The sequence below is a fragment of the Xenopus tropicalis genome, chromosome 5 (assembly GCF_000004195.4).
Source record: "Xenopus tropicalis strain Nigerian chromosome 5, UCB_Xtro_10.0, whole genome shotgun sequence".
NCBI lineage: Eukaryota > Metazoa > Chordata > Amphibia > Anura > Pipidae > Xenopus > Xenopus tropicalis.
In genome coordinates, this window is record NC_030681.2 from 82392849 (window position 1) to 82464937 (window position 72089).

Here is a 72089-nt window from a genome sequence, read left to right on the forward strand (position 1 = left end):
AATTCATAATTTGCATTCACAATTGCAAGCAATACAATACTAAAAAAGCCTTTGTAATTGAAAAAATATGAACTTTGGTGGTGGGTTTATACGGATGTGCTTCCCATCTATTGCACACCACTGTTTGGGAAATTCCAATAATCATTAAACTGTTGCGCAATTGTTTGCCACTCTTCAAAAGTCTCAGGAAACTGTAAAAAAACTTTAAAAAAAGTGTCTATATGTTAATATATCAACACATATATATATCATCAACTTCCAAATATGCATCAACTTCCAAATATATTGTGGTATATTAAAAAAGCAAGTATATTAAGGGTAAAACCAAAAGTGCATGCAGATAATATAAACTGTTAAAAAGGCACTCCTTGCAATGGCAATTACATACCACTAGCTTTAAAAACACTGCATGTAAGGTATGGTTGCATTCACTGTGTAGATAGATAGATAGATAGATAGATAGATAGATAGATAGATATACAGTATAGGTATGCACTGTGTATTACAATGTCTTAGTTTCTACGTATATGTTCACTTTAATAGATACGTAGTGCTTAATCAAAATCTTCAAATGACCTCCCAGTTGCCAGAAACCTCAAAGTTGCAATTAGCCTTTGTTCTGCTGAGATAGATTTTCTCATTACCGTATCTTGTTTTTGAATAAGTGGACCCACCATCTGGAGTAGGGATCTGAAGCATGATTCAGGTTATGAGCTTTCAACTTTTGTAGAAGTGCTATATGAGACAAAGTTTCACGCTTTAAAACCCATTGCTTACTCCAACATGCACGCTTTCTCTTCTTCTTCTTTTTCTTCTCCTGATGTGCTGATTCCAATACTATTGCAAGTGCTGCTCTGTATTTTGCATTCATATATATATTCATATACTGGCCTCATGGTCAGCAAACCAAAAAAAAAAAAGCAAACCACGATACCTTGTGCACATACAGTGGATCGTTCGTATAGTGTATTATGAAGAAGTGTACACACTTCCATATAGCACCGTACTATATGCATGTCAGTTCTGGGGTCAATGGTTACCTACATCACTACTGTTTCCGGGGCATAAAGTTGGTACGACTATTGTCTGTGAGTTTGTGATGAGAAAATTGTTTGATTTGCGTTTGTTCCAACTTTAATCCTGCTGTTTAGATCTGATTGTTTATGTGAGATTGTTGCATTTTAACGTACGATCGAAATCCGGTTGTTCGTTGGAGCAAGACTAAAATCTGCCCGTGTATGGCCACCTTAAGGCTGATGATGTCCCATAGGGAATTAAATCTCTGCTACGGCAGGTGACTAATCTCCCCGAATGTAAATTGCTGGTCCACGTGAAGAAATCTTTGGACAAATTAGCGATGTGTATGCCTTTCCTCCTCCTTCACGGGGAAACTTCGGGACAACTAAGCATATGCCTTCCCACCGGCAATGTAAATCGCTGGTGGGAAGACATGTGCATTGCTAAGTCGCCCGAAGTTTCTGTGTGTGTGAGAAAAAAAGATGGTGAACCAATGGATATCCAAGTTAGCCCTTAAGAAGGATATTATTAAGCTGAAAAGAGTGCAGAGACGTTCAACTAAATCAATTGAAGGGATGGTGGATTTTAACTATGAGGGCAGTGTCGGACTGGCCCACCAGGATACCAGGAAATCTCCCGGTGGGTCCAGGTGTCAGTGGGCCCTTTTAATTCTATTTATTTAGCCTGTTTCATGGTCATTCCCTATTTCTGTATGGGAACAAGGAAGAGTGGGCCCATTGTCCAGGGTTTTCTGGTGGGCCCCTGCAGTCTTAGTCCAACATTGTATGAGGGTAGAGGTGATTGTAGATAGCCATTTTTCCAATAGAAATGAGAAATGCACCAGAAGCCACCAGAAGCCACCCCTTTAGAATAGAAAAACACAACTTTCATTGAAGCAGTGACACAATACCAGCATTGCTCCTACAGTCTGAGGTGTGAATGATGTGGGAGCCTACAGTCTGAGCTCTTACAGGTATAAACAATACAGGTAATTACAGCCTGAATCTGAGGTGTGAACAATGCAGTGGGGGCAGTTAATTTCAGTATTGATACCATTTAAAACTTAAGGCCCCCATACATGGGCCGATAGAAGCTTGGACCGATTCGGCAGCTAATCGGCCTGTGTATGGGAAGAAACGAGCGGCCTGGCCAACCGATATCTGGCCTGAAATTGCCCAGATATCGATCGGCCAGGTTAGAAAATCCAGTCGGATCGGGGACCGCATCGGCTCGTTGATCCGGTCCCTGAACCGACTGCCCATGGCCGCAAATGTAATCCCCAGGGCCAAACGATCGGATTATTTTTTTTTAAAGCAAGTTGCTACCCGATATCGCCCACCCGTAGGTGGGGATATCGGGTAAAGATCCGCTCACTTGGCGACATCGCCAAGCGAGCGGATCTTATAGTGTATGGGGACCTTTACACAGAGGTAAACTGTCACAGCAGACAGGTGGGGGGGGGGGGGGCGCTGCTGGCCACCAGTTGGATAGTGACCTATGGCACATTACAGCAGCTCCCAAACGGAGCAATGGGGACCTCGCCCCACTGCTCAGTATGGGAGTTTGAAAGTTTGCACATGTGCACTGGTGGGGGTGTGGGTACAGAATGGGGGCGCCCGAAGCTGAAAAACCAGCACTGCCCTGCTGAATTCGAATCCTAATTTATACATGCAAATTAGGATAAGGAAGGGTTGAAGAGAACTGTTGGCAAGGCATGTTGTGAAAATTTTTGTTAATGTGACAAGTCACATGATTTTAAGGGCTCTGGCACACGGGGAGATTAGTCGCCCGCGACAAATCTCCCTGTTCGCGGGCGACTAATCTCCCTGAGTTGCCATCCCACCGGCGAACATGTAAGTCGCCGGTGGGATGGCACACGTGGCGGCGCGATTTCAGCAAATCGCCGAAAATGCCTCGCGAGGAAACTTCGGCGATTTGCAGAAATTGCCTGCGCAGCGTGTACCATCCCACCGGCGACTTACATGTTCGCCGGCGGGATGGTAGTTCGGGGAGATTAGTCGCCCGTGACAAGGGGCGGGCGACTAATCTCCCCATGTGCCAGAGCCCTAAGGATTCGGATTCCTGCCTCAAAAGACAGAAACCCTAAGGAAATCCTGGCTTCGGTGTATCCCTTAATGCAATACATTTTTGCAAAAAAAAAAAAATTACAGCAAAATGTAAAAGTTTTAACCTATAGGAGAAAGCAGCTTTAAGTTGTTTTTATACATAAATAGACATGCTCTTTAATACTGACTTCACAAGTCCTAATCAATAAGGTCAATTCAAGCGCACTCACTCCTCCCGATGGCAGAGGCGCCACCTCAGTACTACTTTTTTTTTTTTTTTTTTTTGACGACACAGTGAGAGGGGGCGGGGGCTTCCTCTCGGGCCCGGCTAGTCTCTGTGGTGGTGAGTTCCGCTGCTGAGCGCACAAGCGCCATATTGTTTGGAAGGGAGAGGAAAGATTCGGTGGGATCGCTATAATATCTCCGGAGCTGATAGAGCAGAGGGCGGACCCTACGTTTGTGCTCGGCCCGTTGATAGCGATATATGTAAGTTTCGGTGTGTAAGCGAGATGAGAAGGCTGCGAAGAATAGGGCCGCTCCTTGAGGGAAATTGATTTAGGCCACAAGCCTTAGACTAGGGGCGGGCTACACGGCGCATTTTCGCTCATGCACCGGGGTTTTGTGGTGCATTATTTGCCACAGAGTTTTAGCCAGTGCCCGAGTATTTAGTTACGGACAGAAGTATGAGGCCGAGGTGGCGGGACGGAGAGCTGCTTCACATGCTTATTCTGTGGGAGCTTACCGTTATTACTTGTGGCTTTTTATTGCGTGCTAATTCCGCGGTCGTTGGAGTGCACATGACTGCAGAGCATCATCATGGGGTAGAATGTAGTCTTTGAGAATGGAAGTGGCGGGCTTACTGTTATTTTAGCCTCCTCTTAAAATGCACTTTTGCCTTTTTGTTCCAGTGCGTACCTGAATGGAAACCTGATTCATTCATAGTATTTCTGCAGCGGAACAGAGGCAGGTCCATAGAGCTGCCCCGTTGTAGCTTTCCAGACAAGACTACACTTTTTACTGTATCTGAACAGAAGATCTTTTCATTCAGTTGACTGTCGAACTGCAGGCCTGTCTGTACTAGCCTGAATGTTTAGCAAAATCCTCTTGAAATGCTCTCAAATACCTAAGGTTGAAGAGACACAGAGCTACTACTAACAGCTTCTTGTCGCAGCTACAGGAATAGACTATGCTGATCATTTACTGATAATCGTCTTTACATGTGTTTTAGCAGAGGTGATTGTTAGTATTGTCTATAGTATGGTATTTTCTGGCGTTTAGTGACAAGAAGCTGCTACTAAGTAGCTCCCTGTGTCTTCACCCTAAAGGATTTTCACCCGATATCCCCACCTACAGGTGGGTGATATTGGGTAGCAAGGGACTTTAAAAAAAAATAATCCGATCGTTTGGCCCATTTGAGCTTATGGGGCAGTTGGTTCGTTGATTCGGTCCCCGATCCGACCAGATTTTCTAACCTGGCCGATCGAGATCTGGCCAATTTCAGGCCAGATATCGGTCGGCCAGGCAGCTCTGTTCTGCCCGTACACGGGCAGATAAGCTGCCGAATCGGTCCAAGGGGCCGATATCGGCAGCTATAGTCGGCCCGTGTATGGGCACCTTAAGGGTGAAGACACACAGCTACTTCATCTGTCTATACATCTGAGGAGCCAGATAATGAAGGCTTCCCTTGTAATATGCCCAGTTCTAGTAATTTAGCTACTGACGCATGGGTCACTCGGGAGGAAATTCAAAAGAGACTTGAACATGTAAAGGTAAACTAAGGTCCAGGGCCGGATGGGATTCATCCCAGGGTATTAAATGAGCTGAGCGCTGTGATTGCCAAACCTCTTCACTTAATTTTTCAGGATTCATTGAGGTCTGGCATGGTGCCAAGAGACTGGCGGATTGCTAATGTGGTGCCGTTATTTAAAAAGGGATCCCGTTCTCAGCCTGAAAACTATAGGCCTGTTAGTCTGACATCAGTAGTAGGAAAACTTTTGGAAGGGGTAATAAGGGATAGGGTACTTGAATACATTGCAGTTCACAATACTATTAGTTTGTGCCAGCATGGTTTTATGCGTAACAGATCTTGCCAGACTAATTTAGTTGCCTTTTATGAGGAGGTGAGTAGGAACCTTGATGCTGGAATGGCAGTTGATGTCATCTACTTGGACTTTGCTAAAGCGTTTGATACAGTACCTCACAGAAGGTTAATGATAAAATTAAGGAATATTGGCCTAGAACATAATATTTGTAATTGGATAGAGAACTGGCTGAAGGATAGAGTACAAAGAGTGGTTGTAAATGGAACATTTTCTAATTGGACCAGTGTGGTTAGTGGAGTACCGCAGGGGTCAGTCCTTGGGCCTTTGCTGTTTAACTTGTTTATTAATGACCTGGAGGTGGGCATAGACAGTATTGTTTCTATTTTTGCTGATGACACTAAATTGTGCAAAACTATAAGTTCCATGCAGGATGCTGCCGCTTTGCAGAGCGATTTGACAAAATTAGATAACTGGGCAGCAAACTGGAAAATGAGGTTCAATGTTGATAAGTGCAAAGTTATGCACTTTGGTAGAAATAATATAAACGCAAACTATCTACTGAATGGTAGTGTGTTGGGGGTATCCTTAATGGAGAAGGATCTAGGGGTTTTTGTTGATAACAAGTTGTCTAATTCCAGGCAGTGTCATTCTGTGGCTACTAAAGCAAATAAAGTGCTGTCTTGTATAAAAAAGGGCATTGACTCAAGGGATGAGAACATAATTTTGCCCCTTTATAGGTCCCTGGTAAGGCCTCACCTTGAGTATGCAGTGCAGTTTTGGGCTCCAGTCCTTAAGAAGGATATTAATGAGCTGGAGAGAGTGCAGAGACGTGCAACTAAACTGGTTAAGGGGATGGAAGATTTAAACTATGAGGTTAGACTGTCGAGGTTGGGGTTGTTTTCTCTGGAAAAGAGGTGCTTGCGAGGGGACATGATTACTCTGTACAAGTACATTAGAGGGGATTATAGGCAGTTGGGGGATGTTCTTTTTTCCCATAAAAACAATCAACGCACCAGAGGTCACCCCTTTAGATTAGAGGAACGGAGCTTCCATTTGAAGCAGCGTAGGGGGTTTTTCACGGTGAGGGCAGTGAGGTTATGGAATGCCCTTCCTAGTGATGTGGTAATGGCAGATTCTGTTAATGCCTTTAAGAGGGGCCTGGATGAGTTCTTGATCAATCAGAATATCCAAGGCTATTGTGATACTAATATCTACAGTTAGTACTAGTGATTGTATTTATAGTTTATGTATGTGAGTGTATAGATTGGTAGGTGTGGGTTAGGTGTGCTGGGTTTACTTGGATGGGTTGAACTTGATGGACACAGGTCTTTTTTCAACCCTATGTAACTATGTAACTATGTAACTTAGCAGCTACTTGTCATGGCTACTAAATGCTAGAAAATACCCTGCCATAGACAATACTGAGAATTGCCTCCGCTAAAATGCACATAGAGAAAATTATCAATAAATGATCAGCATTGTCTATTTCTGTAGCTGCTACTAGTAGCTCTGTGTGTCTTAACTGGTTTTACAGCTATTGGATAAAGGCAAACTGGAAAAGTTTGTTGAAGGGGCTCAAAACATATTGTATATGTCCCCTAATTAATGTGAATTCTCTAAAATTGCTAGCTCTTGTCATATGTCACTTGACAAGATTTGTCCCATTTACATGAGTGTAATATCCCTTCCAGAGAAAAGGGAATTCATTTTTTAATTTTGAAATATTTGAATTAAAGGGAGTCTATGCAATAAATGTATATGTGATAAATGTAATTCTGAGCTTTCTGGATAACTAATCCTGTGCCTGTATATATAGTTGCAAACACAGTTGAGTGCTAAATTCTCATTCTAAATGATCATAGAGACACACGCAGTGCATTATTTATCCCCAAGTTCATATGTTGTACAAATCGAACACCACTATTAACCATTTGCACATGCCACAATTACTTTATTCTTTGTTCCTGTATTTTAAAGTTTTTATTCTTCAGTCCTTAAGAAATGTGACAGAGTATCTAACACTTGTCTTGTGCTTTTGCGGCCAATAAGGGCGAAGACACAAGGGGGCGATTAGTTGGTCACTTTCACCCCCATAGGTTAGCTGTGACTAATTGCGCATGATTTGCGCTGCACAGATTAGTAGTTGTGACTTTTTAAAAAAAGTTGCAGGCTACTAATCACTGGTGTCTTCACCCTCTCACTAAGCAGCTAAGTAGATGTATCATGGTGCTACAAATTCAACCCTTGCTCACAAGGCTTGCGCCAAATTATCTGGTCATTTTATCCAGTAGCCAATTTACTTTTTCTGCAAGGTTGTTTTGAAACTATCGTCTCGATAAAAAGTCAGTGTTTTTGGTTCATTATCTCGCCACAAACACCTTCAACTGCCATTTCTGCTGTTCAGTAGTGTGCATGCATAAGTATCACTATATAGATATAAATATATAAATACCTGTATAGATATGTATATTAATTATGCTGTATTAAATATTTTGCATTGTATATATGTTGTGCTGATATTTAGAGGGCACCAAATGACCTAATTATGAATTGCTTTTGCTTTAAATGCTTACAGTACTCAACACCTGGGGCTTATCCATTTAAAGTATTTTTATCATTTATTATATAGTACTGACATGTTGTGCATCTTTTTTTCCATTTTTACTCTGATTCTATTGCAGCAGCTATAACCAGAACAATGTAATCCATTATTTTGGTACTTTAGATATCCTCAGTTAAAAAAAAGATAACTTCTGTAATTATTGATCCTGTCATGTTTCTTGTAGTCTAAGGGCTCTGGTACACGGGGAGATTAGTCGCACGCGGCAAAACTCCCTGCTCGCGGGCGACTAATCTCCCCGAGTTGCCTTCCCTCTGCCATCCCACCGGCGAACATGTAAGTCGCCGGCGGGATGGCAGACGCGGCGGCGCGATTTCGCGCAAATCGCCGAAAAAGACTCGCGAGGCTTTTTCGGCGATTTCCCGAAATCGCGCCGCCGCGTCTGCCATCCCGCCGGCGACTTACATGTTCGCCGGTGGGATGGCAGAGGGAAGGCAACTCGGGGAGATTAGTCGCCCGCGAGCAGGGAGTTTTGCCGCGGGCGACTAATCTCCCCGTGTACCAGAGCCCTAATTGTGGCCATGCACTGACTGAACTTCGTTTGCAATTGGCTTGAGGGCCAAGCTGATAATGCAATTTGCTCGTTTGTAGGAATGGCCAAATAACATGGTCCTCTTCAATCTGGCCATTGGCCAAAACTAGCAGATCTAACAGGTTGTGAGGATGAACTTCTACATGTATCTGATATACTATGATATGCTTTGTAACCATAATTATACAATAAAAAGATTTGACCCTGTTCAAATTAAGATCTAAAGGAGTGTCAGAACTTACCATAAATATATTTAATTATAGGTATATCTTTTGAGAGAATCTAGCAGGGATGTGGGATCAAAGTGGACAACCATGGCAACAATGGCCGTTGAATCAGCAGCAGTGGATGGAGTCATTTCAGCATCGGCAGGATCCAAGTAAGTTGACATCAAGCATTTAGTGCATTTAATATAGTTCCTCATGTTGTGGTGACCCCCAACCATAAAATTATTCATAAGACCATTGGAAATGTGTATTTTCCGATGGTCTTAGCCGACCCCTGTGAAAGGGTCGTTCAACCCCCAAAGTGATCGCGACCCTTAGGTTGAGAACTGCTGATTTAGTGTATGCACCACCAGATGCAGACCAGTCATACTACTGCTGCATACATACTACTCTGCGTCTGCTGCGGGCACCCTATTTGTCAGTAGTCCTTTAATAATACTAATCTTTCACAATGTGCTGAGCAAGATTAAAAAAAACCCAACCTGATAAGCTGCACTTTAAGCATTAATAAACTGAAATTGCATGTTGGTTTCCGATTACTCCCCTCAGATAAAGAGTAACAGGATACTGATATAGTGACTACCACCAGAGCCACTTCTAGTTATCATAATGTGTTTCCTCCCAGGGCACTCCATAATGTCACAAATATTTTGTCATGAAAATATAATGTATTTTATGATATTTGAATGATGTCCTTATAACCTGTCTTGTGTTTTCTAGGCCAGATAGACTGGGCAGCTTTAGCACAAGCATGGATTGCTCAAAGAGAGGCAACAGGACAAGGAATAGTTGAGCAGCAAAATATAATGCCTAATGGGCAGGATCTTCCACCAATGGAGCCAGGACCTAACAATCATGGCAGTTTTCAGGGAGATCCAAATTTTAATAGAATGTGGCAGCCTGGTAAGTATTATTTACTTTTTTTTTCTGTATCATCAGTAGTTTTATGTAATTATAATGTAAAATCCTAACTATTGCATTAAATAAAGAGATATATAATCTTTTCAGAATGGGCAGGTATGCATCATCAACCACCTCCACATCACCCTCCGCCTGAACAGCCATGGATGCCTCCTGCCCCAGCTCCAATGGATGTTGTTCCTGTACCTGAGGACAGCAATAGCCAGGACAGTGGAGAGTTTACTGCTGAGAACAGACATATGTTTAACCAGAATAATCACAACTTTGGGGGGCCTCCTCCTGAAAACTTTTCAATGGGACCAGTAAATCAATATGATTATCAGGTGAAAAAAATGAGTCTTGTGTACTGTAGTGTGTATTGAGCTGCATTCAAAAATTCCCTATTCTTTTACATGTTAACACATGGGAGAGAGGTGTTTGTGAGTCAAAAACCCTCAATATACCATAATCTTACGTGTGTGAATATCTTGACTTTCAGACTTCATAAATTATATATCTACAAAAAATGCATTGAATTTCATTTTTTTCACCAGCATGGCTCAGGTTTTGGTCCTCCTCCAGGAGGATTTCACCCACCCTACTGGCAACAGGGACCACCTGGACCTCCAGGTCCCCCAGCTCCACCACCAAACCGCAGGGAAAGGTCCTCTTTTAGAGAGAGGCAACGTTCACCTGTACCTATTCCTCCTAAGCAAGAACCTTTGCAGATTGGTATGTGTAAATACATTTTTTTTACTGTTTCTCATTTGTGAATATATGAAAAATGGGATAAATGAAATTATGGTATTTGCATAATGATTGTTGTCTTTAGCCTACTTTCAAACCATTCTAATATTTTACTGCTTGTGACTTCTAGATTGACTTCTTTTTCATTGTCTCTGTCCTGTTGGATTAAATTATATAATAAAGACTGAGTTAGCCAAGTTATGGTGGAAGGGATACTGTTGAGACAGTTGAGAGGTTGGGGAAACCATATCATGGCACAACATTGTCCTCTATGGGAGGGTAGTACAAAGTCTACCACTGCCCATACCTGATAAAAATCTTACCTATGGTGTAGTTGTTTGTAATAGTATCATGCATAGTGGCTGGTATTCAGATGGGGCTGGGAAGGTTTTTAAAAACACTAGTTAGGAATAGATGATGCAAAATACTGCAAGAGAAACTTGTTTGATAAATGAATATCGAGAGAGGTCATCTTCCAGCAGGACAGTTATCCCAAACCCAAGGCCAAAGTAACTCTGAAGTGGCTCAAGCATAACAAAAGCTACAGTTTTACAATCGTCCATTGCATTCCCTTTTCTCAGTCTGATGTAGAATTTGTGGCAAAACTGAGGTACATGGCACAAGCAACATCTCCCTTGTCTCGGGCGACTAATCTCCCCGAGTTGCCATGACCCGCCATCCCACCGGCGAACATGTAAGTCGCCGGCGGGATGGCACACGCGGCGGCGCGATTTCCCGAAATCGCCGAAACAGATTTGCGCAAAATCGCGCCGCGGCGTCTGCCATCACGCCGGTGGGATGGCAGGGGAAGGCAACTCGGGGAGATTAGTCGCCTGCGAACAGAGAGTTTTGCCGCGGGCGACTAATCTCCCCATGTGCCAGAGCCCTTAATGGGAACAGTACAGTTACAGTTTAGCAGGCAGAGATGGTGTGTTTTAGAGCAACTGGGTCTATAAGGCAGCGCCAGACTTAGATCCATCAGAGAGGGCTTTTGCCAGTGTTGAACTATATGTATTTGTACTGTATTTTTGGTCAATGGAAAGATGTGAACTTTCCAATATTTTGCTTAATGAAAGAAATAACAATATTAAGCAATTAGCCAGTACTTTAATTACAAATACAAACTTTTCTGTCCTTTACTACAATGTTCCCTCAAATTCTCTCTATGTGTGCAAACATTTTTATTTTGTGCGCATATTTTAAACTTGCTTGCATAGATAACTTTTCTCTGGTCATGATGCAAAAATAAGCATTTCCAAAAAAAATTCTGTGTGTACCATAATTTGTTGCGTGAGCTGGCCTTAAAATTTGTGTGCATGAGTGCACAGCTTAGAGGGAACATTGCTTTGCTAGCTAAAAAGCTAGCTAATTATTACACTTATAAAAATGCATGCAAGGCTGACTTTTGCTACATTGTGTCAGAAAACAGCAGTGCAGGAATGGATAGAAAAATACTGCTCTCTGTTGCTGTTACCTTGCAAATACGTTTTGAAATAATTACAAATATTTAATGAATGCATATTAGAAAGCTTCTTAGAATTGCTTTTTTTCCTTTTTGGAAAAATTGTATTTTTCGATTTACATCCCTTTTAACTATATTACCTGGGTCAGTTTTAGCATTCGGCAACATAGTACTTTTGCATAAATGTATTCCCAATAGTTTTAAATAAAACATTCTCTGTTGCTCTTACCCCTACCAAGCCCTAGTATTGAAGTATTACAGTACTTGTTATCCATAATTTCCTAGGAAATGTGATGTTAAATCTTTAAAATAGTGGAATATGTTTTCTTAGTTACAAAGTTTTTCAGTACTATGGATTGTGGCACGGTCTGAATAGTGGGTAGGCAATTTTGGGGTTTATCAATTTTGGATGTATTAAAAAATGGAGGCATTGTATGTGGGGGAACAATATTTTGAATATATTAACAGATGATGTAACAGTCTCTAAAAAGTCTTGTTGAAGTTCATGTCCATATAAACATGTATGTTTGAAAAAAGACTGTAGACAAGGGCTTGAGATGCATTGGGCCATAATAAATAAAATGCCCAAAATCAAGAAACCTGTTTCTGTAACTCATCAAGCCATCACTCAGTGACTGACCTGTGTTCAACATGGCCTAAATTAATTGATTATTTAGTGATCTGCAGTTTACCTTAAGTTTTCAGATTCCTTGGTTATTCAGAGCAATTGTGGGTGGAGGTGAAGGCAGAAAATGTTAAACCACCATAGTTAACCACCTTTTCTGCAATGACAGTGGTAGTGAGAAGCGTGGGGGAAATTTGTTTATAAAGAGCTCATTATTTCAGAAGACACATTAAAGACTCTTTGGTATATGACGCAAGTAAAGTGAAATACAACCTGCATTGCAGAATAGTAGTTTGTGTATTTGCAAAACAACATAGAAAATGTATAATTCATACAACTAGCTGGCTGGTTTCATAATTTAAACTAGAAGTAGAAACTGTACAAAATAAAAATAAAGTCTAAATGTGTAGTCATCTATAGCAAGCCAATCAAGTAGCATGTACTGTTTATCTAATTAAAAGCAACGTCATTTGCTGTAGTTAATGTACATGGACAAACTTTGTCCTTTTTATTACATATAGGGTATGAGTTTTAAATTAATGTATCTAAATGCACTCATGTAAAAAATACCAAATGATGGACTGTTTGAAGCAGATATGAACTGTGTATTTGAAGAAATTGCTGTTCAGACCAGCAGCACTGATCACTTTTAAATAGACGGCAAAATCACGGAACTGCACGTAGAGGTTTCTTGTGTATGATCACTGATGGCGTTTAGTTTAAAGGTGTAACCGCTAACTTTCCGAAGGCTAATTTAAAGTCTGACCATATTTTGAAACTGGCTTTAAGTATGCTTTATACTGTGTTGTTGATTTATTTTTGGCTGGATATAAGATGCGGTTAAGCGAAGAACGCTGCCAGCATGGATTCGTGAGGGACTTGAAAAGATGGAAAGGGAAAAGCAGAAGAAGTTGGAACGTGAAAGAATGGAACAGCAACGCTCACAGATGAAAAAAGAGAGAAATAACCATGATTACACTGAAGAGGAAGATGGCCCTCATTTGCCCCAAAAAAGCAAGTTTGTAAGTGTACAACCAAAATGATATAATTTTATAGATGAGCTTAGTTATATGATCTAAAATGTTAGATGAGCTTAGTTTTAGCTACATATAAATTTAAACATTTAAATATAGATAAAACTGTCAGCTGCAGATTGTGCTATATTTTTATATCTTTTGCAGGACAGTGATGAAGAAGAGGATGATGATGAAAATGCAGAGGACCCAGTAAGTGCTAAAGGCAGTCGTAGCCCTTCACCAGCTCCAGAGGAGAATAATGAGTTAGAAATCACAGAAGAAGAACGGGCATTTCAAATGGTATTAATTATTGGTGGTTATTGCTTTAATTTCACACGTTATTTTGTGAATACAGTTATAGGGCAAGTTTTCAGTCAGTGTGCCAAAAACCTGAATACTAAATAAAATACTTTGTGAGACATATAGCATAAATTAAAATTCCCCTTGTAGGCAGTTATGAATAATAATTTTTCAGCATTCGCTCTAAGCTAAAAATTATCCCATTTATTGGAGCTCCCTATAGATTTGCTATGGTCCCTGTTCAATTTTTAAATAAGGAATGGGTTTATCCTATCCTGCCAGAAACACTGTAGGAGGGAAATAACCATTTCCAGCCATGCAGACACATAAGCAAACAGTCTTCAGTTCCCTATCAGGTCCACTTGCTGATTGGTTCATATCATCGGGTATATTTATCATGCTGTGTAAAAATTGTAGTAAAGCATTACTGGTGATGTTGCCCAGGGCAACCTATCAGCAACTAGATATCAACATTTAGAAAACCAAAGCATCTGATTGGCTGCTAGAGCAACATCACCGGTGATGTTCTACTCCAATTTTTACATACATGATAAATATACCCCTAACTGCTGAGTGCTGCCGGCTCTCCTGTACAGTTCACAGCTGGAACCACTTGAGATTAGCGGGGTCTTTGGAGAAGGTTTTAATTAATCAGCCCAAATCAAAACTTTTTTTTAGCACATTCCATTTGTATTTAGAGTATAATGTACTGGGCCTTTCTAGGTTTTTATATTTTGTTCGGTTTTTATATTATGTCCCCTTTAACTATCTTTACCATGGTTATTTGATTTTATTCAAATACTAATTCATTTGTGACTGTTCTAAACTTTTTTTTTTAATATATCTTTTACTTGTTCCTAGATGGTTCTGACAAAGATGTTGCTAACAGAAATTCTTTTGGATGTTACAAATGAAGAAATTTATAATGTTGCTAAAGAGACTCATCGCAAAGCAACAAAAGGTAATCTATCACTTTTACTTTTATGCATGGCTTTGATATATTTAACCCCTTATTGGCTCTATAAATATACTCCCAGAAACGCCATTCATTTTGTATGCACACAGTGGGACAAGGGGGTCACGCAAAGGGTTATTTTTATGTCGATGTAAAGACTTTAATAGTGTTCTTAATTTAAAGTTTGACGTGCTTTATTTTATTGTGCCACCTAGCTGTAGCACCCAGAATGAGCCCACCAAAATAGCAGCTTATGTGGAAAATATGCTGTATAGTAGTGTAATTGCAAGATTAGCCTACCTAATAATTGAAAGCATGATGAATGCTGTATTAAACAGCCAATTTCTGCTATTCTTTAAAAATAAAAACCTTTATTATATAGCAGCCTGAAACCGTTTTTCTAGTGGCTGAAATAGTATTTATTTTCAATATATGTTACCAGAATTGGGGTAATGCAGATCTGATTTTTTCCATTGGATGCTGTATTTTAACCTTTCTTCTCTCCCCCAAATAGCAGCACTAGTAATAAATTTTACATAGAAGCTCATGACTTTGAGGTCGTGGCTATGTGTGTTAACATGTTGTTCCTGTTGTTGATGTGATACAAAGCTCCTGCAAGGCAGCTGGCACAGTCCAGTGCACTGGCTTCCCTAACTGGACTCGGTAAGTATGGGCCATGATTTTTGGTTGGGAGGGGGTGGGTTGGCTGTAACTTTTGTTAATTGTCTGCATGGATTAAAGCAGCATGTACAATGTCTTTCCAATTTACCCATTAAAATGAATGTGTACAGTCTTTCCTGGATATGTGAACTTAAAAATGTAAATGTTCAGCACTTACTGCCAGGCCTACAGGAAGCTGCATGGAATTGAATGGACTGGGTTGTAGGATTCCATCTGTGTTCTGAACAAAGGAATGCTAGTCTTTTGAGCAGGAAATAAAATTGAACTTAAATGCACACAACATTGTTTAAAAATAGAAAAACATTGATTAAAGAAAACCTTGATAAAACATTTCTGCTGCACTACTTAATATGTACTCAGATGGAATTATTTTGTTTTTTGTAGTGCTAAATTCCAAATGCACTGTTAATCTTATACTACAAAAATATGACTCTTATAGTACAAAAACAACTCTTTGGCTGTCCTGATATGATCAAAATCTTATTTATCCATCAAAAGTTCTGGCTTGTTTGCTCTAACAAGATAAAAGTGCATTCTAAATGTGCTTCTTCATTTCCTGGCAGAAAACCTCACATACTAGGTGGTTGTACTACAGTTTAATATTTTGTAGTTTCAAATTATGGTGATCTTTTTTTTTTATAGATGTATTTATTTGAAAATTACTGTATCAAGCCTTTGTGAAGCCAGTATTTAATGCTAAAATGAGTAGTGAAACAGCAGCATTTTGTCCAGTTTGTAATTTCAAGCGTGCCTTAACTTTTGATAAGGCTAGCTGAAAATAAAGCATGACATTGGTATAAAACACACTTCTTGCATATGTTCCAGAGAATTACACTTGCTAATTCTAAATATCGCCTTGTTGCTTTTCTAGGGGTTATGGCACAAATGGCAGTTTTCCCTTAGGATTTTAGCTTAAAGTTAAAAAATACCAACACCACCGTGTGCCATGTTTGATTACATTTTATGGAAACTTTCTGACACTGCTATTACAGGCATTCTGAAAAAAGTAGAACCATGTTTACCAGTGGGTGTACCAGGTGTTTTCCATTAACAGTAATAGAATATGGCATAGACGCTTTAGGTGTTTGAAAAACACCAGCCCTGAAACTGCCATCTGTGCCATTGTTTAATACTTGTAGGTAAAAACCTAGATGAAAAAACCCCAACTAGCCCTGAATTGTACTATCAGTAATCTGCATTAAATAGTTTGAGTTTGGTTTGGTTAGCAAGATAAACCCTAAACAAGTGGGGTTTGTGTCATGGTCTGCCTATTTAAGGTTTGTGCACAGTTAGTAGAAAACAAAGTTGTGTCAACTTACTTTACCCTGGAAGCTTTTCCTTGATTATTTTCACTTTTGTGAAAAGTATTCTTTAGCGGTGTTATGGACTAGGCTTTATGCATACAGGTGGACTGGGTGGTTATGGATCAGAAGAAAGTGAAGATGATAGGAGTGACAGAGGCTCAGAATCATCTGATACTGATGAAGAAGAGCTACAACACAGAATACGTCAAAAGCAGGAAGCCTTTCGGAGAAAAGAAAGAGAGCAGCAGATACTTGAAAGGCAGTTGGAAGGTAATACTAATAGATTTTTTCATACCATGTTTTTTCACCTTTTTATTCATAAGGGTCATCTAGTAGTTTAATTCTAAGGATCTTTTATATTTGTGATCTGGCAGCACTGCATTAGATAATAAAGTAAATTGAACCGTGTCTACATTTTAGGATTTTTTTTCTTTCTTCAAAATGTAATATCTTTAAAATAATATTAAGTATAATTTAACCATTGTCACTAGGGGTTTGTGAGCAAATAATTGCTGCACTGCAGTATCTATATTTAGCTGTTTTAGGTTAGAGAAATACTGTCATGGGAAAACAGGTTTTTTTTCAAAAGACATCAATCAGTAGAGCTTCTTCAGCAGAATCCTGCATTATAATCCATTTTACAGGAAACCCAAACAGATTTTTGGAAGTTAGAGTGATATCACCCCCCTCCCTTTTACCCCCAGCAGCTGATCAGCAGAACAGTGGGAGGTTAGCAAGATAGCAGCTCCCATTAGCTAGGGACTTCAGTTACTTCAGAAAAATAAGAGGTTACCTGAAAGCAGTTCTAATGTGCAGCACTGGCTCCTGCAAGCTCAGACTCAGGCACAATGCACTACACACCAATATTACAGCTAAAAAAAATACATTTGATTCAAGAATATAATTCTAAATGGTAGAGCGACTTTGCTATGTAAACAGTGTAATTTAGAAATAAAAAGTACACCATAAAAATCATGATGGAAATGTCATGGGTGTTGGGGAAAACCAATTTAACCAGAATAAAGAAAAGAGTTGTAGCAAATCACTAATAATAGTAGGCTATGTAAATTGAAATAGTCTTTTGGACAGTTAACCAATGCTATCATGCCACATGATAAAGAAGTCTCGCCTCAAAACCAAGTGTATTCAACCTGCAGCTAGCTGCAGCTTGGAACTAATAACTGCAGGTTAGTGATGGTCAGTGTTTTATCAAACATTGAACACCATTTCTAAAAAGCATTATTTGTTATTCTTTCTGATAGGGCTTTTAGGGACAGTTGAATAGATCTGTATATGATACACGTGTCCTGGGGTTCATTTGGAGGAGTAAACTTGATGGTCTTTTTTTCAATTTAAATTAACAATGTATTATCTAAGGCCCCATTAATTAGTGTGAATCACATTGTAATGAGGGAAATGACTTATTTAGAATAAGGTTAATGAGCATAGTAGGGTTTAATAGCAAAAACACTGCATAAAAAACAGAAAACAAGGTTTGTACATGTTCAGATTAGAAAAAGAATTTTCATCATTTGTTTTAACGAGTTATTTAGGAAGCACTGTGAGAGATTAGGAGCAATGCAGTAGGAAGAGTTCTGTGTAATAGTACTCCAATTTTAGGGTACAGGCAATACAGTTAGATGTGAAACCATATTGATTAAAGTTAAAAGTAGTTAAACCAACATCTTATAGGATGCATTCATTGTGTAAAAACTTTCTATTTATAGGATTCAATTTACATGTTTAAAATATGTTTGGGATTAAAAGTGATTTTTGCATCAGTCATTGTATGATAAAAATTACCTTACTTATATTTGTATTATTTTTATTTAGAAGAAAAACAACAAAAGGAATCAAAAGAAAATGAACCAAGTGAGCCTGAGATAAACTCCCCTAGAGAAATTGAATTACATGAAAAGATAAAAGTTGAGCAGGATGTAGATAATGATAAGAAAAAAATTCATAGTGAAATATTGCCTCCCCCAGAAATGAAAAAAGAAATCAAAGAAAGGCCTATAATTAGGAAGTCAAGGAGCTCAAGTAGCAGTAGTAGCAGCAGTAGTAGCAGTAGAGATCGCAGCAGTAGCAGCAGCAGTAGCCCTTCTAGTTCCTATAGCTCTAGTTCCTCCAGTAGCCATAGCTCATCTCATTCCTCACCAAAGAGGAAAAAAAGACGTAGTCGATCCTTCTCACGAAAAGTGAGGAGGAGCAGAAGCAGGAGTCGTGTACGAAAGAATAGGAGGGAAAGCAAAAACAGAGAAAAGGTTAGTGAAAGAAGGAGATCAAGTAAGAATAGTGTGGAAAAGGACAAACGTAGAGAAAGAAGCCGCAGCAGAGAAAAGAGGACTAATCGTTCTAGGGAAAGGGGAATGGGTCGCAGTAGAAGTAGGGATAGACGCAGAAGTGATGACCAGCGTAGAAGCCGTAGCAGGAGCCGGCACAAGCACAAGGGGAGTAGCAGGGAGAGAGAATGGGCAAGAAGTAAAAGTATGGAGATGGACAGAAAGAAAAGGGAGCAGGAAAAGGATAGGAGAAAAGAAAAGATGAAGAGGGAGGAAAGAGGTCGTAAATATTCTGCTCTAGATGAGGATAGGGTAAGGAGTAGGAAAGAAAGTGAAAGGACATTATCACGCAGTGATTCCACGTTATCAAAGATGTCACGGCAGGATTCTAGGCAAGATGGCAAGAAAGGCTCCACCAAAGAAAGTAAGAAACGCTCTACATCTAGTGGAAGGAGCAGTTCAGAATCGCCTGTTATCTACAAGGATAAAAAGGCTAAGAAATCAAAACGCAGCAGATCACATTCTGTGGAGAAGTCGCAAAGGTCTGGTAAGAAGGCAAGCCGCAAACACAAGTCTAAGACCCGATCAAGGTAGTACACTTTTTCTATATATTGATTACTTGTCTTATGTTCTATGTTGTTGTTACTTTGTTTACCTGTTAAGCTTTCCTTTAGATTTGTTCATGTTTTAGAAATAGTAGTTTTGTCATTACTAATACTGGTCTTACATGTTTTCCTTTTACAGATCATCAACTCCTGTACGCCGCAAACGCTGATTTAATATGTCTCAGAAGGCATTATTATGTTTAAAAAAAATTCCATGAGTTTTAAGGGCTTGTCTCATTCTAGAGGCAGATAAAGGTTACGTAGGTGTGGAAATTTTTTTTTTCTCCTTCCCTTTCTCTCCTTTTTAAAAATGTACATATTTTCCCATTCTCAGCTTCTGCAAATCAAATATTAAAGCCTTTGTAATCCATAGTTTTCAAAATACTAGTAATAAGTAATTTTATTTTAGCTGTAATGTTCTTAAACTATCAATGACGTGCTGTGATGTTAATAAAGCACTGTGCTAATTTTTCTTTAAAGATTTGTGGCTGCTAATTGCAAAGGATTTGTGTTTGGCTTAGTGAAATGCAAAATTAAATGAGTGATTAGGTAGTGGAAACTTTGAGGGGTTAAGAGGTACACATGCCCAGGCCTTCAGAAAAGGGAGGGGATTACGACAGGTATGAAAACAAGGCAGGCACACTACCGGAAATCAGAGGCACCCACATATGCATTCCATGTGCACCCATATCTTCGTTATTTTGTTTATCTGCTCCCCTTGCTTATGTATATAGCCCCTATGTCTACTAAGGTGACTGAGGTACCACACCAGGCACAGTATTTGTAAACTGCAATCCACTGTTTCCAGCCAACAGGAGGCTGCTTGTTAGATGACATGCTCAGTACAGCACTGCTGCCTGAACATGGGTTCCACCAACTGTCCACAATCGTAGTAGAAATGGCATAAGAAGGCGACTTCCTCAAGGATCTCAGCTGTAACTAAAACTAAGAAACTAATCTGGGTAGGTTGTGGAGGGGAGAGAATAAGGGAATAAAGGCACAGACACTACACATGATTGGGCTACATTAAACAAGGCAGATTTACTGCAGTCAGGACAATTTATTTTTAGACTATATCCCTGCAGCCCCATGCCTAGTTTTATAAAATGCAACTTTGAGGAAAAATGAGTACCGATATCTGTAATTGCAGTACAACAGGGTGATCCTGACTTTTATGCCAAGATGCTCTTAACACATCACAACATGATCAAGTTGATCAGAGTAGCTAGGCCAGTACAGATTCATGAACCCCTACTACTAGTATTTTGAATTAACTTTATAAAATGCAACACAACAGGTTGGAAACTCCTGTGAGTCACTTATTGGTGGGAAGGAGAGGTGAAGAATTAAAACAGCCTATCTGAGGTCTGTAAAAGTACGCTAGGAAGTGACATGCTAGCTGAACTGGTTGCAGTCTGTATTGCTGATGTGGCAAGAAAGCTACGGCAAATGCTCTGCACATACACAGACTGAAGCAAAATATCAGAGAGGGACTAGAACAGTGATCCCCAACCAGTGGTTCGTGAGCAACATGTTGCTCGCCAACCCTTTGGATGTTGCTCCCAGTGGCCTCAAAGCAGGTGGTTTTTTTTTTTTAATTTCTGGTTAGGAGGCAAGCTTTAGTTACATAAAAACCCAGTGTAATTGCCAAACAGAGCCTTATGTAGGCTGTCACTCAATGTAGGTAATATCAAATAGCCAATTATAGCTCTCATTGGCACAACCAGGAACTTTTTTTCATGCTTGTGTGGCTCTCCAAAACTTTTTCCATTTGAATGTGGCTCACAAGTATAAAAGGTTGGGGATCCCTGGACTAGAGGGTGTATTTTTGAAGATAGGACACATCTCACCAGTGATGTTGCCCATAGCAACCAATAAGCAAATACAGTGAAACCTCAATTTTACATCCCCTGATTTTTTGTTTTCCTGCACTTTACACCATTGTTTTGTGGTCCCGTTACTATAATACTGTACACATAATAAACTTCCCTGAATTTATATTTTCCTGGATTTTGCACCATTTTTTTCTGGTTCCCTGAAAAACTTAAAATAGGGGTTCTACTGTAGATTTGAACGGTCACCTACAAGGTAGAAAACAAAAGCAACGATCTGACTGGATGCTGTAAGTAAAATCACTGGTAATGTTCGTGTCCAGTGTGAATGGGATAGCTTGGTTGGGCTAAAGACTTTGTAGAGAGTCATTTGGGGAAAAAGGAATTTGTAAGAGAATCTTTCTTTTATTTTTCTTACTGTGATCAGAACTTTTATAATTCACAAGTCCTTACGTTTGTGTGACAATATACTACCTTGAAAGTGCCCAGATTAATACTGTGTACAGAGTGTTTTCTTTAGGGTCAGAAATTAAGTTCTTCAAAATAGTGTTTAACTGTGACCCACAAGCCAGTCTATGTCTACAAGTAAATACTGTTGTGTTTTCCAAAATTCTTCAGTGAGGTTGGCTGGTTTGGCACTAATCCAAATGATTCCACAAATTAAACTGCAAATGGCTAGTGACACTAGATGGCAGTACAGTCTCTTAGACTGCATGATGCAGGCTATAGCTGCTCGAAAGAGAGGCTACCGAACAAAATGAAATCACTGCTGAAGGTTTAAGTAGATTTTGTTTTTCGTATGTGTCTAACTTATCTAAAACTTGGCAAAGGTAAGGTGTTAACCCAACAATAAATAGAGCCAATCTTGGAGGCTACAAAATTGTCCATCATGGAATTGAAAGACACTCCTGGAAGACATTTTGAAAGCCTTCGTTGGTGTCTTACGGATGAATGGTCACATCTCAGTATTATTTATTCACAGGTTGATGATATGACTTTCAACTACATTATATGATACATATACAGGCACTGTTGTCAAGCATCTAGATGCAAGATTCTTTGATAGGTCAAATATTTCCTGCTTTTCAGGTGTTCAGTGCAGATGCTTCAGATCCAAGTCTGTCAGTTACTGACATCCTGATCATTTGTCTATATTGCTGCAACTCCTCTCTGTCTCATTTGCTGCAACATGAACGGGCTGACGTGGTGCACCGGCAGATTTTCTAACCTACATCCATATATATGCCAATAACCACACAATCATTTTTCATTTATTTATTTTTAAAAAACTTGCGTGTTTGTGGGAATTATGAGTACCTGCTTTATTAGAAGAAGCTAATTGGCTTGGATGTTTGGGAATATGGGAGGAAACATGCAAAGACAGTGAGAACATACAACTAATTTAAAACTATAATGTTTTCATCCTATTTAGTGTGCTTGTATTTTGGTTATTAAGCTCTACATTTTCTCTGTTTGACCTTTTCATTCTTTAACTCATAATTTCATGATTTTGGTCACCATGTATCTTTCATTTTATCCCCATAGATTAGAGACTAGGTTGTTGGGCCATGCCCACTTTTTATCCACAATTTTAAAAAGTGGCAGGGTGGTTGGAAAATTGGCAAAAACTAGGTCTGTGAACTAGTCGACATCATACCAACATTTTTACAATATTTTCCCCTCACTGACCCTTTTGTAAATTCCCCCCCATAGTGATAAGTAGAGATCTTTTATCCCATCTTAGGGTAAAGACACAGAGCTACTAGTAGCAGCTACAAGAATAGACAATGCTGATCATTTACCGATAATTGTGTCTGCATTTTAGCTGAGGAAATCCTCCGTATTGTCTATGGCAGGGTATTTTCTGGTGTTTAGTAGCCATCACAAGTAGATGCTACTAAGTAGCCCAGTGTGTCTTCACACCCTTAGGTTATGTATTTTTTTTTATCCTGCTAGAATATGAATCAAGGATAGTGTTGTTGGTAATGGGGTTAGTAATTAGTGCAGCAGTATGCACTTTACCCCATTCAATACCCCCCAACAGTACAGTCCCAATTTCAATAGCACAGCCTGCTGTCCTGTACTGTTGCTTGAATGTCCCACAAATCGCCGCAATGCCTTTTATTCCCCCCTCAACAGGATCTTTAGCCACAGTTTTTCAAGATAAGATTGATGTTATGGCTGCTCCGGGAGAAACAGAAAGAATGCAGTGTGAACTTTGCCGCTGTGATACTAAACGGTCCTGCCTGGTTTTATTGCTTCTGCCCTTCTCTTGCTCTCACTCCCCTGCAGCCAAGTGCATGCTCCTTGCAGGTTAGTGATGCTTTCCTGTCGCTGCTACCAGTAGCTCAGTGTGTCTTCACTCTTAGGCTAGCATTCCCCCAACCATGGTCATCCTTCCTATAACAGCTGCAGAGCCTGATGTTGAGTTACAACTCGCAGAATCTGTTGGGCAATGTTGGTATTTGCAGTTTAGCTTCCCATGACGCTACAGTTGCAGTCCCTTCTCTTCACACCATCTTGCCATGGACACAAGCTCACAGTAACAGACCATTTTCTGAACACTACCTTAACTATATATTATAGAGCAGTGCTGTCCAACTTCTGTGGTACCGAGGGCCGGAATTTTTCCGACCTACGTAGTGGAGGGCCGATAATGGAAGCCAGTTTTGACTACTCCCCTTTTTGAAACCGCACCCACTTGAAACCACACCCATGTTATTACATGACCATACCCGTATTAATGGTTGTAGTACAGCAAAAACCTGCCATACTCTGCCTGCCCTACCCTGCCTGTGTGTGCCATACTCTGCCTGCCCTACCTTGCCTGTGTGTGCCATACTCTGCCTTCCCTACCCTGCCTGTGTGCCATACTTGGCTGGTTTGTGCCATACTTGGCCTGTGTGTGCGCCATACTCTGCCTGCCCTACCCTGCCTGCATGTGCCATACTTTCACTGTGTTTGCCATTCTTGGCTGGTTTGTGCCATACTTGGCCTGTGTGTGCCATACTCTGCCTTCCCTACCCTGCCTGTGTGTGCGCCATACTCTGCTTGCCCTATGATGCCTGTGTGTATGGCACACACAGGCAGTCTACAGTGACACAATGCTGGCACTGCTCCTACAGTCTGCACAATAACTATATATTAAAAAACTTTTTAATTACAGTACCGCCTCAGTATATGTTCCTTTTGTAGTGTGCAGGGATTATTTGTGGGTTTCTACTGCTCCTGAGGTGTGAACAGGGGAACAATGGGGGTGATTACAGCCTGAGCCTGAGGTGTGAACACTGCAGGGGGTGAACAATACAGAGATTATAAGGTGTGAACAACACAGGGGATTACATATTTAAACAATACAGCCTGATTACAGCCTGAATCTGAGGTGAGAACCATGCAGGGGGGCAGTTACACAGTACTGATACCATTTAAAACTTACACAAGAGTAAGCCATCAAAGCAGCCAGACAGGTGGGGGGCCACACAGAGGGGGGTCGCGGGCCGCCAGTAATATAGAGGATCCATTGTGTCTTTAATGAGACATAATGGATAAATGGCAAAAACTCTAATTCTGTAGGCAATTATGTATAGTATATGGTGCTGGTTTCACTTTGGGCTAAACATTAATCCTATCTGTAAAAATGGCCCCTTTATTGGAGCTCCCTATAGATCCTCTCAGGTCCCTGTATGAAGGGTGTGCATGTCTTAACAGTCCCTGCAAGAAGCACAGTAGGAGGGGGGATAGCCAATCACAGTCCTGCACTTACACAAGCAAAGATGGGCTTCAGTTCCCTATCAGGTCAGCCCTAGCTGCTGGTTGGTTTCTATCCTACAGTGCAATGCACTGGTCAGCTCCCCCCACATCCAGAGAATTCAGCCAGCAGGAAGTGGAACAGATGGGAGGGACTAGTAGGGTTTTGGGAGAATTTCTCAATCAGTCTGAAACACAACTTTTTAAAGCAAATTTTTCTATATTTAGAGGAGTATAATTCACTAGTACATTATTATTTTTTATACAGTACATGTCTCCTTTAAAAACCTAGTATGTCTTAAGCTGCCATTACAACCATGGTTATATGGTCGTGGCATTTTGTAGGCATGGCCAGGCACAATTTTGGCGAGCTAAATTCTGAAGATCTTTTTGCCCCTCTTTATAATTTTCAACTGTTAGGAGGAATGCCATCTAAATCAGGCGTTTCAATTATCTTCAACCCCCGTTTCTCTAATTCTACAGTTCGAATAAAAGAAAATATAACTGGGTGCTTTTCTGCAGCACCAGAGTACAGAAGTTCAGAATGGTACGCACATCAGTTTACATTTAGCCCAAGCACCGTAGCAAAGGGCAGGTTTATAGATTACTACTGTTTTGCGAAGGCGCCGAGCCGGTACTAGCCTAAAATAAATATAGGTTTGAAGCCCACGTGATTATAAAACGCGCTCACAGCAACGTCAGTATAGGGTCTACGGAAGCCGACAGGTCTCCCTGGGCTAAACACTGAAGCTAAAATTACGCTCCAGTACCGTATTAATTTATGTATTCGTTTGGGTGTACGAATCAACGTACGTAACCAGTGTACGGTTAATCAAAACGCCCTGCTATTAATAGATAATTTGCTAGTAAGAGATATACTACGCCGTACGCAAACACAGCTTCTCAGTAATTTCCGGGCAAGTCTCCTGGCAGTGCCCACAGTTGGGAGGGGGGAAGATTGATAAGTTCCGTTTTCAGAACTCGCTAATGAGTAGTAAGGAGGGATAGAGAAAGTGTGGGGATGGCTACCTGGTTTGGTCGCTTCTGTCTGTCTCTGAGGCCGGTTCGGGCCCTGTATGGGCTGCGGAACAGTTGCACTGCTGCCTACCGGGGGTACAACACCAACCGGGGTGAGGCTTACAAACCGCATTACACAGTGACCTTCTCTGTCCCCTGGCCTTTCTGTTGGAATGAGAATATCTACGTTTTCATTTATTTATTACAATCCCCGAATACCATTTTATCAGCCGAGTGGCAGCTCCTCAGCAGTCAAAGCTTTAGAGATACTAGTTTTAACAGTCAAGGGGCAAAGAGGCTGGGGCTGCAACACCTGGGATCAGAAATTGCCCTGTGTACTGCAGCTATTTCATCACGTAAACTCGTAAATAAATGTAATACTTAGCAGCACAGGTATTGCCCGTCTACTGGGCATTTAGTAAAAATGTACTGTATATGTGTCCCACCAATGTGTACGGTAGAACCCACTTTTTACTTTTTTCAAGAACCCAGAAAGAAATGGTGCAAAATCACGGGAAATGCATAATGTGTTATAATATTGTTGGGACCACAAAAAAGTGTAATGTAGTTTTTCTGTATATGCCTTCATCTCTCATTGTAGGTATTATTTTTGCAAACACTAGATAAGAAACATTAGGCAGTTTGCATATCCCTTTAAATGAATCTTCATTCTGAAGCCATAAATTACATGGATGGATAAAAATTATACTCAAGGGCTTAGGGGTGAGCAGCCATGTCCATGTGTCACTAAGGTGTGTGCAGGTTCAGGCTTTCAACGAAATAACAGGAATACCCCAAAGCGACATTTTTGGTATTCCTTGCATCCTTGCCATGCAACCACCCAGTCTTTCCTTTGGTCAGAGAATATTTGTAAACATGTTTCCATTGTTAACATATCCAGATATAACATGTCTCTATTAAAACTTTTTTTGGGTATTTTGTTTTTTTTTTTAAAGCTACGTGTTCATTACCTTACCTTCAGAGAGGTTCTTGCTTGTTGCAAGACAGAAGTGGCTCATGCAATGAAAATGAAAACAGAGGAAACATGTAAGTTTGTCCTCTGATAGTTAAAAACCTATTTGAGATATTGTTGGCAATAATACATAAATGTACTTATTGTATATCACATTATTTTGCAGTGTGGGTACTATTTAATCTTTATAAGGCATCACCATGTTACTGACAACTGTAGAATAAATGCAGTTCCTGCATGTACGTACATTAGTACATTCAAGTATACTCAAATACAATAAAGGGGGCCCAGTTCCAGATTTATGCAATTTAGAATTTAAAGAGACAGTGCACCTTCATAAACTATATTGCTCTGAAACAGTGTACCATTAAATTACTCTTTCCAGTTGTTCTGTTTCCCTGAAATTTAGGGTTTAAAAGTAAAACAATTTACTTATTGTTCTGCTGCTGAGAAAAGTATTATTGAATATATTAAATTGATGGCTTGCTAAACTGTTACAATCTGTCTTCCTGAGCTGTTACTGTTTCTGGCATGTGAATACCACCTGAGTGCCGCAGTCCTCATAACTGTGTGGCTGAAAACATGTTTGCTATGTGCCCATTTAACAGTAATATATTAATGTCTGATAAATTCTGTAATGGAATTTGCATTTTAAGTGATTTAATTTTCATTGCTTATCTATTAATAAACATAGTTTAAGGCTGATGCCGCACAGGACTGATTCTTGGCCTGCAGAAAAACGTTTGCTGAGAATTAGCCCCTCCAGTGGCATCAGCAAAATCTTTTGCGGTTTTAGCCGATATCCCCACATGTGCCTGCACCCAGGCAGACACAGTGCTTTTGGGTGCAGGAAAGGTAGGAGGCTGATGCCAGCAGAGGTGCTGATTCTTGACCTGAGTTTTTCTGCAAGCTAGGAATTAGTCCTGTGGGCATCAGCTTAGAAAACCCTTGAAAGCATTTTTGTACAGCGTAAGAGATAAACATAATCCTACATCATTATTTTATAGTAACTGTTGCATAGGTATTTTCAAGATTTATTTCCATTTTACTAAATAGAGCCTTGTGTTCTTGCAAATGTGTTCTTGTTTTTTTCTGTTCTAACATGGTAGAAACCATTTAACCAACCATTTCCTCCAGATGTCATAATTTCAGAATGTATGCAACTTCACAGACTGTTGATCCTTTGGAGATGAGAAAATTCCAAGCTTGGGTGCAAAAATGGTGGGATGAAGAAGGGATGTTTTCTGTCCTACATGCCATGAATGATATACGTGTGCCCTTTATCAGGTACCAAATGTATCCATATACCACATATGCAGTTTAATGTTTACCTATTACAGTGGTTTTCGTACACTTTTGTGTCAAGTACATTTTTTTGTAGGGCCCACCTTAGCCTGATAACAAGGTTACAGATATCTAGAAATATTGCTGTATTTCCCATTCTGCAATAGTTCCAAAAAAGTCTCAGCATAACTGACCTTCAACTAGGAGAATCTAAAAGAGCAATTTGGTATTCTAAATGTAACACTAACTTGGCTTCAAACTGGGTCCCCCCACTTAGCTGCTGCACTATGCCGCCAGTTAGGGGTGCGGGCTACATCTTACAGTCTGGTATGTGCACCAACCTATGGATATCCAGACTTCAGCATATGGTTTCCCAAGATACACACCATGCCCAGGTTTATTTCTATTATCACTGATATGTATATCAAAAAAGAATTGTATTCTGTTAGCATGTGCTTTACTGGAGAACTAAAAGAATATTGCATGTATGTAAAGTAATAGAAGATAATTTCCCTTTAGCCATTCTTGGTTATGTTCCTAGAGACAGCCTTATGAGCAGGAACTATGAACATGATGTTGGGTGTCCACTCTCTGGTGTAAATATTCTAGATGTTGGATGTGGAGGAGGATTGTTGTCAGAGGTAATTTAATATTTCTAATAACTAAGAGTGCTAAGCTAACAGTGATGTGCCCTGTAACATGTAGCCTCATCTCTTCAACACATAAACAACACTAGTGCAACTTTTCCAGAGATCGCAGTAACTGTCTTACATGGTAATGTCCGTGACACCAATATTATAGCTTTTTAACAGGAGTCCTTTTTCCTATGTAGTTTTATGTGTGCTGCTGCTCAAAGGTTATTATCATGTTTAAATATATTAGACTCGCATATCGAATGATCACTTATTAAAAAAACTTGAATATTTAATATTGACAATATGGCTTGACTTTGCCCAGGACAACTCCCATTGACTTCCATAGAAACTCACAAGCTTTACATTTGAGTTTTTAGATTGTCTGCACTCAATAAATACCAGACAATAGAGTTTTCAAACCATAACTCAAATTCGAGTCTTTTAAGTGCAAAAAAAATTGTATCGAAATTAAAAAACAAACTCAACCATTGATTAATCACCCTCTTATTGAAGACAATCCAAAAACTCGAATGTAAAAAAAATCTAAAAGCTTTTTCTATAGAAGTCAGTGGGAGCTGTCCTAGGCAAAGTCACGCCATATTGTCAATTAGAATGTACCAGTTTTATTTGAGTTTAAAACTCGAAAATTCAAATATTCAAGTTTTTTTTTAAAAATTGCATGAATTTACCACTTTAATAAATAAACAAAATCCGATATGTGAGTTTAATCGATTTAGAAAAACTGAATTTAATTTACAAATTTGAAAATTGATCAATAAGCCCCCATAATAAATACCAGACATTTGAGTTTTCGAACCATAACTCGAATTAAAATAAATAACCAAGCTCGACTGTTGATAAAATAGATATTGAAGAGATTCACCACAAGCTCAACATTTGCCGTAAGTCTAATAACACTCACCAGACAATTGGATGTTTTCTTTAAACAAAAACAGAAAAAAAGACTAATAAATACTACCTGGTCATTAGTTGATATGGAATATCATTACTGGAGAGTTTAAAAGGGTGCTTAAAGGCATTTTTACCTTCTTTTGAGATTTGTTGTATTCCCAGGTTGATCTAATGTCTCCCTTATAGAACTCTACCCATGGGAGCACATTGAACAAAGATAACATTGTAAATGTCCAATTTTATTTGCATGTAGTGTTTTTAAGTGTCATAATGGGCTACAGTGCAGTTGAATAAACAAAAATCGCCCACTGGACTGGAACACAGGTAAAAATGACTGTAGCAAAAAAAGTCCCCAAAGCCAACTGTAAAGAAGTCACTTATGATGATAGACATTCCATTACCAATTTTGTTAACTAAAGAATCATCTCACCTTTAAATGAGTGTGTAGGATGGTTTAGACAGCATTATTTTAAGACCATTTGCAATTAATCTTTATTTTGTATTTTTAATATTTTAATACTTCTGTGTACCCCCCCCCTCCCAACAAACAGACAGCATTTTTAGTTGCAGGCTAAATACAGATAAGATAGGGACACCAATATGTCATTGGTCAAGACCCATACAAAATAAATTCAAAGTGAATATGCCCTTTTAAAGAGTCGGCAGGTTAAGAAGACTTGTGTCATTGAAATGTAACATTTTTACTGCATAAAAAAAACTTGCCAATATTGACTACTCTAGTCAACTAATTACTCATTAAAGGTAACAGGAATTTGGCTTAACTTTTTAAAATGTTTCAGATTTACATCTCTGAATGTTTAGATTGTTGAGTGGAATGGAATGCGCTTTATTTTTGTGTCATGGAGCAGATTGATTGTACAGGTATGGGACCTGTTATCCAGAATGCTCAGGACCTGAGGTTTTCCAGATCAAAGATCTTTCCGTAATTTTGTTCTCCATAACTTAAGTCTGCTAAAAATCATTTAAATATTAAATAAACCCAATAGGATTGTTTTCCCTCCAATAAGGATTAATTATATCCTAGATAGGATCAAGTACAAGGTACTGTTTTATTATTACAGAGAAAAAGGAAATCATTTTTAAAAATTAGAATTATTTTCTTATAATGGAGTCTGTGGGAGATGGTCTTTCCGTAATTTGAAACTTTCTGGATAATGGGTTTTTGGATAAGGGATCCCATACCTTTATTGATAACTATACATGATCTTTCTCTTATTTTAGCCTCTAGGCCGGCTCGGAGCTTCAGTAACAGGAATTGATCCTTTGGAAGACAACATTAAAATTGCTGCGCAGCACAAATCATTTGATCCTGTGCTAGACAAACAAGTTCAGTACAAATCATGCACAGTGGAAGAACTTGTGGATGGGCATTTGGGATACTTTGATGCAATTGTGGCTTCAGAGGTTTTAGAGCATGTTGCTGATGTTGAGTCTTTTATCCAGAGCTGCTTCCAAGTATTAAAAGTAAGTCATGCAAATAATATCAGCTAGAGACAAACTTATTCCACTGGCATGTCTGTCTGTGGGCTGTAATAGGAAAACTGGTATGAAATATATCAGTTTCAAAGAATACCCTTCAAATGGGATGTGAAAACAAATGTAATGTTGTTAAATGAAAGGAAACTTAATTTTTTTTTGTTTTTAATGTACAGTAATACAAATTTTCATAGATATTAGTTATTTGTAAATATATTTGCTATTTAAAGCAGTATCTATATCCTTTGTAGTAATGGGCGAATTGTAAATTCTCTGACTCACACCCAACCTTAACACCCTCTAACCTAACCATGACCAATTTTGATTTATATACCTGAGCACAAGTATATAAGCAGTGCTGCAAAGTCATTAAAGGGCTTGGGACAGTGCAGAGAGGTTGGGAAGTGGCCAGGAGAGTCTGCGAATATTGAGCGCAACCTCTGGGGGTAATTTGTGTTATATTTAATCTGGTAATATCTTAAAAATAGATTTTCAAAAAGATTTTAAAATCCTAAAATGATCTTGGGAAATAGATCTAAAGTTATAGCTACTCATATTTGTTCCTTTTTTCTGCTGAAAGCCAGGCGGTTCTCTATTTGTTACAACAATCAACAAAACCCAGCTCTCATACGCTTTAGCCATAGTCGTAGCAGAGAAAATATTGGGCATTGCCCCAGAAGGAACTCATGACTGGGAGAAATTTATTCATCCTGAAGAGTTAGAGCGACTACTTGAATCAAGCAAGTATCTTTCTTTTATAATATGTGTTTAGTATGTCGTATAGGCTGTCCCATAATAGAGTATGCACTTTCTGGGTTAATCTTAAGGCAAATGGCACATTAATGTTGGTCCACTGGTACATTTATGCTAATAGAGGAATCCATGTTACTGCCATATACCTTTGCTTCTTACATGAATGGAATCTACCTGTGACCATTTGTTTCTATCTTAAATATTTTTGATCCAAAATCTATTGTCACCAGTAGTGTCAGTAATAGAATGCTTGGAAAAGGCAATATTGTGTGTTTCTCTAATGATGGAAGACAGAAGAGGAACACTGTGTGCCATTAGCTTGAGGTGGACGTGAAAATGTACTGCCTTAAATCTATATTATGATTGTTTTAGATGCCTGCATAATGAGTCATTTTTGGTTCACAGATGGCTTTGTTGTGGAATCACTGAAAGGAATGCTGTACAATCCTCTGTCAGGTTCCTGGAGCTGGATAAGTGACACCAGTGTTAACTATGCAATGCATGCTTTGAAAACAGTGGCACAAGAACAGCCTACCGATATGGGAGGGGAAAGTGAGCAGGAACAGCAGAAAGTGGCAGAAGCCTCTGTATGAGGAGACCAGCTGACTGTTTGACTGTTGCATCCTGAAGAGTGACTTTTTCTGTCCTTATGTGGAATTTAGTAAAAACTAAAGTGGTAATTGAAAACCTGCAGAATACTTTGTGTAAAGATGCTTGGTTCCTTACGAACATAGACTCACTGCCACAATTATTATAAGAGTGTTACTGTAACCTCAGAAGACCTCAGAGTAATGTAATTATAATATTTATTGCGTAAAACTACAAGGATGATAAACACAGTGTTTTGCAGAAGATACAACACAAAAATACAGCAACTGACTTATAATGAAACCAATCATCTGGTTGTATGAGTAACAGTGCCATGGGTATTGTTAAGCAATGTTATTCTGTAATCCCACATAAATGTACCATGTTGTGAGACAGTTCATTAGAGTCCTTTTTGTGGCATGAGCTGATGCACTTGTGGTTTCTACCACTATTTTATATTCAAAGGAATAAATGTCAACCTTAAAGCGATACTGACAAATTTCAGATTTTAACATTAACTTGTTAAAATTAATGCCCTGCCCTGCACTTACCTAGCTGTATTGATCACATATTAGTTACCTTGGTTATATCCAACAGTACTATGCCCAGCTCTGTCTTAAGATAAAGTTGGACTTGGCGGACAGATGTAAACTCTACCCTAAGCCATTTGAATCTTTCCATAAACACCACCACTCCACTAAAGGCTGACATCACTCTAGAGCTGAGGGGTTCAACAGATGTGAATAGTGGGGTGCAGACATATTAGAGCAGTTTGGAGGCAGAAGGCTATTTTTAAAAATGAAAGTGGCTCCCACTTATTCCCTACAGCAGGGGTCCCCAACCTTTCTTACTCGTGAGCCACAGTCAAATGTAAAAAAATTTGGAGAGCAACAACAGTATCATAAATGTTCATGGAGGTGCCAAATAAGGGCTAAGATTGGCTATTAGGTAGCCTCTATGCACACTATCAGCTTACAGAAGGCTTTATTTGGTAGTTTTTTATTCAACCAAAACTTGCCACCATGTCAGGAATTCAAAAATAACTACCTGGTTTGGGGGCACTGAGAGCAACATTCAAGGGGTTGGTGAGAAACATGTTGCTCACGAACCACTGGTTGGGGATCACTGCCCTACAGAGACACTCCTGCAAAAATTTAAAGTTGTCAGTATTGAGAATTTTAGATGTTTTGCTGACATTTATTCCACTATTACATATAAATTTATATATGTTATAATATATGTGTGGTTAAGACCGTGATAAACTGTCTGTGGCTTTTACTACATACATGGTACATACAAGGCCATTCAAAATACAGAATAAAGATATTTTAGATGTCTGATGCATCATGATGACAGCTACTGGCTTTAGACAAATGATTGCAAACTGTTGCCAAGATGTAATTGAAAAACACTGAGTAATGCTTATATATATGTTTTGTTTACTGGGTTACATTTTTATTACGCTGTCATATATATTATGTTTGTCGACAAGCCATCCATTTAAGTGTTTCTTAACATGTCAACCCCAAAAATAATTTTTTGCATAATGAAAGAAAACATAATTCTAAGCAACTTTCCAATATGAAATAATTAAAAATTTGTTGTGCTTTAAACGTTATTTGTAAATGTAATTGCTATTGAAAGCTGCATTTGCTGAACTCCTGGTTGTTACATTTTAAACAATGTTTCAAAGGTCTTGCTTCTCCAACAAGGCAGGTCTGTCAGTCTGCTGCCTTGTGTTACATTGTTTCAACAGTCAGAGTTACTAGGGCAGAGAATAGAAAGCATAGGCAAACACTGCTTCTAATAGCAATTATAAATACAAATAACTCAAAAACCATTACAAACTTGTAATAAATGTATATTGCAAATTCTGGTTTCTTTTATTAGGCAAAAAATTATATTTTGTGTTGCCTTGTCCTTTAATTATAAAGCAAGAAAAGGCATTTCTACATCCCCAAGCAGCTGCCTCTTCTACCTACCCCTAGTTCCATCCCTAATATATATATATCATAGTATGTATAATTTTTCTCTTTAGTTTTTGGCCGGGCAAAGTTATACTGACAGCTTTTATCCCCACTCAAGCTCACTTGCTCATCACAACAGTCCACCTTCCACTCGCCACACCAGTTATCCTGCATGTTTACTTACCTGCCTCAATTTCATTATATTGAGCTCTGAAAAAGAATATGCATGTCTGCAGTCTAAAAATAAATAATTAAAAAAAAAAAAAAAATGAAAAAGGAGAAAGTGAGGGCCCACTAACAGTGTGGCCTGCAGGCTGTAGTGATATTACCCACTATATCTAGCTAGGCCAGTCTGTAAAAATATATAGTAAGGGTTCAAGTGATGAAAAGCGACCCATTCATTGACATGCTACATGTTTTAATAACTTGTATTTTTTTCTGTCCTTTACATTTTTTTTTTTAAAATATCCACTTCTCATGGTAATTACCATTTATTTTAATAATTTTTAATTTTTACTGTTATAACATTTTTGTCTGCATTCCCATTCTAATTTTTTTTTTATATCTCTTTATCTTCCTTCTGTTCATCCTTTTCTGCTTTTCCTTATTCTGCCCTGATTTCCCTCATTACCGTCTTTGCAATTGCCTTACTTTTCCAAAATGGCAAAATTAACCCCTTAACAATCAATTAGGTCAATATTTAAAGGTGTATAAGCTCCTCTTTGTTTACTGAAGAATATTTATTATTGCTTATTAATTTAAACATACAAAATTGCTCTCTATAAGACAAATGTGGCAAGAAAGGGTTGCCAAAAACATACCTTCCTAAGGGGCTGATTTACTAATCCACGAATCCGAATCTGAATGGGAAAAATTCGGATTGGAAAACGAACATTTTGCGACTTTTTCGTATTTTTTGCAACTTTTTCGTAGCCGTTACGACTTGCGCGAAATGACTTTCGTGAATTGTCGTGACTTTTTCATAGCCATTACGACTTTCACGAATTTTCGCAACTTTTTCGTATTGAGCGCTCGAAAAAGTCGCAAAATACCGATCATTACGAAAAAAACGCATTCGGGCGCTTTTCGGACGTTCATGGATTAGTAAATGTGCCCCTAAGTGTATGAAGCTAAGGATTATGGGTCTTGCAGTTCCTCTACAAGACTGCAGTTTAATCCACGAATCCGAATGGGAAAAATTTGGATTGGAAAACGAACATTTTGTGACTTTTTCGTATTCTTTGCGACTTTTTCGTAGCCGTTACGACTTGCGCGAATTGTCGCGACTTTTTCATAGCCATTACAAATTTCGTGAATTGTCGCGACTTTTCCATAGCCATTATGATTTTCGTGAATTGTCGCAACTTTTTCATAGCCATTATGACTTTCGTGAATTGTCGCGACTTTTTCATAGCCATTACGACTTTCACGAATTTTCGCAACTTTTTCGTATTGAGCGCTCGAAAAAGTCGCAAAATACCGATCATTACGAAAAAAACGCATTTGGGTGCTTTTCGGACGTTCGTGGATTAGTAAATGTGCCCCTAAGTGTATGAAGCTAAGGATTATGGGTCTTGCAGTTCCTCTACAAGACTGCAATTTACTATTAACATTTTCTGTGGGCAATGAACCAACAAAAGCTTTGAAATGCAGCTAGGGTAAGTGTTTTGACAGAGATATTTACTGATTTACCCACAGGCACCCTGTACACATGTCACAGTGTCCCTACAATCAGTTTGTATGTTGTATGTGCTGATGGACAAAGTGGCGCCATGTGCAGCTATGTGGAAGTGCTAGCAGTGCCTTTAGACAAAAATACCTTTAATGAAAGGCACATAATTATGCAATAACTGCCAACCCATATGCTTTGCAGGTGAAAATGACCCCTTATGAACTGAAGTTGAGGACCAAGAAAAGCAAATCCACAATTGTCTCAAAGGGGACTTGTCACCCAGACATAAAAAGCTGTATAATAAAAGTCCTTTGTAAATTATGAAACCTAAATTCTTTTTTTTTATTAAAGGATCCATACCTGTAAAAAAAAATGTATTTAAAATCTGAGCTGTCAATTATATAGTGCCTATTATATATTGGCAATTACCCTATGACAAAATGATTTTTTTTGTTAAAAAAAATGGCGTAATGCAACTGTACACCAGCTTTAACATTAAGTAAATTGTACTCCAGATTTATATGCGGAAATTTGGTGCTCTAGGTTCAATAAAGTGGGATTCTGGAAAGAATAGCATCCACCACTCCTATGTCGCGCGCATGCACATAATGAGCAAGCAGGGAGTCTCGCTCATTATGTACGCTAATTAGCATGGCCTTGCTCTGGCAGGAACTGTTATTTTTTTTTTTTAATTGTTTATGCGGGCTCTATTAGCTTGCATCCCTGGTGGGAGAAGCAAATTTAGGGTGATAGGTACCCTTTAACAGGGCTGGACTAGGGGATGCAGGGCCCACTGAGCCCCCATACAAGATTTCCCTTGACATGGTATGGTGGCTTGTCAATATTATGATCATTTGCTTTATGAAATCTCACTGAAATAATATAGATTGAAGATATTTTGCAGAAGCCTGGGAGTGGAGTGTGCCTTTGTTCATATCTGGTATTTTTACTTTTCCTTTAGTAGTCGTTGTTTGTCTATATATTCCCTCCAAGGAAGCCAGACTTCTAGGTAGTCTTAGGGGCACATTTACTAATCCACAAATCCGAATCTCGAATGGGAAAAAATCAGATTGGAAATGAAAATTTTCATTGCAGGCGTGTTTTTTTTCGTATTTTGCACGTTTTTTTGTCGCTGTCACGACTTTATTGTATTTTGCGCAACTTTTTCGTCGCCGTCGCGATTTTTCTGTATTGAGCAATTGGAAACGGCGGAAAAACCAATCTGATTTTTTTGCGACAGCGACGAAAAAGTCACGGAAAATTTTACGATAAAGTAGTAACGGCGACGAAAAAGTCGCAAAAATACCGATCATTATGAAAAAACGCATTCTGACGCTTTCGGTCCGTTCGTGGATTAGTAAATGTGCCCCTAAGTATTCATCTCTTATTGATGCTGTTAGTTCTTCCATCAGGCAAGCCTTTCTTCTTTTATATCTGTCCAAGCTCTACGATCCTAGAACTTTCTAGGCATTTCTTACGAGCTCTCTGTAGTGCCCAAACATTAAAATCATAAATCACATATATGTATCCTAACTCTACAATCACAATTACCTCAAAATAACTTTTGTGAAGCCCCTTTTACCCCCTTACAAGTATATAAAACGGACATAAATCATGAATAACAAAATTAACTAGGATGCACTAAATCTACTATTTAAAAGATTTGGGCCAATACTGAAATGAATGTGATAAGCAAATTAGGCATTGGTTCAGTCAAGCACTTGGATTCGGTTGAATATGAATCCTGCTGAAAAGGTCAGAATCCTGGCTGAATCTCAAACCAAATCCTGGATTCGGAGCATCCCTAAAATAAACTAATAAATATTTTTCATTATTTAATGTTACAGGTTATCCAGATGTAGCTGAGTTGTAGAGGAGTCCCCATTCAGAATGCTGACTATGAGGGCCTTATTGAGCAATAATGGGAAAAATGATCTTTCTTTAAACTCCGCTATGGAAAGTTTGTCTCTTGTTTAAACCTGAATACACAGCTTTAGGAATTCCTTAGCTTTGTATAAGCACCCCCCAGCTTATACAAAGCTAAGGAATTAATAAAGCTGTGTATTCAAAGGTTTAAGGGAGTGACAAACTTTCCAAAGTGGTGTTGATTCACCTTAATGTTGCTGGGCTCCCCCCCCCTGGTTTTTTAAAAAGATGTGCACTTGCCTAGATACTAATGTACTGTATTAATGAAACAGGACAACAAGGACTGTGTCTGGAAATCTGATTGGGACAGACCAGCAGGCTCATGGAGAACATATTAAGCTAGTGTTGTGACTAGGAGCCAGAGGAAGATGAGGCCCACTACCTGCTACAGTGCCCTTTTACTTCCAGAGATTCTCCTATCATTTCACTTCCATAGAAAAAAAGAGGAAACTGCCCAAACATAGTCTGAGAGAGACAGGACTTTCTCTTATACTCTTGTACCCCCCAACCCAATCCACTGCACCCCCTCCCACTTTGGCAATGCTAAATGTACTTGGCACTGCCAATAAAGCTCATTTGATTTGATTTGAACAAGGGACAGCTGTGGCTTTGGGCAGATAATGAGAGATCACAGAACCCATAAAAAGAATTGTAGTTCTCTGACCGTTACAGCACAGAACCACCAGCGGACTGCAATCCTGCCCTTCCACTTTGTACTTTTCTCTCCATGGTAGTGCCCAGGGCAGTCGATCAGAAGTGTTGCATGGCGCTTGCCTACAAGAGGGCTCTGTATACAAAGGGAGGCAATATCAAAGTTTAATAAGCCCACCGCTGAATTTAAAAAAGAGGAAGGTAAGATATGGGTGCTTCCGACCTAGTGGTGTGGGTAGCATATTGCAGCACACAGACAGAGCAGTAAGGTTGTTCTACGCGGATGTTGCTGATCTCAGTTGTGTGGATCAGGATGGGAGGCATCTTTGCTCACACCACTGAGTGCGATCATTAACTCGGGCGGTCCCTTGGAAGATGATCCCTCTCACAGCCGGTCCCCCGGGCACAGAATGGTGACATCAGCTCAGTGAAAAGAGGAAACGGAGAAAGCAGCATCCGAGGGGAGGGGATCCAAGTGTTCCCTGTGATGCTGCCGCCTCCTCCTCTCCTGCATCCCAGTCTCTGCTCATCTCACTGGCCTCCCCTGCCTGGTCCCTCGCAGCCCCAGGCTCCTTCTGTGCCCCTTCTTTCATGCATCTCCCGGGGTGCAGGGGAGGAGGGCAGCCCACAGTATGCACTGGGGTGTTGGTCTAGTCTCCTCCAGATCTTGTGTGGTTGATCTGAGCCGGAATCAGACCCTGTCTCTGTGCTGGTGCTGGGGATCGGAGGAGAATTACTCCTTTTATGGGGACATCGTCGCTTTCCCTTTGCAGGATTACGGTGGCGTTATGTCAGGGCTGGGATCTGATTCCTGGTGGAAGAAAACCCTCTACCTAACTGGGGGAGCCCTACTGGCTGCTGCTGCATATCTCCTTCATGAACTACTGGCAATCAGGTACGGGGGTTAGGACAGGGGATCTTAAATATTATTATACATTAGCCCAGGGGATCTTAAATATTATTATACATTATTAGAGTAGCTAGAGTTAGGCGGTTATGACCTTGCTTGTTAGTATATCCAGCCTTGCTATATATGTATTAGTAAGAAGGCAGATAAAAATGTGTCAATATATGACATTGTTGGGAAGGTATAGGTGACATAAAAATACTGCAGCCTAAACACTTAGTCCTGTCATGCTGAGCCCCAGGCCTCCTCCTCAGCACCCACACACAGGCTGCTGCCCTGTTCCACTAGCACCCTCCTCCCTCATGTTTACATTGAGGTTGCTATATACAGTATGCAGCACAGGCTCAGCTGTAGTCAGTGGCCCTTGAATGTCAATGGTTTCCTGTTTAATAACAAATATGCTTGTATCTGTTTTATCAGTGCTCATTTCATAGCCAAAACACTGTGCAATTATTATTCTTTATTTCAGAAAACTGCTGTTAGTCTTGCCCTTGCCAAAATGATTTATCATGTTTTATACCTAGAAAAGCTTTGGGCAATTTACTTTACAATTTTATATAGATTTGTAGTTTTTGTGCTGTATTCCAGAATGACATATGGCCCTACCCAGCAAATAATGCAATGCTCACATCACAGTGCTGAGTGGCTCCTGTTCCATAAGGCTAAATGCCTGGGTCTATACAATTATCCAGCATTCAGCGAATGAAAACAAAAGATTTGCATGCTACTGTAATGTAAATGTGTACAACAGCTACATAAATAAGAACATCTGTTTGTGTACGATAGATATACCCTAGGAATAGACAATAGACAGTACATTGAAATTTGGGAAGAATACCCTTTTAGACAGTACTGGAAGCTTAGCTAAGCATGAAGGTCAAACCGATTGAGATTTGGATATATATGCATATTTGGATATATGGCTGTTACAGATAAGTTTTCCTATATCCCTATATCTGTAACCTTTTTATGAGCTAAGGGGCCCTTGCCAAACCTTTTACCCCCATGGCAGGCTTGAACCAAAAACGCCTGATGGCTATTGGTGTAAGGTTTCTTTTAACAATGTAGAAAAGCCACAGGATTGGTTTCTTATGAACAGCACATTTCTAGGGAAGCAAGGACAGCCAGTGACCAAAGCTTCAACTTCCTTGTATACAAAACAGGACTTCTGGGAAATAAATCACAAGATCCCATCACTAGAGATAAGCTTTATAATGGCTTCTACACCAGCTAGGCCCTAAAAGTGTAGAAAATAATTTTATCCCTGCAAGAGAATTTCATGGCTAAAAGTCTCAAAAAGCCTAAAAAAATCTCATCTTATGTTTAATTGTAACAGGAAAATTCCTATAAACATTTTTTAAATATTTTAATTGTGGCTAGGGTTGCCACCTCACCCTTTTAATACTGGCTACATATTGAATCCACATCTTGCATGGCTAATTATAAATTAGTTAAGATGCATGCTGCAGACTGTACTGATATACATGCAGCCATGCAACATGCATCTAAAATAATTGCTAACTAGCCGTGCAGGATGTAGAATTAATATTTAGTTGGTATCAAAGGTGTGAGGTGGGAACCCTAATTGTGGCCCGTTGTGAAGTAGGTTGGACAAATATAATTACAGATGCAAAAGAAATTGTCCCATTAGAATCTTGGTTACCAACAAGATTCAGGGTGGTGGTAGCTCCAGGGTTCCCCATAGTCAGTCACACAAGTAGACTATTCAGAAAAAGAGGCAGGATGGGCAGAATGGCACATGTTGGACAGGGCAGTGATCCACAACCAGTGGTTCGTGACCAACCCCTTGGATGTTGCTCCCAGTGGCCTCAAAGCAGGTGCTTATTTTTAGATTCCTGGCTTGGAGGCAAGTTTTGGTTGCATAAAAACAGGTGTACTGCAAAACTGAACCTTCTGTAGGCTGCCAGTCCACATAGGGGCTACCAAATAGCCAATCATAGGGGCCGATTCACTAAAGGTCGATAACGCTTATCGCATGCTTCTTTGTGTTAAAAAATATGTGATAAATAAGTACCGATTCATCAAAGTCATTTCGCATGCGTTAATCCGCATATCGCGTGTGGAAAAAAATGCATCATCGCAATGCGTTATTTCTAATGCATTGCGAATAGAATAGTACTAACGCATGATTCACAAACACATATGCAGCATTAAACGCGCTAAATATCGCATTAATCTGTGCAAATATTAACACCTACTTGGGGTAGGCGGTACTTTAAGAAAATTGCAGTTTGTGAGCTTTTGGCAACACAACATGGACTTTGCAGTGGGATTTTTTCAAGTATGTGTTGGCCCTAGAGTGATGCATCCTCCAGATTCAGGGAAATAGCAATTTTCAAAACAGTAGTTTTCAGAAAGTAACTGCTACGTGCATAATAGCAGTGCTAATATGGCGTGTATGTTTAATAAGGCGTGCAACAGAAATTATCTTGCATGCGTTAAAATATCGCGTAAAATCGGTCATCGCGAGTTAAATAATCCAAAGAACATCGTTTCTTAATTATGACACGTGTCCTTTTAGTGAATCAAACGTTAAGTCGCAAAAAATAAGAAGCGATAAAATTTATCGACCTTTAGTGAATCAGCCCCATAACCCTTATTTGGCACCCCCCAAATTCAAAACAGGAATATTTTTCATGTTTGTGTTGCTCCACAACTCTCTTTACATTTAAATGAGGCTCACAGGTAAAAAAAAAAAAGGTTGGGAATCCCTGGACTAGACTTTCTGGGGGCCATTGGAGACCTCAACCACTCCGCCACTAAGGCCCCCCATACCTGTCTTGAACCACAGTCGAGGCCCATAACCCCTATCATGAATACACACCAGCCCCATGCGCATGTACCTTTCTCTTACCTTATCACAAAAAACACTCTCTCCTGCCCTGCAGATCCTGCAGTGGGGTACAGTGGGTATGGGACCCACCAAGGTTTCTTCCGGGGCCCTGGTGGCCCAGTCCAAACAGTAGTACCTTAAATAAATTGCATAAATTGAGTGCAAAATTAGTGCTTTCAGTTCCCATAACAAGGTCAAGGAACAGACAGATTTCGTACCCAGATTGGGCAGACTGGGCAGGATTCACATAGAGGAACCTTAGCATTATTTGGATCACTTGCCATAGGTCTTGGAGCCAACACACTGGTGCCTGACCTGATGCAATGCAGCTCCCAGCCTGCTTAAACCCTTGATAATATATTGCTTTATACTTGTTATTGCAGTAAAACAGTATTGTTTACATCAGTGCCAATGTTGCATTAGTCCTGGAATAATGTACAACAGGGGTCTCCAACCTTTCTTACTCGTGAGCCACAGTGAAAAAGAAAAGTCTTGGAGAGCAACACAAGCATCATAAAAGTTCATGAAGGTGCCACGTAAGGGCTAAGATTGACTATTAGGGAGCCTCTATGCACACACAGCAGCTTACAGGAGGCTTTATTTGGTAGTAAATCTTGTTTTTATTCAACCATAACGTGCCATCAAGTCAGGAGTTCAAAAATAACTACCTGGTTTGGGGGCACTGAGAACAACATCCAAAGGGTTGGTGAGCAACATGTTGCTCATGAGCCACTGGTTGGGGATCACTGATGTACAACATTATTTCTTGTAAATTTCTTTGACATTTAAACAATAATAATCATTCTATTATAATTATTTCTTTCAGGAAAGAGCAAGAAGTGAATTCTAAAGATGCTATTATTCTTCATCAGTTTTCCAGACCAAACAATGGGGTTCCCAGTTTATCCCCATTTTGCCTAAAAATTGAAACCTACTTAAGAATGGCTGACTTACCATATCAGGTAAACCTTGTCATTATTGTGCTTTAATAGTTATTTACTTTTAGCAAAATTTGACCAAGGTAAAACTAACATCACATAGCATTTAAAGGCAGTCACTTCCCTTATCCCTACAAATAAAGCAGGTATTTTACTAGCCTGGCCAGTAAAATATCCAGGTGGCTTACAAATAAAAGGCAGAGCTCTGGGGAGAACACTTTGTAATACTAACATAATGTAGGCTTCCCATGATCAGGGAGTTGTAGTTCTACCTAACTGGGCAAACCTCATTATTCCTTATTATGTATATGATGTGCTGCAGACGGATAGTACCTATAACACTGTCTGTGAGTGGGTTCCTTTTACATTAATGTATACCACAACTGGGGAGAGAAGGAAGGTTCAGCACATATTTTTATTACAAAATAAAAAAGAAAAGTCACCAATTTTGCTTGAGCATCCACTCAGTAGATAACAGCAGTGAGCCAGGAGCAGAGGGTGAAGGTACTAGAGCAGAAATATAGTTTAATAGGAAAAAGATGGATATTCTGTTATTATTTAGCTTGGATGTATGCTTAATACTAAATAGGCATTGACTAGAGCAAGCAGGCAAAGATATAAGGAAATATGCAACTTTGTAGTGTGTAAATTAAAATAAATAATGATAATGCCTTAGAAAAATGTAGAATTTTAACTAAAACAGTTCTCTGCTTTTCCATTGCTAGTGGGCCAGCGGCCACTGGCCTTGAAAGGTGTAAATCCAGGAGCATTCATTAGTATACCAAAGTGTATGCCAAACCACAGTATGTATTAAAGTGGAAACACCTATTTTATCAATCACTTTACAATTGAATTCTACTAAATTTAGTCTGCAGTTTATCTTAAGTTGGTATAGTTTCATGTTGTAGCTCATATTTAGGACTTGAGATTCCTTAGGCCCATGCACAGCTATGACACTGCCTCTCCTAAACCTTCAAACCTGTACTGCCAGGCCTGAACTGGAATTTAAAATAGGTTCTGGAATTTTAAGTACACAGAGGCCCAAACAGCACCCCACCGCCCCCACCAGCCCATTAAATGATGACTTTCTACGGATCTACAGCAGCCCCTCCGACATTTGCCAGAATCCAAAGATTGACAGTGCGGCCACTGTATTCTCTGATTTTTGTCTGATGTGATTGAACTGAAATGATCTTCTCTAAACTGTGGAAGCATACAGATATCACATAGCCTAAACATAATAAAAATATCATAATACAAGAGCAATTACTGTTGCTTATTAATACCCAAGAGCCTTATATCTAATACCCACCAGCCATTAATTGAAGAGATTTTTTCCCCTTTTAATTATCACACTTTGTGACATTACAGAAAATGCAGTTCAAATGTAGGAAAATGACTGCAAATAATTTCCATTTTTTCGAGTATATAAATTGTTGCCAGCTGGAATCATCTGGAATCATGCTGCCCTTCTCTGAACTGCAGTTTGTTTAATCCCAGTAAAATCTTTGGCACTTAAGGTGCTAAACTATACCTTCAGAATAAATACTTAACCAACAGATAGTTTATATCACTTTAAGTAGCCTATTAAACTGGAATATATATCAGTAAATATCACCCTTGTACTTGTACCCTTTCCCTTGAGCCACCATTTTGTGATGGTCTGTGTGCTTCCTTGGAGCTCACCTAGCCAGAAATAATGCAGCTCTAGCTGTAACAGGAAGAAGTGTGAGAGTAAAAGACAGAACTTTGTGCATTCATTGGCTGATGTGACCTAACATGTATGGTTGCCTTGGTTTGTTTGTGTGCACTGTAAATAGTATGATCAATGGGGGCAGCCATAAGTACTTAAAATGGCAATTTTCTATTTAGGATTACCCAGTGGCACATACTGCTAAATGGTTTATTAATGGGTTTGTTCACCTTCAATGTCCAAATCTTATTAAACCACCAACAATACTCTCAGTGAGTCAGAAAATCCATTTTCAGTCAGTTCTTCTGTATCTCTGATCAGTTTTCTGAAGGGATGGGAGTGGCCTATTTTGAACCTGACACACTGAGAACTTCCTATATACCTACATTATAACGTCCAATCTTTGCCCTTACTTTTTTCCTATTGGACCGATTCATTGGTTGCTTATGCATTCTAAGCAGCTGCATAAATTGAAAGGTCATTGGTTAGTTTTTTCCCTTTCAATGGCATAGGCAAATAGACTCAGCATATCACAAATCCAACATACTGCATACCTCCCAACATTTGAAAAATGAAAAGAGGGACAAAAAGATTTGGCGCCTGCAACATGGCAATTTCTTGACCACGCCAACTTTTGTGGACACACCCCAATTAACACACTCCATTTTTTTCTAAAAATACTCCTTTTATATAGTTGAAATGGTGGGATCAGACCCATATGTGCTATATCCTCATACTGTACTACCTAAGGAAAACAATATAGCAACTCCTACATATAAAATACAAATATAGGGAGAATGCAGTTAGAACCCAGTTAGTCAGTTAGTACGCCCCATACACAGTGCCCCAATAGACAGTACCTCCCATACACCATGCCCCCAATTGCCCGGATAGACAGTACCCCCCATACACAGTGCCCCCATAGACAGTACCCCCATAGACAGTACCCCCCATACACAGTGCCCCCATTGCCCCCACAGACAGTATCCCCCATAGAAAGTGCCCCCATAGACAGTACCCTTCCATAGAAAGTGCCCCCAATTGACCCCATAGACAATGCCCTCAATTGCCCCATAGACAGTAGCCCCCATAGACAGTGCCCCTAATTGACCCCATAGACAGTGCCCCCAATTGACCCCATAGACAGTGCCCCCAATTTCCCCCATACACAGTGCCCCCAATTTCCCCCATACACAGTGCCCCCATACACAGTACCCCCATTCACAGTACCCCCAATTGCCCCCATACACAGTACCCTCCATACGCAGTACCTCCAATTGCCCCTATACACGGTGCCCCCATAGACAGTATCCCCCAAACACAGTACTCACAATTGCCCCCATACACACTCCTCCAGTGGCAGCGACAGGTCCTTTTATAAGGTTGCACCCCATGCGTATGTGTGATGTCAATACGTATGGGGCGCAACCTTATAAAAGGGCCTGTTGCCGCCGGACAAGGCGCCCCATGAGGAACACAGCCACGCAAGGAGTCGGAGCGCCCGGCTTCAGTCAGCGCATCCCGCAATCACGGATAGTTCCATTAATGTCCCGCATTTCCGTAATCTATTGCGGAAATGTGGGACATTCATGGAACTATCCGGGACAGCGGGATGCGCTATTAAAAGTGGGACACTCCCGCGCAAAGAGGGACAGTTGGGGGTATGATACTGTTATGTTAGATTTGCAGGCACAGGAAGCAGTGTCAGACTGACAGGAGACACAGCCAATAGGAGTTAAGTCCCCTGCCAGCACTATGCGTGACATTATATAAGGAAGTAAAAAAGCAACTGTAGTGTTTATAAGGGTCACTAACCCCCCTCTCACCAGCACAGGGTCTGTGCAGAAGTGAAGTATCAGCAGAGGCATGATTCTGAGGTGAATATCTCTTCACCTGGACTTTATTTGTTAACTATGTATATGGCAAAGAATGTTCTATTAATGCGAGCTGTTAGATTTGTGTATGTTGCACAAAGGTGAACAACCCAGTGGCGTAGCGAGGGGGGTGCCGAGGGGGCCATGGCCCCGGGCGGCGTATCAGAAGGGGCGGCGGCGGCTCCTTCTCTCTTACAGGCAACAGGCGCTTTTATAAGGTTGCGCCCGTTCGTATGACGTCACACGTCAGCGATGAGGCGCAACCTTATAGAAGCGCCTGTTGCCTGTAAGAGAGAAGGAGCCGCCGCCGATGGTCTGTTGGGGGTATGTACTATGGGGGAAATTGGGGGCACTGTGTGGGGGCTACTGTCTATGGGGAAATTGGGGCACTTTCCATGGGGGGGGCCAGGTCTTTGTGGGGTATTGTGTATGGGGGCGCTTCCTATTGGGGGCACTGTGTATGGGGCAATTGGGGCTCTGTGTATTAGGGCACTTTCTATTGGGAGGCAAGGTCTTTTGGGGGTATTGTCTATGGGGACACTGTGTATGGGGCAATTGGGGCACTGTGTATGGGGGCACTTCCTATTGGGGGCACTTTGTATGGGGCAATTGGGGGCACTGTTTATGGGGGCACTGTGTATGGGGGCACTTTCTATTGGGGGAACTGTGTATGGGGCAATTGGGGCACTGTGTATGGGGGCACTTTCTGTGGGGGGGCAAGGTCTTTGGGGGGTACTGTCTATGGGGGAACTGTGTATGGGGAAATTGGGGCACTGTGTATGGGGGCACTTCCTATTGGGGGCACTGTCTAAGGGCAATTGGGGGCACTGTGTGGAGGGGCTGTCTATGGGGACACTGTGTATGGGGCAATTGGAGGCACTGTCTATGGGGAAATTGGGGCACTTTCTATGGGCAATTGGAGGCAATGTGTGTGGGGGGCACTGTGTATGGGGCAATTGGGGGCACTGTGTATGGGGGTACTGTCTATGGGGCAGTTGTATGGGGGGACCGTGGCCAGAATAGCGTTAGGGGGGCCTGGCCAGCATAGCGTTAGGGGGCACTGTGGTAGGGTGACCCTAATACTTTTTATGTCTGTGTGTCCTGTACTGATGGGAGGGGCCCCGTGATTTCTGATGGCGGCCCTGCCACCATGGGCAGCCACGGACGCACAGCTGAATCCACTTTTGACAATTATGACATGCGCACCGCATTTCAAATTCAATAAAAAAAAAATAAAAAATTTAATGCTGCTTTTTTTATTTTGTCTATTTTTTTTAAGAATAACTAAATAGAGGGGCGGCAAATTTCCGGTCGGCCCCAGGCGACGAAAGCCCACGCTACGCCACTGGAACAACCCTACATTGTTTTTGGGTTTCATTTTTCTTTAAGAAAACTGTGCTTGCTTACTGCATAACAGTAACATACTAAGGAGGATATTTATAATATTATCTGTCCTAAATTATTCATAAATGCTGGTTGTATCACCACAATGAGAAATTAATGATGTTTGTATCCTTGCTCACCCTGCATTATCTCTGTGATCTATAATTGTGTTTTAGAATTACTTTGATGGGAAGCTGTCACCTCAGGGGAAAATGCCTTGGATAGAATACAATCACACAAGAGTGTCTGGCACCGAATTTATTATTGACTTTTTGGAAGAGAAACTTGGTGTTAACTTGAACAAACATCTCAATCCACATCAAAGAGCTGTATCCAGAGCGGTCACCAAGATGGTGGAAGAACACTTCTACTGGTGAGTACCTAAATATCATTATGTACGTATCAGTATGCTAGTATTGTCCAACAACTTCTTCATAGATGCTTATAAGGAGCTGCAACCAAAATGTAAGTAGAAGTATCCATTAGCCAAGGAGAAAGGCCAGACAGTATCACACATATTTATAAAGCATAAACATACGTTCAAAATTTAAAATGTATGCAATACAAAAGGGGTCATTTGCTGTAAACCAGGAAGAAGTGTAATAGCAGTTAAGATACAATGCTGTCAAACACAGGCAGCTCTGCATTCATGGGAATGGGTGCCGGCCTTTGTGCTCTGAAACAGATAATAAGCTTTTGAACTAAATCCATGTGTTATATCTGGATTAAAGGGGTTTGAACCCCACCATAAAAGTACTCCACCTTGCCAAAAAGTTGCACAAAACTTAATGGAGAAGGAAAGGTACAATCACCAAAATGTTATACACCCCCCAGTGATTGTAATAAGTTACCTGGTACCCTGGGCTGAGGGATTGTGAACATTAGAAGATGGCATCTGAAGCATCTTGCTGTCATCTTACAGAATGTAATTTTGGCATCATTATATACACTGTAATCAGACATGAAGATACAGGAGAGACTTGTTCAGTGCTAGGAAAATGTGTTTATTGCTTGATTTATGTAGATCAGGTGGGATTCTCATTGGAGGATTATTTTGCATTTTAATGCAGCTGCTGTCCCTGGTGAGCTGGGGAAAATTTCATTAATTTATATTTCTATAAGCATAAAACCATGATATTGCTGGACTACAGCTCCCAGCATGCCTTTACCTTTATAATATGTTAAATTGTGCTGGGATTTGTAGTTTAGTAACAATAGAGTAAAGGGGACTTAAAAACTTCAATATGCACCATGGCTAAATCTAAAGTAAATAAATAAGCATATTTTTTGCCTTGCAGGACTTTAGCATATTGTCAGTGGGTAGAAAATCTTGATGAGACACAAAAAATGCTTAACATTACTGGACCTCTTAGTGACTTACTGAAGTGGATTCTGTGCCACCTTACCAAAGGAATAGTCAAACGGGAAATGTATGGACAAGGCATAGGGCGTTTCTCTGAAGAAGAAATTTACCGGTTAATGGAGAAAGACATGCGATCTCTTGCTGGACTTCTAGGTAATCTACATTATAATGTTATATATGTTATACTAAAAATGCACACAATATCTATTCTAATGACTATGTGGCTTATGCACTGATTCTTGTCCTTACCATGTGTGGAAGTTAAACAGTATGTTTTTATTTTCTGTAAAATAACAAATACTTTTGCATTTAGGAGATAAAAAGTACCTCATGGGACCAAAGTTCTCAACTTTAGATGCCACGGTTTTCGGGCATTTGGCACAGGCTATGTGGACCTTACCAGGAACAAGACCTGAAAGATTAATTAAAGGTAACTACATCTTTTATTATGGAAAAAAACTGGATGTTCTTAATGAAGCGTTTTTACTCTTTATAAGGGTCAAATACATATGCAACTGCAGTGGGCAAAGTGTATTATCTGACATCTTTTACCATGTGTTTTATTCAGAATGCTGTGTTTTTTTCACACACATTTGACAAAACTGCTTTGAAAGTTTGTGTCAAATGTGTGTGTGACCCACACCAGCCTGAAAGTGGTGGTAACTCAGGGGTTCCATTGCATGAGTACATGCAGTTACATGCGTATGTCTTTGAATGCAAATGAACAGCATCAATTCGTGCAACAATTTTGTCTGCTGCACATACTGATGCATGCCAAAGTGGGGAATTACTGCCAGTTTGAAGGTGATGATAGCTCCAGGATTCGACAGCATCAATTAGTGAAACAACTGCATCCATTTTTAGCACATCAACAACCCCATATATATTCCTGGTGTTTTTTTATCCCTGGCTGTATAGTTTGGAATTTACTGTTAAGGTGGCCATACACGTTACAATTCTTCTATCCCTAATGACCAATTTTGGTGTGGTCTGAAAAATCCATCAAATTATCATGTGGGCACTGAATGATTGTTCATCTAGCGATTTTTCATCTGACTTTCATCTGGTTACTTTTCATTAACAATGAAATGCATCCATTGTCCAGTTGTTTGCAGTACCAAGCAGGTAGCAGGTCCCACAGTTTTCCTATCTTCAGCTAGACGATATCGCTTGAAATGGTTGTTTTCGTTGAAGGACAATTCATACTTTTAAATTATTGTTTTAGGATAAGCTTGGGCCTACTAATAATCTAAGATCATTTAAAAATCTTAACTAGCAATGCGCGAAATGTTTCACCAGGCATGGATTCCCTGCAAATTTCTGCGTTTCACCATTGGTGGATTGTTTCACGAAACCGATGAAAAAATTTGCCACGCGTCCAAAAAGTGTCACCCGCGACAAAAGAATAGCCGTGCGACAAAAGAATAGCCGTACGACAAAAGAGAATAGCCGCGGGCGACGAAAGAATAGCCGCACGACAAAAGAATAGACTTGGGCGACAATTTTCTTTTAAGCGCAACATTTTCGCCGTTTTGCACATTTTTCGCCATTTCGTGAATCTTTTGAAAGATTTGCGAATTTTTCGGTGAAGCGAAACGGGACAGATTTGCTCATCACTAATCTTAACATGTATGGCCAGCTATGCATTGAGAAGTGGTTATAAAGATTTGTTGAAGATAGATACATGGCATGACCAAACTAACCTAGACAATTTCCATAAAAAAGGCACCCTTACTTACAAGGCAGTGTGCAAAGTGCAGTTACAGGATAATGCAATTAAATATGGGTCAGATGTAAAGGGGTTGTTTACATTTGAGTTAACTTTTAGTATGATGTAGAGAGTAATATTCTGAGATAATTTGCAATTGGTCTTCATTTTTATTATTTGTAGTTTTTAATTATTTCAATTTAATTTTCATTCCCTCCAGTTTGGAGTTTCAGCAGCTATCTGGTTGCTAGGGCTACTTTGAATGAGAGACTGATATATGGACTCTCTTTAGTAACTCTTAAATAAAAATCTGAACTGCCAGAAATCATTTAGGGTTGTCCAGTTTCAATAGATCTGCCCCAAAGTTGACCGATACATAGGCCGATCTGGTATGCCTCTCAACTGATTGGACCACAAGCTGAATGAATGTGCAGAGGGCCACCATCAGAAATCACGGGGCCCCTCACAACAAAATTTTCTGGGCCATTGGTAGCCAGGGCCCCCCTAAAACATTTGTGGCCAGGGGTTACATTTTGCATTGGTACCAGAGCAGGTGCCCCTTAAAACATTGCTAGCCAGTCCAGGGCCCCCCAAGCATCCTCCTGCTTCCTCCAGGGCCCCCCAAGCATCCTCCGGCTCCCCCAGCATCCTTCTGCTTCCCCCAGGGCCCCCCAAGCATCCTCCAGCTCTCCCCAGTTTCCTCTTGCTTTCTTCAGGCTCTCCCTAGCATCCTCCTGCCTCCCCCAGTCCCCCCAAGCATCCTCCTGCTCCCCCCCAGCATTCTGCTGCTTCCCCCCCAGCATCCTGCTGCTTTCTCCAGGGCCCTCCAAAGCATCCTCCAGCTCCCCCCAATCATCCTCCAGCTCCCCCCCAAGCAATCTCCTGCTTCCTCCAGCTCCCTCCCAAGCATTCTCTAGCTCCCCCAGCATCCTGCTGCTTTCTCCGGGACCCACCAAAGCATCCTCCAGCTCCCCCCAAGCATCCTCCAGTTCCCCCCCCAAGCATCCTCCTGCTTCCTAGCTCTAGCACGGCCAGGCCCTCTTTAAAGTTAAAAACGACCAGTTGTTCATACATACAAGAGCGCAACTGATCAGAACAGAAAGAAATAGAGGAGTTTCCTCATCTGCTAATGCACCATGGACTGGCTTATATAGTGCACTGGCAGATGAAATTTTTAAGCCTGCCCAATCTTCATACTGAACATTATCAAAAGTACATGAATATCATTTGCAGTTGGTGAGTTATCATACCTGCAAAGATACTCATACATAACTTGTTTGCCTGTTTTAAAGGGGCAGTATATAACCGTTTCAATATAAATTCGATAAAGTATTTATTATGAACATACCTTTTGCCTAATGTTTAATCACATTTGTGGTTTTGTTACTTCATAAACTAAACAGTGCAAAGAGGGGAGCTGAAGCTAACCAAGTTTGGTCTTTGCATGGTAGATAATTAAATTACAAGTATACAACTCCCTCGATTTTTCCTTTCCTTGCAACTGTTTTGTCAACAAGCGTCCATTATGCAGGGGAATTATCTCTGCACTGCTAATTATCTACTTTGCAAGGACCAAACAAATTTACAGAGTTAAGAAAGTTTAGAGTTCTAACCTTGCTGGTGGTTTGCTGTAGGTTACAAATCCAGAATATAAGTACTCACTTTGTGAATTTCCCCTGCAAGATCACTGGTTCCCCACAGAGGATAATAAAGGTTGTACTAAGTACTTTCAATATCTTCATTGTTCAGCACATTTCTGGAACATCTAGCTTTGGACGCGCTGTAAAGCAATACTCTACATCAAAACTGCAGCTTTCTGCATATAACTATGAGCTATTGGATAGAAGAGGGAGATAGAGCAGGCTGCTCAGTTACTGCCAACTTCCTATGCTTTAATGCATTGCTTATTTCTATTTTCCATTTATATAATCCACCAGTTCAGCAGTATCTGCAATGGCACACAACAGAATAAGAATGGGACTCTTCAGCCAATAAACAAATTGGTGTATAAAGCATAAGTAAGCCTTTTATTTTAAAATACCCCACAATTACTCTACACAGCCCCCAAAAGAGCATACATTTTTCCCTGCATGCAGATTTATTTTGTTTCTCTATTACAAGCAGCTGAACAGCAGTTCTTTTTGTTACTTCCTTGCCTAGTGTGGATCTCCACCCCCTTTTGCTTTCTGAGCACTCCTCTCTCCAAAAGGGGGCAGAGCTTCACGCTAGATAGGAAAGTAACTAAAAGAGCAGTTGTTGCACTGGCTGTAATAGAGAAACAAAATAAATCTGAATGCAGTGGAAAAAGGTATGTTATTCTGGGGGGTTGTACAGAATAACTTTAGAGATGTTCCAGAAATGCCCAGTAGATGGCAGTGTGATTTTGTATAAAAGGGAGAGCTCCCATGTGCTCAGGGCTTTTTCCTAGATACCACCTAAAGGGTCTGACCTGGCAGCTGGCAGGCCCAGTTAGGAAGAGATAGAGTTAGGGCAGTTATTTCATAGTCACTCTAGGAATGAAAGGCAGGTTAGAGGTTAGCCGAGCAGCTAGAGGCTCCAGCAATGGGGATTGTATGTATGTATATGTATGTATATTTTTATTTATAAAGCGCTACTTATGTACGCAGCGCTGTACAGTAGAATACATTAATACAAACAGGGGGTTAATAAGATAATAGATAAATACAAAGTACAACAATAAATACAAGATACAGTTACAGTTGCAATAAGTTAAGAGTCAAAGACACAAGAGGATGGAGGTCCCTGCCCCGTAGAGCTTACAATCTATATGGGAGGGTAACTTACAGCTACAAATAGGCAAATATAAGTGCTGTAGGTCGCAGTGGGTGACATTACAATATAAGTGCTATTTCCCAGATCAGGTGCTGGGCGAGTGCTCCAAAAGGTAGTCTTTAAGTTTAGTTTTAAAAAGACTGGGGGAGGATTCTCTCCGGAGGAAATCAGGGAGGGAATTCCAAATGTAAGGGGCAGCAAGGCAGAAAGGTTTAAGGCGGGAAACAGCAGTAGTAGTGGGGGGCGCAACCAAACGATTGCTCTGCGAGGAACGAAGGAGTCGGCCAGGAACGTACGGAGACACAAGGGACGAGATGTAGTGAGGAGCAGAGGAATGGAGGGCTTTGAAGGTTAAGAGAAGGAGTTTGTAGGATATTCTTTGTTTAATAGGAAGCCACGATAAGGACTTTAGCAGGGGAAGGGCCTGAACTCTCCTGGATGAGAGGAGGAGAATTCTGGCTGCAGTATTTAATATAGACTGTAGGGGGGAAAGATGGGAGTTAGGGAGGACGGTTAAAGGAACAGTAACACCAAAAAATGAAAGAGCTTTAAAGTAATAAAAATATAATGCACTGTTGCCCTGCACTGGTAAAACTGGTGTGTTTGCTACAGTAACACTACTATAGTTTATATAATAAGCTGTTGTGTAGCCACGGGGGCAGCCATTCAAGCTGGAAAAAAGGAGAAAAGGCACAGGTTACATAGCAGATAACAGATAAGTTCTGTAGAATACAATAGTGTTTTATCTGTTATCTGCTATGTGCCTGTGCCTTTTCTCCTTTGAATGGCTGCCTCCATGGTTACACAGCAGCTTATTTATATAAATTAAAGTAGACTTTCTGAAGTAAACACACAACTTTTACCAGTGCAGGGCAGCAGCACATTATATTTTAGTTACTTTTATACACTTTCATTTTTCGGTGTTACTGTTCCTTTAACAGCAGGTTGCAGTAGTCAAGACTGGATAGGATGAGCGCATGCATGAGCAGCCTGGCTGTTGCAGTAGAGAGAAAGGGACGGATTTTGGCAATATTGCGTAAGAAAAAGTGACAGGTTTTGACAGTGGAGTTAATGTGGTTAGAAAAGGAGAGACTGGAGTCAAAAATCACCCCCAAACAACGCGCCGAATCAACAGGGTTGATGAGGGTGCCATCAATAGAGATAGAAAAGGGGGGGGGGGTAGGACCAGGCTTAGGCGGAAAGATCATTAGTTCAGTTTTTGTTAGGTTCAGTTTGAGGTGGTGTTGGTTCATCCAATTGGAGATAGCCAATGCATTGTGGGGTTATTGTCCCACAGTGATTAAGCTGCCAGTGTAGGAACATAAGTGGGTGAGCTCAGGGGCAGGAGATTTACCAGGGAGCAAGATACCACTGGGAGATTAGATCACCAGGGTTGCACATATGCACTGAGCTGACCTAGGGATTGCATTAGAAATGATTATCTTGTGGTTAGAGTTATGACCACCCTAAAACAGGCACGCAAGGTACATATAAGGAAGAAGGGTATAATTAGTCTTTCAGCACTTAAATGTCTATTTGTAATATAATAAGCTTGGCTAGTTATACAATCACACATTCAGAACCCGCAGTGCACTGGTAGTGATGACTATCATTAGATTTATAAAAGAGTGCTTTTTTGCAAAATTGCCTGTGACTTTTGGTGCTTCTGTTAAATTGTACATTTAGCTGGGCAAAGCAATTACAGTATAAATATTGTAAGCTTTGTACATTGCCCCATATTCTGTAAGTCTATGTGCTGCTATTTAATTAGAAAGCATGGCCAGTACTAAATATTCTGTAATACTACACTGCCATCTAGTGTTTATTTTCTAAAAAGAATTCCCTTCAGATTTTAGCATCCATGCGATGATTATGTAGTAAATGCATTTATGAAGAAGACTAAAAAGCTAATATAATATAAGCTGTTATTAAATCCACCCCACTTAGCATTTATATCACTCCCAACTAACAAAACTCATTTAACAAAACCATATTACTCTAATACAAAATGCAAAGTTTGCTGTAGGTCTAGTTACCTATAACTACTAATGAGCAGAAAACTATTAATTGGTCACCTGTTTAAAACAAACATCTTTGGGTTACTGCTTTGGGGTAAACTTTGTGCCTTTTATTACATACTGGCAAACCTAGTGCCTGTTGGGCATGATGTAGACGGTGGCAGCAATCTCAGCGGCAGTATCAGCTTCTTCACAGTGGAACACACGACCATCTTTTGCATGTCCCGAAGAGTAGGGCAGCGCAGGACATTTGAAGTATAATGCAGGACAGTGGGTTGTGCATTCAACAGTGGAACACACAGCCATCTTTAACTTTTTGTATGCCTCGATGAGCAGGGCAGTGCAGGATATTTGAAGTAGAATACGGGACAGCAGGTTGCGCAGTGAAAATCAGGACTGTTTCGCGGAAAGGGATCATTGGGAGGTATGCACCGTTGGGCTTTTGGTTAGTCTTTGGCACAGGGTTCACAGATACAGCTTTTGACAGTGGGCAATTGATATTGCATATGATTGAACCACAAAGTCAGCTGCAATATCAGCTTTTATTGTACATAATTATGGCTTGTGTAAAAATAGAGTTTAAATGTAATTTTTGTGTTTATACAAAGGTATAATAGCTAGTCCCCCATCCACAGGCTTCACAGGTTACAGATAACAACAGTGGAACTCCCAACAGATACCCATGTCTCTTGATTTAATTGACAAATTCATTAGGCAAACTTTATAGCATTTTCCAACTGGAAATTCCAACTGGAAGTCTGGTTATATGACCAGTACCAAATTTGGGTCTGCAAATTTGTGGTGAACCACTTAAATAGGGGGAGATTGAGGTATGTAAATACTTGCGGCTCACAAAAAGTATTTCTTATTAATACAGTACTCACATTAAATTATAAGGGATAGATAGCCATATACTGCTTCTTTTTTTGCAATTTTATTGCAAGAAAGTGAGGATGTGGCAACATTCTTGTGGCTTTTTTCGATGATGCTAAGGGAAATGCTTTAGCTTCTTATAGCATGTTGCCATTAGACATATTTATTCCTCCGCATTATAAGGAAGTGAGCGTTGACAAAGAAATAATTTTCCCCATCCTGCTACATATTGACCATATTTCACCTTAAAAAAAAAATCCTTCTTTTTACTATTGCAGGCGAACTTATTAACCTTGCAATGTACTGTGAAAGAATCAGAAGGAAATTTTGGCCAGAATGGCACGACGACAACGACAACACAACGTATGAATCAGATGACAGTGGAGAAGACAGCAGAACGCATACTCCATTCCAGGACTTCAGCTACTATTCAAGGACTGGTACTTTTGAAGACGATGGGATGGACAACAGCATTTCCCAAACTCCTGACACAGATTTCACAGGACATTCACTCTTTGACTCAGATGTAGACATGGATGAGTTTACAGATCATGACCAATGCAAGTGACATGCACCAAATCTCTGCTCTGAGCGCATCTGCGGAATTAAGAGCCTCAGTGCTAAGTTCTGCACATACTTCATACAGGCTAGTTTAGTTAGAATAAATAATACAGGTTTTGCACATATCGTTGGCCTAAACAAGCCTTATGTCTGTGAGACAGGTTTAACTGTTATGGGTGGTACAATGGTAGCCATTGAGTAGAGCAGGGGAACTCTGGGTTTGATAGGTATAGTTTTGACTGAAGTAAAATGTGAAGAATTCATAACTACTAAGAACTCTCACTGTATTACTGAGAGCAAATTCAATACATTTCCTCTTGGGCACAATTGATCAATTGAACACATTATTCACAGGGTGGCATTTGTGCATTTTGTCTGATGAAGAGACATTGCTATTCTCAACATCTTGCAATTTATTCTTATTCTGACCTTAATAGACTCACTTAAAAGGGAAGTTCAGAAATGACCTTTTTGTATGATTTAGTCAGAGCCATTTTAAGACAATTCTGGGCGGTTTCTGAATTATTTCACTTCTTTTTCAACAGATCCCGCCTTTTGAGATAAAGATGTTTTCTGCTTGTAAGGGTCCCCCTTAGCCCAGCAACAGTATTTAGAATGGCAGAACAGAAATGTAATTATTCCATGCACTGAAAATTAATCCCAGTGCAAATTGCTTCTAAATATCAGTCTTTATCATACTAAAAGTTATTTTTTAATAGTAAACTGCCCCTTTAAACCCCAAGAATTCCCTGCTATTGGGATTTGGAGAACAAAGGATTGTCTCTGTTTCAGACAACACAGCAGGGGTAATTTACAAAGGCCCTGGATAGAAGAGCTAGAATGTTAAGGGGCTGATTTATTAATATTTTAATTCAAGTTTTTACCACGATTCAAGTTTTTTTCTTGCTTAAACTCATGAATTTGAGTTTTTGCATCTGGAATGTTCCAGATTTATTAAGAAATTTTGCATCTAAACGCTGTTGGGTTCATGCAGTTGTCCTAGCAAAATATTTCAAATTTAGTTTTTTGAATGTTGGTAGACTAAGAGGTGCAAAATCATGCCCCATAGTGCTCATTCTTTTAGCACTTTTGTCTGGGGCCTTGTTGTGCTCTCTGTCTGGCACAAATTGTATGGAGCAGTGCTAGTCTAATAAGTGGGCAGCCCCTCATGAAGACAGGACTGCCAACCATCAGTAGTGCTGTACACATGGGAAGAGTGCAGGTTTTTGAGCACCTACGCCCCTGGTACAAAGTGCATGACAGGGTGCCAACATGCAAAAAAAAATGCAAGATTGCACCACTGTTTTGCACTGTGCCCTTTGTAAAGAAACCTATAATTTTTTCAATTTACCCATAAAACTCTGTGTTTGATAATGATAGACTCTTTTTGTAGCTTTGCCTTGAGAATCTTCCAAATGCCCTGCATCCTTAAGGACAGGAGTGTATGCAGTTGAGCAGATATATAAATGTGTGGAAGTTACTGTAGCACGGTATAAATCTATATTCACATGATGTACTCTACGTTTATTATAGAGAAGGGTATTATAAGTGTGAGTGATAACCGTACTGTGGAATAGAGAAAATGTCAAACTTGCTGTCTTGTGTCTGATATAACTGGGAGTACAGTATATTTGTAGCAGTGGCATTTAGTGCCAGAGATACCTTTATTCAAATATAAATCATGCATATTAGAAGTGAGTCGGTAGGAGGTAGTTGGCAGACATTTTAACAATTGCAATGACTCCTCTTAATGACTGTTTCACTTCTATAATAAAAGGTTGTTATATCTATTTATACTATTTAAGAAATCAGCTGTTTGTGTTTGATGCTTTGACTTTCCTGATAGAGCACAGACATTATAACTGTTACACTGTAAAAACTGAAAGCAACACATGCAGATTGCGCCGGTGTCACTTTGCAAACCACAGGGTCATCCCATTATAAACAACCATATACTTATTAATGAAAGCATGCTTTTGGCAATATGTTCCTTTCAGTTTCATGTGGCCACCCAAAGGTAATCAGTTCAAAGTAACTTCATAATATTCTAATATTCACTAGAAAATAGTGACAAAATTCCATGTACCTATCTTCCTTTAGTGTTAGGAGAACACAAAGCCAACTCAATGTAAGATCTATTTAAAGGGATATGGATTTAATAGTTCTCCACAATATCAAAATGTAACTGGTAATCCTACTGAATGATTTTGTAAACCTCCACTTGTTATTTATATCTTACACATTGCCCATCTCTTAATTGGTACATTAAACAGTCTATAATTGTGATTAAGCACCATCTATATCCCAGTGCAACACTATTCACACAGTATACATGGTATAACTTATGGCTGTGTACACATTGCTAAAACAAATGTACTTAGGCCAATCTCTGTATACCCACAACCTTACTCCTGCCCACATATACCCCAATCTAACCCTCATGTACTGCACTGATATTATCATTATTATGAAGGGAAGCCAGTAAATAATATTGACACTTCTAGGAACGGCAGCTTATAATAGAAATTGTATCCAATCTTAATATGCTTTCAGCCAGTACAGTTGACTATGGCAGTTATTAGTAGCTGATTAGTTACATTATCATTTACATACAGAAAGCAGGATAGTTATTTTGGCAATGTTGTCACCGCCTTTGTTGAGAAAGACAGGCTATATTAAGATGTTTTTATAGAATATAAAAGATAATAGAAGCTATGTTATTCTAATTTCAAGGTTCCAGCATTCCTTGAAATAAATTATTAACTCGTAACTATTGAAATGAATGCTGTGACATTGTTCCGTGGTGTGTTCTGTGTGCTGCGCAGTGACAAAACAAAGTTACGTTTTTACAAAACACATCTGTTAACAACGCTCCTCCTGCAGAATCTTGTATTGTAATTAGCTTTTCAAAAGAGCAAACAGATTTTTTAATATTAAAATTTGATGTGAAGTGCCCTCAGTCATGTGGCTGTGATAAAAGTCAGCCACTCTTTTCTGCAAGTTGGATTGATGTAAACCCCCCCCCACCCTTTACCACACCAGCAGCCTATTAACAGAACAGTAGGCAGGTAACAAGATATCAGCTCCCTGACACCTCTCCTTAAACATTAAGCTGCCTGGACTGATAGCACCTCCGTGATTTTATGATGCTGGCGTTGCTCTGCTTTGGGCTATGAGCACTGCTGGTAGAGAAACTGTCCTGTATTTTAGTGAGTGGAGAAACAGGCAAAACTACTCATACTACCATATTCCATTCACTTTAGGGTGATGGCACATGGGGAGATACGTTGCCCTCTTGAATTCTGTGCTACCTTCAGGCAACAAATCTTTTTGCATTGCTGTTAGTGGGAACCTCCATCACTAAAACATATGAATCAACTGTCTGCCTGTTATGGCTTCTTATAATATGAAATGGACTGTGGCTGACTTGACAGCAAGTTAACATGGGTATGCCCTGGTTAGGGCATTATAGCTGCCCTGACCGCTGGTGGAAAAAATACCCTGTGTGCCACAACCCTAATGGCTAACGCTGCTGCTAGAGCTGGTTATTAAAATGCACATTGTGTATATTTTAGGCAAAATTAGTTATTTAAAGTTGTTTTTGAAATGAGAATTCAGTTTTAAAAGGAATCCAATGCTAATAAAATGTGCCTTCAGTTACAACCAGTTGTATAAACTGTTTCTTTTAGATCATAAAGAGCAGTGATGTCCAACATTTCTATGTCAAAGGCCAGTTACACATATACAGGTGTGGGTTCACTGCTCACAAGCGCACGCACACAATTTTTGAAACCAGCGCGCACAATTGATTGTGGTGCACACAAAGAATTTTGCGTGAAAACACCTCATTTTGTAATGCACACATACGTTTTTAAAAATGTGCACGTGGTTTTCAAAAGAAATTTTTACAAATTAAACAAGTCTAATTTTAAAAATGTTCTCTTTAATAATAAAACAGTACCTTTAACTTGATCCTAAGGTATAATTAATTTGAGGCAAAACTATCCTATTGGGGTTTAATTCATGTTTAAATTATTTTTAGTAGCCTTAAAGAGATACTGACACAATAAATCAAACCATTTTTTACATCTATTATAACATTGTCTTTGTATGCTATTTATTATTTTGCCTTAAAAGTATTTGCCTAATGCTTTTACATTAGCTATTTGATCCCCCATGTTTCTCTATGAGGGGGCTGCCATATTTGTGCAGCAGGAGAAGGGACAGTCAGGTTGGTAAAACAGGTTTAGGAACTTCAAGTAACAATTACTTACAAAAGCAGCCATTCAGCGAAAAATGATCAAAATGACCCATAGGTAATTTTTAATGTACATTCATATTTTGAAGAGTAGTTTTTTAGTGTCAGCATCACTTTAAGGTATGAAGATCTAAATTACTGAAAACCCTAGCTCTCCAGTATTATCAGCAAAAATAGAAACAGTACTCTCTATGCCCACCTCCAGGTCATTAATAAACAAATTAAAAAGCAAAGGACCAAGGACTGACCCCTGCGGTACTCCACTAACCACACTGGTCCAATTAGAAAATGTTCCATTTACCACCACTCTTTGTAATCTATCCATTATAAAGTTCTTTATTCAAGTACAAATATTGTGCTCCAAGCCAATATCCCTTAATTTAGCCATTAATGTTCTGTGCAAAGTCTTAGTAGATCGAGTCAAGGTTCCTGTTCACCTCCTCATAAAAGGCAAATAAATTAGTCTGGCAAGATCTGTTATGCATAAAACCATGCCGGCACAAACTTATAGTATTGTGATTTGCAATGTATTCAAGTACCCTATCCCTTATTACCCCTTCCAAAATCTTTCCTACTACTGATGTCAGACTAACAGGCCTATAGTTTTGAGGCTGAGAAAGGGATCCTTTTTAAAATAGAGGCACCACATTAGCAATTCACCAGTTTCTTGGCACCATGCCAGACCTCAATAAATCCTTAAAGATTAAGTGAATAGGTTTGGCATTCACAGAGCTAAGCTTGTTTAGTACCCTGGGATGAATACCATCCGGTCCTGTACCTCTAAATGTTCTCTTTTGAATTTCCTCCTGAGTGACCCATGCATCAGTAGTTATATTACTAGAATTGGGTCTATTAAAAGGGAAGCCTTGATTAACTGGTTCTTCAATTGTGTAAACATAAGAAAAACAACAGTTCACAATTTCTGCTTTTTCCCTGTTCTCATCAACCAACTGACCCCCCCGTGATAGTAAAGGTCCCACCCCATAGCTGCAATATCCCTTTCCATCTCTATTTTAGCTTCCCTTTAGCTTTTTTGCATGCTTTATTTGCTTCCTTGCTGATGAAAGTTTCTGCTGTCCCAGCTAACTTGAATGCTTTAAAAGCACGTTTTTGTTTACCAACCTCAACTCAAAACTTTTATCAAACCATAGAAGTTTTGCTTTTTATGACTTTCTGTGCTTACAAGGGGAACTGTATATACTGCTGTATATTTTTTAAGCAGCATTTTAAAGCCATTCTATTTTCCTTCTGTGTTTAATCCTGTGAAAAGCCTTACCCAGTTAATATATTGCAGAGATGCCCTTATACTGGCAAGGTCTGCACTGCTAAAATTTTGTGTTTCAGTTACTGTCTCTGCAGCATTATTTCAAAGGAAACTATGTTATGATCATTATTTCCTAAATACTCACTAATGCAAATGCTAGAGATGAGTTTAGATAACTGATGTCCCGCATTAAAACACCTTGACTTAGTTGTGAAACATCCTGAATTTGTAATAGTATCTGAGCTTCATTCATACAAATACGTTTAAAAAACTTTGATAAATTGATCAAAGCTGGGGTCAGATAAACCCCTTAGAGGGCCACTTAAAGCCCATGGGCCAGCAGTATTGCAGCCCTGCTCTACAGTTTATATTAAATACAACAAATATTTTGATGTGTGGATCAGTAAAATGGTATAAAACAACAGAAATCTGAAACTATAAGTTTGCCCTCCCTTTGTAACTGTAAGTGCTGATGTAACAGGCATTACATCCTCCTGCCACCTTATCCCTTAGGGGCTGATTTACTAATCCCCGAATCCGAATTCCGAATGGAAAAAAAATACGATTGGAAACGAACATTTTGCGAATTTTTCATAGCCATTACAAATTTCATGAATTGTCACGACTTTTTCATAGCCATTATGACTTTCGTGAATTGTCGCGACTTTTTCATAGCCATTACGACTTTCGCGAATTGTCGCAGCTTTTTCGTATTGAGCTCGAAAAATTTGCGACAATTCGCGAAAAAGTCGCAAAATACCGATCATTACGAAAAAAAAAACGCATTCGGACGCTTTTCGGACGTTCGTGGATTAGTAAATGTGCCCCTTAGTGTGTATATAAATCATGTAACCTGTGCCATTAATATATTTAGTACACCATGCAACTGCCAGTCCTCCAACTTTTGCTTGCTCCAATTACAGTCTAAAACACAAAAGCTGGAGGAGCTGTTTGGGTGCTGATTACACTGCAACACAGGCAAGTCTCTAGGCTATTCCTCCCCTACAGATCAAGTGATTTCAATATCCAGCAAGAAAGAAGGGGTTTAACATGTTCACCCTATTTAAAGCCCCACTCAACAGTTCTAATGAGAAAATGAGGGACATCAACTAGTTCTTGTCAATGTTTTTTTTTAGCCTCTCTTGGAGATGCAATCTTTGCTCAGGGCCCTTTTAGCACATAACAAAGTTAGAGACAAGGTAACTATTGGTTTAAGTATCTAGGACAACAGTTAAGTGTTCACCCCATATCTTACCATATCTGACCTTCAAGCTCAGCTTTCAGGTGTATCTAGAAAACCAAACAGGCATTCTCCTTAAACCTTACCCTAACTTGCAAACAAGCTGACCCCACTGTCATTCTCCAATCCCTTTTCCCCCAGGTTTGGGAACCACTGCTCTAGCTATTTTCAGATGAATGCTGAGAACAGAAAGCCTGCAGAAAATTGGTTTATGGAATTGTTTGGTACCAATTTTTGAACAAAATAAATGAGGCTGTATGGTTTATTGTTCAAGAGAAATATGTTTAGGGCATTTCCTCTGCAAGTGCCAGTATCTTTTCTTCATAAAATACTATTACAATTGTTTGCATTATTATTTTAAAATTGAATTTTGATTTTACTTAAGAGTTACAGTGGAGGAAATAATTATTTGACCCCTCACTGATTTTGTAAGTTTGTCCAATGACAAAGAAATGAAAAGTCTCAGAACAGTATCATTTCAATGGTAGGTTTATTTTAACAGTGGCAGATAGCACATCAAAAGGAAAATCGAAAAAATAACTTTAAATAAAAGATAGCAACTGATTTGCATTTCATTGAGTGAAATAAGTTTTTGAACCCCTACCAACCATTAAGAGTTCTGGCTCCCACAGAGTGGTTAGACACTTCTACTCAATTAGTCAACCTCATTAAGGACACCTGTCTTAACTAGTCACCTGTATAAAAGACACCTGTCCACAGAATCAATCAATCAAGCAGACTCCAAACTCTCCAACATGGGAAAGACCAAAGAGCTGTACAAGGATGTCAGAGACAAAATTGTAGACCTGCACAAGGCTGGAATGGGCTACAAAACCATTAGCAAGAAGCTGGGAGAGAAGGTGACAACTGGTGCGATTGTTTGAAAATGGAAGGAGCACAAAATGACCATCAATCGACCTCGCTCTGGGGCTCCACGCAAGATCTCACCTCGTGGGGTGTCAATGATTCTGAGAAAGGTGAAAAAGCATCCTAGAACTACACGGGAGGAGTTAGTTAATGGCCTCAAATTAGCAGGGACCACAGTCACCAAGAAAACCATTGGAAACACATTACACCGCAATGGATTAAAATCCTGCAGGGCTCGCAAGGTCCCCCTGCTCAAGAAGGCACATGTGCAGGCCCGTCTGAAGTTTGCCAATGAACACCTGAATGATTCTGTGAGTGACTGGGAAGGTGCTGTGGTCTGATGAGACCAAAATAGAGCTCTTTGCCATTAACTCAACTCGCTGTGTTTGGAGGAAGAAAAATCCTGCCTATGACCCCCAAAACACCGTCCCCACCATCAAGCATGGGGGTGGAAACATTTTGCTTTGGGGGTGTTTTTCTGCTAAGGGCACAGGACAACTTATTCGCATTAACGGGAAAATGGACGGAGCCATGTATCGTGAAATACTGAACGACAACCTCCTTCCCTCTGCCAGGAAACTGAAAATGGGTCGTGGATGGGTGTTCCAGCACGACAATGACCCAAAACATACAGCAAAGGCAACAAAGGAGTGGCTCAAGAAGAAGCACATTAAGGTCATGGAGTGGCCTAGTCAGTCTCCGGACCTTAATCCAATAGAAAACCTATGGAGGGAGCTCAAGCTCAGAGTTGCACAGAGACAGCCTCGAAACCTTAGGGATTTAGAGATGATCTGCAAAGAGGAGTGGACCAACATTCCTCCTAAAATGTGCGCAAACTTGGTCATCAATTACAAGAAACGTTTGACCGCTGTGCTTGCAAACAAGGGTTTTTCCACTAAGTATTAAGTCTTTTTTTGTTAGAGGGTTCAAAAACTTATTTCACTCAATGAAATGCAAATCAGTTGCTATCTTTTATTTAAAGTTATTTTTTCGATTTTCCTTTTGATGTGCTATCTGCCACTGTTAAAATAAACCTACCATTGAAATGATACTGTTCTGAGACTTTTCATTCCTTTGTCATTGGACAAACTTACAAAATCAGTGAGGGGTCAAATAATTATTTCCTCCACTGTATATTCTACAGCTCCTTAGAGACCTGAAAGAGCTTATTTTACAAGTGCTGCTACTAGTTTATAAGTTTATAAGCCATATTTCCAAATGTATTTTTAACTTAAACATAATTTTGAGATATCTACTGTTTATCATGTATATATTGTTTGCTGTCAAGCAGTTTACCATATGTATTGATGGCATATATATATTTGTTAAAAAGTCTTTCTGACGGTTTGCCTTTAAAATGTGAGCACTCCATTTTAAAATAAAGTGACCATAAATTGCATATAGCAGGTGCTTATTGTAATTTATCAAATAAAGAGTAATACTAAACAATGTTTTAATATTCTAAAAATCTCATAGAGATTTTTTTTTTCATATTGAAGATCAGACCTGATTCAAGCACCAAAACACCATAAGCTAAGAACTTGATTTTGGGAGTAAAGAATTACGAATTGGTTTCTACAAACTACTGCGTCTTAAGCTGGCCATACACGCACCGATAATATCGTACGAAACCTTATTTCGTACAATATTCGGTGCGTGTATGGCAAGTCGGTGAGTCTACCAATATCGCAGGAGGCTGCTGATATCGGTCGACTCGCCGATCGGCCAGGTTAAAAGATTTTGATCGGGCGCCATAGAAGGCGCCTGAGCAAAATCTGCCGTCAGGGCTGAATCGGCAGAAGGAGGTAGAAATCCTATTGTTTCTACCTCATCTGCCGTTTCAGCCCTGAACGTTAGTGGCGGATTTAACGATCGCAAATCGCCACGTGTGTGGCCACCTTAAAGGTGGCCATACACAGGCCAATATTGGTCCTTTAGACTGATTAGGCAGCTTATCTGCCCATGTGTGGGCACCAACGACCGCCCTCCCTGACATCTGGCCTGAAATTGTCCAGATCTGGCAATCAGGCAGGTTTGATTTTTCCACTGGATCCTAGGGCCAAACTATCGAATTAGCCTGATTTGGCCGTAGGTGGGCATATCGGGAGAAGATCTGCTCATTTGGTGAGGTCGCCACATTAAGTATTTGGCCACCTTAATTATTCTTTAGTATCTTCTCATTTCTTTAAACTCCTTTTATTAACCCAAATGTTTCTTTATGATGAAAACAACCAAATGATGTCTCTTTCCTGGCCTCATAGCTTCTATTTAGTCGGTATCATTAAATCCCTATCTTCAGAAGTGTTTTCTTTTATTCAAAGCAAATTATAGCCATAATAATAATGGTAAACATTTCCCTTAAGTTTCTCCTCACTTCAGGCCAAATGTAGTTACGTATGGTTTTCGGACCGTGTGTTGGTCCAATAATTTTTGTACCATGGAGATCGGATGACCTGACCTGTATTCTCTAACCTGGCTCCTGCCCAACAGTACTTAAAACTCTGTGGCAGCGACAAGGAGAGAGATGCTTCTGTCAGTCATGGTAGGCTGAGGGCTAGTGTAATCCTTCCATATAATCCTTCCATATAATCCTTCCCCAGTTCAATGGGGGTGCCAGAACCAACTCTCTGGTCAGAGCACCAGGAGCCATAAGTGCGGGGTTGACTTACAGTCAGTCTTAAAATATTGATATTATAACTTCTATGGGGCAGGGACTTCCTTCTTCCTACTGTACCTTTAGCCACATGACACTTAATCTCATTATATTTATACTTATTTATGCTTTATTTTATTATTATTATGCTTTTTCTCCCTGTTTGTTCAGTGCTGCATATCCCAGCAGCGCTATATAAGTAAGTTATACATAAATATAAGATTGTGGTCTTTCATTATACAAAGTACATTTTTCTATCAAGTATAGGATTTTTAGTGTCACTTTAATTAAAAAAAATTAAAAATAAGTGAACCTATAGTATTTTTTTCATTAGACCATTCAGACTCTCAAAGCAGAGCAGCAGTCCCAGTTCTGCGGATAAATTCATACCTTCTGTCATACTTGAAAGAGTGAGTGTTTCAGTTATCATCTAGGGGATGAAGCCAGTACATATTTACACACTATGCTAAATAATGAGCCATAACCTACTTTCTGAACAAATAATATGGTATTCATTCCTACCTGATTAGCATATGCATGGTCTCCTTGTTTCTCTATAGGTTTCCAGTGGGGGTTCCTTTTTGCCAAAAACATACAGGCAAGGTAATTGTCTTATAATGAATGTGTTGTTAGAGAACTTCCTCTGGTGAAAGGAACGAATGAACAATCTCTTTAAAGTGATACAGAAAATGTTGGCGCAATATAAATAAAGGATAATATATTAATAGGTTTGTCTAGCCCAAAATATAATTAGTAGCAAAATGACACAGGTTTATCATATACTTGCCAGAAGATGGCACCAGAGGAACACAATAACCTTTCTCCAACACTAATGCTGCATAAATCCCATTTTGTCCTTCAGAATATTTTCAGTTTGTTCGCCTCTGCAGAGTCCATCCATAAAGCAGAGTTGTTTTTGTCTATAAAAGAAACCAAATACTGTATGTACAAGAAATCTTAGATGTTACAAATTTCAATGTAACAATCTCAATTTATCATTTTTTTTCTCTTTTAATTACAGTATATCTAAAATACATGCAAGTAGTTTGTTTGCATTTCTTATAGGTCCCTAGATATAGAAAGCCTTAAATGTAAATTGGTTTTCTAAGCATACTTGGGTCTTTCATTTTCTATAGGAACACGAAAAAAAAAGATTGAGATCTTGAAAGCTTATGTAATATAGATGAAAATGGGAAATACTGGGAAAATGTTTATTGAAATCTCTTAACAAACATGATTATCATTTGCCATTCATTGAAATATTAGTTACTGAGAGGCATTAAAATAAAAGTTGAACATTTTGATTCCCTACATCTACTTCTACCAGATACAACCATGCATAAAAGTAACAGAATATTTCATTAATGTTCGGGCCGAAGGGCTACAAAATCCCCAGGATTCCAATGCTGGACAAAAAGATGAACTACTGACACCAGACAATTTGCGTTTTATATATATATATATATATATATATATATATATATATATATATATATATATGTATGTTCAGTTAAGCAAGGGCAGTCACAATGTGCAAAAAAGAGTGTGTAAAATGTAGTCCCCAGTGAAATGGGATAGGGGGGCAATTGCACTGAACAATTATTATAAAATTTCTTCTCCTTTTTCCATACTAGAGATGTAGTTTAGGGTAATCTCCTGATAAAGTAAACAACTTTAATTTGCTTTTACAAGAGGTCCTCTGCCCTCACCCATTATCAATATTCCAAGGGCATTAAGATATTTTATGCATTAAGCTGCTAGAATTGGCCTTCCCTTTAATCAAAACAGGGATTGTTTGTCCATATATTGCTATATAATCTAGCTGGCCAACTACATCAGTCAGTGTCAGTGATTATTGCCTGAAAGCACAGTGGTGCATGCTTCTGACAAATAACCATCCATACAGGGCAACTTACAGTGCATTCCATTCATGGATATTAGTTTGTCTTGTTATAGGGGCCTGAAAGCATCTGATAAGGACCCAAAAAGAAAGCCATTTAAGGTGAAACTAGATATGAAGGCCAGTTAGGATGAGATTTGGGGTCAGCACTCATATTCACTGAACCTTAGCAAATGGCTGATAAAAAATGTGCCACCTTGAGTGGTAAAAGTACTTTACCACTGGAACTGGTTATTATAAATATCAAATGGATGTGACTTAAACTCACATACACTGACTGACTTCTACTGAAATTGTAGCAAGTGTGGGATCCAATGCAATCTGATTTGACCAGTTTCATCAAATTTGAAGCATGATGGATAACACACTTGGGACTGGCATCCAGTTTCAACAGAAAAGAATGCACGCGAGTGGCACGGAACTATCCATCTGTTCAGTCAGATCCAATTGACAATAATGACAGTTGGTGTAAATGCTGTCTGAACAGAAACACAGGCCTGATTGAGCACTAATGTGGTAATGTAATACAAAAAGCAAAGTTTGTCCGGGTCCCAAATGGCCAAGATGTTTGTTCTATAATTGGTTGCTATGGGGTACTAGATCTCTAGCAAACTGCACCTCTTATTATATTAACCATAAGACTTTGAAAGGGTAAATTAACATAATGGTGCAACATTTAGATGATTGTATAATGCCACTAAGTAGAATATAGAAAGTAGAATTCAATAATAAATAAAAAAGTTATTAATTTTCCCAAAAAGTGAGTGAACTGCAGGTTTACCCAAGGTTGCCCTCTCCTTAAGCTCGGCGGCTGAAAAACAACAATTGATGCCGATGAATGCAGGAAGGGTTGTCGAGACAGAAGCATTTGATATCCCACCAGCGTTGGAAGGCTTAAGTAGCGCTAAAGCAAATGAAAACAGGGGAAAACAAACACATGTTCTGCCAAGATTTACCAGCGTGCCCTGCTGCTTCTGCTGCAATAATACAGCAATAGAGAACGAGAGCAAGGATTTCAGGATGCAAAGTAGAGGGATAATGGATGGTTAGAGCAGATTACAGTGCTAATGCTGCACTGAGGGGCCTGGCTGATGTCTGCTAACCACAGAAACAGTGACTCAGTGGTTGACCACCTGCAGTATAGCAGTTTTAGGTACTGTATACCTTCTCTCTACTTATACTTAGTGATAAAACGGGCACATTTAAAGATATAGATTGGGGATGCTCCTGAACGTATTTGTAATCTTCTATAAATGGGTGTAATTCTAAAAAAATAAATTATATATATATATATATATATATATATATATATATATATAATACATCTAAGAAGCTGGCACACGTTTAAATCCAAAAAATCATGCCTGGGTGCAGTACCGGAGTATGGAATATACAAAATGATGCAGGAAGGAACCGCTCTCACAGGTCTTAGTCAACCATAAAGAATTTTATTTAGATAGGCACGATAACTGACGTTTCGGCTGAACCACCAGCCTTTGACAAAGTCTAAATAAAATTCTTTATGGTTGACTAAGACCTGTGAGAGCGGTTCCTTCCTGCATCATTATATATATATATATATATATATATATATAGTTACATAGTTACATAGGGTTGAAAAAAGACCTGTGTCCATCAAGTTCAACCCATCCAAGTAAACCCAGCACACCTAACCCACACCTACCAATCTATACACTCACATACATAAACTATAAATACAACCACTAGTACTAACTGTAGATATTAGTATTAGTATCCATATATATAGCAAGCAATGTAAAGTCCCCTCTGTCAATAATTACTTACTTAACACCTAGCCAGCTCTGTCAGCAACACTTCATACATATCCTGCTGCTCTTAATTTTGAGGGTGAATAATAAGTCTAATTGGCACTGGGAATAATGTCATGGGACGATATACAAAAGCATGGGGGTTGGTGAGGTGGCAGTGATGTCTTGAAGAGGAGCACTTCATGTATTTAAGTTTGTCTGTTCTGAAATTTCTTGCTATTACATTGAAACAATCCTATTGCATTTATAAACGCAACACATTGCGCAAAGTGCAATTTTTTATGGCAAAGTGATTTGTTTTTACCCACTGTACAGAA

General features: G+C 39.6%; 3 protein-coding genes across 4 annotated transcripts; all 3 read left to right on the forward strand.

Moving 5' to 3' along the window:
- Window positions 1-3384: 3384 nt before the first annotated feature.
- On the forward strand, window positions 3385-19860 carry pnisr (PNN-interacting serine/arginine-rich protein). Its single transcript, XM_012963539.2, has 12 exons — window positions 3385-3569; window positions 8541-8656; window positions 9225-9407; window positions 9513-9748; window positions 9959-10136; window positions 13073-13260; window positions 13420-13554; window positions 14416-14515; window positions 15119-15172; window positions 16597-16764; window positions 18328-19366; window positions 19521-19860. Exons 2-12 carry the CDS (start codon window positions 8569-8571, stop codon window positions 19549-19551), a joined length of 2400 nt encoding a protein of 799 aa, XP_012818993.2. The 5' UTR covers window positions 3385-3569; window positions 8541-8568; the 3' UTR covers window positions 19552-19860.
- Window positions 19861-25675: 5815 nt separating this feature from the next.
- On the forward strand, window positions 25676-33974 carry coq3 (coenzyme Q3 methyltransferase). 2 transcript variants are annotated; one of them, XM_031901583.1, is made up of 7 exons: window positions 25676-25769; window positions 26934-27024; window positions 28088-28237; window positions 28776-28875; window positions 31024-31266; window positions 31859-32018; window positions 32437-33974. In XM_031901583.1, exons 1-7 carry the CDS (start codon window positions 25742-25744, stop codon window positions 32622-32624), a joined length of 960 nt encoding a protein of 319 aa, XP_031757443.1. In that variant the 5' UTR covers window positions 25676-25741; the 3' UTR covers window positions 32625-33974.
- A 4906-nt stretch (window positions 33975-38880) lies between these two features.
- On the forward strand, window positions 38881-61463 carry faxc (failed axon connections homolog). The gene is made up of 6 exons (XM_002934867.5): window positions 38881-39730; window positions 43423-43558; window positions 48661-48857; window positions 49783-50000; window positions 50161-50277; window positions 57518-61463. Exons 1-6 carry the CDS (start codon window positions 39468-39470, stop codon window positions 57805-57807), a joined length of 1221 nt encoding a protein of 406 aa, XP_002934913.3. The 5' UTR covers window positions 38881-39467; the 3' UTR covers window positions 57808-61463.
- The last annotated feature ends 10626 nt before the right edge of the window (window positions 61464-72089 follow it).

Excerpts from the sequence above, each read along its gene's own strand:
- coq3 (XM_031901583.1), top strand. The coding sequence starts at position 25,742 with ATGTATTCGTTTGGGTGTACGAATCAAC. Across the intron at positions 28,876-31,023 it reads GAGGAGGATTGTTGTCAGAG|CCTCTAGGCCGGCTCGGAGC; the intron begins GTAATTTAATAT and ends CTCTTATTTTAG. Across the intron at positions 31,267-31,858 it reads GCTGCTTCCAAGTATTAAAA|CCAGGCGGTTCTCTATTTGT; the intron begins GTAAGTCATGCA and ends TTCTGCTGAAAG.
- faxc (XM_002934867.5), top strand. The coding sequence starts at position 39,468 with ATGCACTGGGGTGTTGGTCTAGTCTCCTCCAGATCTTGTGTGGTTGAT. Across the intron at positions 48,858-49,782 it reads GTGGAAGAACACTTCTACTG|GACTTTAGCATATTGTCAGT; the intron begins GTGAGTACCTAA and ends TTTGCCTTGCAG. Across the intron at positions 50,278-57,517 it reads ACCTGAAAGATTAATTAAAG|GCGAACTTATTAACCTTGCA; the intron begins GTAACTACATCT and ends TTACTATTGCAG.
- pnisr (XM_012963539.2), top strand. The coding sequence starts at position 8,569 with ATGTGGGATCAAAGTGGACAACCATGGCAACAATGGCCGTTGAATCAG. Across the intron at positions 8,657-9,224 it reads TCAGCATCGGCAGGATCCAA|GCCAGATAGACTGGGCAGCT; the intron begins GTAAGTTGACAT and ends TGTGTTTTCTAG. Across the intron at positions 14,516-15,118 it reads TCATCGCAAAGCAACAAAAG|CTCCTGCAAGGCAGCTGGCA; the intron begins GTAATCTATCAC and ends TGTGATACAAAG.